Raw genomic sequence first — 72,089 nt, 5'->3', positions numbered from 1 at the left:
GGGTCACGGTTTATACTATATTTAATGGAACGAATCCTGGGCCGCTGCTGTCGGCGAGGAAAATCGTTATCACGCGAAGAACGGGTTTCTGCCACTCTCTGGAATTAATTGTATTCGTCGTAAGTTAGATCTTGGTAGTAGGGTTGGTACTGTCCTTGCCGTAGTGGGACGTAGTCCGGCTGAGAGCCCTGAGTATAAGGATGTGGCTGTGCTCGTCGTGATCATGCGTCATAGGCACGGCCTCTATCGTATAGACGTGGCTGATACTGAGGTGTGGCATCAGAATCCTCAAAGCCCTCCGCCACTCGGTGCGAGGAGAATGAAGCAACGTTTCGCTCGAACTCTGGTGGCTGGTAGGGAGGATGAGTGCTTGGGCGGTTTGCCACTTGTACGTACAGGCCGAGTTCTTCACGTACTATTTGCCGGATTGTTGATGAAAGATCAAGCGCCTGGTTGCTGTCTATGCTCGCGATGGTCGTCACATTGGGTAGCCTGCCGAACTTCGGCGTGATGCGTCTCGTCTTTAGTTGTTCAAAAGTGCGGCAATGACGAATGACATCGGTGACAGATGTCAAGGTGTCTTTCGCGATGAGGAAACTGTAAACATCCTCGGCGATTCCTTTTAGAATGTGCCCGACTTTGTGTTCCTCAGACATTCCGGAGTCAATGGTCCTACATAGCTTTATGACTTCCTCAATGTAGGTCGTGCAAGTTTCACCTGGCACTTGAGCGCGTTGCATTAGCGTCTGTTCTGCTCTTTTCTTTATCGTTGTTGGGTCGCCGAAACGCTCTTTGATTTCAGAAACAAATCTGTCCCACGTCGTTAGCGTTTCCTCCCGATTCTCGTACCACATTAATGCAGTATCGGTCAGAAAGAACGCGACGTACAAAAGCTGAGAAGCGGCATCCCATTTGTTAGCGGCGTTCACCCGTTTGTAATGGATGAGCCAAGCCTCGACGTCTTCATCTGGTCTGCCGGCAAAGGGACGAGCATCTCTCAGTTGTGGAGCCGAACTGGTCGGCGCAGAAGTCGAGGGGGGTCGGTGTTCATTTGCGTTGTGGGACATGTCCAGACCAGATGGATTCGGTGGAAGTCCAGCAATGCGACGGCTCCGTCGAAGAACTTGCGGTTCAGCTTCCGTCTTCAGGTGTCGATTACCCAGCACCTCCACCACAACTGTAACAGCGAGCTGTGATAAGATGGTTTTATTTACAGGAGGCGAACGATGGTCGTTTGCGGCAGCACACTGCGATCGTGCCTTCGTCTTCCTCTGCTGCTCTTCTCTACCTTTTTCTAGTCTGTTACAATATACTAAATTTGGTAACTCGTGACGTGAATAGATGACGATGGTGAACAACACATCCGAACATGTTAATCATCACACGGAAGTCATGTAAAGCATTATTTACATTCACCTCGTAACGTTGTGCTGATTTTAAAGTGACATATCTACCTTCCTCATTCCTGTTTCGCATATCATCGATTCACACTGTACGTGTCATCTGCCAAATTTTTTTTTATTTGCCTAATTGTTTTTTTCGAGGTTTTGGACACCGGCGGCGGCGGCGGACAACTACGGCGCCGCACGTGACTCGTGTTCTGATGTCATAACAGCTTTTGCTGTAAAATAACTGCTCCCGAAAGCCCCGTTTACTCCCCAGTATGCTCAATCGCATTCACGAAAACAGCAATTCCGCAATGCTTACGAGGAAGATGAACATTGACAAAGAAAAAAGAAACGTTTACGTTGCATCGGCAACTCCAAAGAAAAGTTCAGTTCAGCTTCGCTTGAAAAAAAAATAAAAACTGAGTTCACAGAAAACGGCGTTCCCCGTCAATAATTACGTTGTCTGCACGTCATTTTCCTTCCCGACACGAAAACAATGGGCGCCGAGGGCATCGCCGACTCCGCAGCTGCGTTTTGTGTGCGAGAGAGCGTTTTTATGTCAGGCTGCCGGGGAAGTATATGTAAGCTTCAACAAAGGCGTCGCTGAGCAGTCAGAATGAAAAGACGAGCCTCCCCCCAGAAACCCCGTTCTTCTGAAAGTCCCTAGCTCGCTGTGATTAGATCGACGTTGCTTCGAGGAATTCCCGGCGTGCGAGTCGTTGCGAAAGACAAGAGAGAGAAAATCGGAGAGAGGGAGAGAGGGGCGGAGAAAGAAAGCAAATGATAGAGGAAAACAAAGGAAAGAAGACAAAAAATAGAAATGAAAAATAAGGCTATAACCATGGTCATGAATGCGCTTGCGGGAGTACTGAATGCTGTGTTTATCTATCAACTTTTGTAGTGCTTAGCAAATGCTTAAGAGACTGCATAACATTTATGTCTTTGTTTGTTTTGGATTGTTCACTTTGATTTTGATGAATTTACATTCCACATGTGTAAAGAAAGAGTACTCATTAATATTCATGTCCTTCTTTATGTTTTGAAATTGTCATCTTTCTACTGCTGCTGCTGCGGCTGTATAGGTAGCGCGGCCCAGTAAGGCGACATTTTACTTTATAGGCGTGTCCCCTAGGGCTATTTTAATATTGTCCTGAACCTGGATAAAGAAAGAAATAAATGAAGACAAACCTACCTATCTATCTATCTATCTATCTATCTATCTATCTATCTATCTATCTATCTATCTATCTATCTATCTATCTATCTATCTATCTATCTATCTATCTATCTATCTATCTATCTATCTATCTATCTATCTATCTGTCTCTCTATCTAAACTGATTTGCTTTGATCTGTCAGACGCTTCGGAGTGATTTTTCCCTTGCGTTGCTCCAATGGAGAGAGTGGGCTTCCTCCATAGCCCCTGCCACGTAGTCTCCTTTTTGCCCCCACATTTCCCCCTCTCTCTCTCTCTCTCTCTCTCTCTCTCTCTATATATATATATATATATATATATATATATATATATATATATATATATATATATATATATTGAGTGAAGACCCACTGAAATATGTGTGAAAACAAGAGAGATTGCTGCAAGCTCGGCGCACAGCAAACGATTGAACTCTCTGGCGTGATGAAATCCTTGCCCGGACAATCGAACAGAGGCCCTCTTCTGTCTGCGCAGTAATAGCGCGGTCCATTTGGGGATTTCTTCCATTTAAGCGTTGCAATCGATTGCTTCGCAGCACCACTCTTTTATGCCGCCAAAGTTATTTATAGTCGTCGAAAGGATATGAGTGTGAGCACGGACACGAGAGGGAGATCTTTGAGTTTTCAGTGCGTGATAGTGCGTGTATTCGGAATTGTCAGTAGGGAAGCTGCTTGTTTTCTTTCACACGCGTCGCAGTCGCGCCGTCTGATCAGTCAGCCGAGTGTTTCAGTAAGCCTAGACGAATAACAAATTACGAATGCGGTACGGAGGTTACTAAGCATGTGTTGAGTGTGTCGACTGCGTAATCGATAATTAAGCGACAGCCGGGTCTGAAGAATAAATAAATAAATAAATAAATAAATAAATAAAGAAATAAATAAATAATCTGCACTTGACAATGAATTCTGTCTGGCGAATATACTTTGGCGCAGTGCGCTTGAGTATGAACTAAAAAAAAAAGATGCCTGTTATGCTCTTCGCTATAGCACTATAACCTGGTTAATGTTCAGTGCCACAGCGTGCCGCATTTCAGCCGCAAGTGGTTAAAAAAAAGAGCGCGAGGAAATCATATAGGAACACGAGGGAAAAAAAAACAAATCAACGTCTGCGTATAGGCCGTGTTGCTAATTGCGCTGCATGCGGAGTGGTACGAGCCATTAGCGTGCTTTCAGCGGATTTTCATTCGGACGGTAACACGCAGCGACGCTTTTGCATCCACCGCGCGGCTCGCGAATGCGGGCTTTTCCTGTGCGACGGGTTTACGTACCGCGTGGTGCTTCTAACGTGCGACCGAGGTTGTCTCTACGCTTTTTGGCTCGTCGCAACGTGGCAGCTGTAAGCGAATTCACTCCGAAGCCATTTCGCCGCCAACGCTCGCTGTATTGCGTATAGATGGATGCCGACAGTTCACGCAGCCACGCGTGCCGGCGTGGGTTTCTTTTGTGGAATGCACGCGATTACGCAGTGCGACAGGCCTTCCTTTAATGCGTGAGCACTCTTCAGCCGCTTCCCTGGAAAATTTGTCGGCTGCGCTTAACGTATAACACCTTTCTTTTGGGAAAAACTAAGGCTGCGTTGGGAATACCTGAAAGCATATAAGGCGGTAAGAACCCTTGACTCCCTGTGTATGTATGCAGTAACATAGAGGAAATCGAACTCCAAAGGCCCAAAAAGGTATTGAAGTAACGACTTTACTACAAACTATTAAAGTGAGAGTTTCGAAAAGTTACCCTTTAGAACATATGAGGACATGAACTCCAAACCTCTCAAGCGTTAAGTTAGGGTATAAAAACGACTGAGATGAGCAACTAGCTAACGCTTACACTTACTTGGACAGCTCTGCTGGAGTTGCCTAGTATTTTAAAGACGATAGTCTTTCTTAACGATCTTCGACGCCAAAGCGTTGGTCTGCCTGTTCATTTGTCTGTTTGTCCCCCTTTAATGATACCAGGTACTTAAAACGGCAGCAGCCGATACCTCGAGCAGCCGACCCCATCCGCAGCGCCCACCAATGTCGCTCAAGATTCAGCGCTCATACTTGTGCGATTGTCAATTAAAAAATTGGCCCCGTATCTGCATGATATACTGCAAATGACATGAAAGACGATAGTGTTGCGTGTAGAGAGAGTGAACAAGACATTTGTTTGATGTTCTGCGCAAGAAAATAGGTGAATGCTATTCTGGAGGCGCTGCGTTAGTGCGCCTCTAGCGTGCAGCGAAGGCGAACGAGCGCATCAAGTCACGTCACCCGTGAGACATGAGCGCCACCTGGCACGGGACATACGACACGGGACATACGACCCATGGCGTTAGGGGCTTTGCACCTAAAAGGTCAGCCATTAAACAATGATAGCACATCACGATGAGAAACGATATCTTCTCTGTCAACTGATGAAGTTCTCGAGCCCCAAATAACATTTTGGCCGTTACAGTTACACACAGGGTCACGAGTAAAATGAAATGCACTCAAGAATGACAGGCGGACTATGATGTGACGTAAAGAGATCGGATACTTTGCGAACACAGAATAGAGTCGGCTTATATTCTCGCACGAACGGCGAGTGATTTTTCCAACGCCGGCGAATACAATTATTTATCTCGAAGCGTGTAAAAACCTGGGTGATTGTTATCACAGCTTTGTTATTTTTCAGCTCATTAAATATCTCCTGTGTTTCGCCACCACCGGGGCGGGAACCAACCCCACGACCTTTTATGCTCGTGCAGCCGCCCAACGCCCCAGTCACTAAGCCAGTGCGAGAGATCGAGCCCATTGTGTGGCGAAATTCCACGTGCTCAACTTTTTACGAGTTCCATGAATAAAAATAGTACCGTGCAGTGTAGGTTTAAGCTACTAATTCGAAGCCAGTTCAGCAGGACAGCTTCTCGCACTCAGAAGAAACACAGGCGAGTTGCTCTGAGCCTAGATATATCTGCTGAGGTTCCGTATGCCCCCATGCACGGAACTAAGCGTAAAGGGGGAAACGGCATAGGAGCGTAATTCATTTTGTTCCTGCATGAAGGAGAGGACGCGGGGCCGCTTTCGTTCAGCTTAACTTTATACAAGCCCGATTCAGTGCAGGGGCATTGAGCGCCGACTCATAATATATTACGAGACGTCTTCGAAAGGAAATGACCGCGCGCTAGGAAGCGCGCGCAGAGAGCAAGAATAAAAGATCCGGCCGTATCCGAAATGACCGCCGTTCGGCGATGAATAGTTGCGCGTGAACTTTTTTACCGAGCCGAAAATATTCACTTCACCCCGATAACTTTTTGCAGCTGTACGTCCAATTTCTGCATCGTTGTTTTTCGAGAGTTCTTTCTCCATCGGCCCATCAATTACATCCTTTATTTTCTAACACAGTCTTTCGGGCTCCTCGATAAATTACGGAAAACAACGGCTTTTTTTTCGAGCGCATCGATTTGCTCGTTTATTTGTCATCTCGAATTCGTAGCTCGACTCAATCTTACTTGTCCTAATCAGTTTGTAAGGTTGATGCATCGTATTTATGTGCTGCATTCGTAACCTAGTTGCGTACAAAGATCCAGTTGATTTCGTTAAGTGTTCGAGCAAGTAGAGTTATATATGACGATTGATTGATTTGTGGGGTTTAACGTCCCAAAACCAGACTTATATATGACAAAGTGTTCTACTAAGTGGAAGTCAGCGAAACAAACGTACTTGGATGTCGGCCATTTCTTCGACCGAGTCACTTAAAAACAGCTCAGTCCTCTTATTGTCGTTTTATGTGCTTCTAAGTGGATGCGGAACTCTTACATTTTCGTAAAGGAATGTACGTGCACGGAGCGCAATTAAGAGTGTTAATATTCCGCGCTGGCCCTTGATCTCGCGTAAGAAAAGTCTTCATGAAATGTAAAAAAGCAAAAAAAAAAAACGAACGATGAGAGTGAGAAATGAAACTCTTTGTCAGCTTGTCATCCGTTTCAATAAAGCGTTGGTCGCACGATCGTGGTCCTGGCCAGTGCCGTCGAAAAGTTAACGTAATTGAATTATATCTTTGTTCTTGAATATGAGTTATAGAGCGGAACGACCGAGCTTTTAAGAACAGCTGTGAGTGAACGGTGAGAAGTTTGGAACTCTTTCGCCCTGGGGTAACTCGCAAACTACTCATGGCACTGTATGCACTTCATACTTAAGAGCAATACATAGGGAATGGAAAGAAGAAACAAAAGAAAGACTCTTTCTCAACTTGTGTATCGTTTGCACGCGGCGCTGGTGTTAAAATTTACGGCGTGCGAGGCCCATAACGCGGTGAAACCCTCGGGTCCGGGCGTCACAGCCGCTCGACCCATTACGGCTTTATATATGCGGTGCCGTATATTTTACGTCGGGGTACTATGTGGCTTGGCGATGCGTGACTGCGCTGAAACAATGGTGGCTGCGTTCGTGGGGTAAGAGAGAGAGAGAGATATATATATATATAGAGAGAGAGGCTGAGTGTCACACTAGAAGGTGGTGCGCACTGCGCGGCCGTCTTCAATTACGTCCAAGCTTGAACGGTTCATGCTGCAGGAGTGCGCATATTAATTAAAACAAGCGGTCTCTCGAATGCGTCCGCGCGTCTCAGTTGTAACAAAGGGTTTCTCTGTTACTTCAGAAGCCTCTTTGATTTTCGTTTCACTTGCGGTAGCGCTGCTACGTGCCTTATAGTCTTGCGTCTTTCTTTTTTTTTTTTAACTTGAGCCGTGAAATGCGCAGTGCGCACATTCAATGAATTCCTCGCAAGCGCAAGTGCTCCTCAATGTGCGAAGTGCCGTGGTCTGACTGTAGAAAACGCAGAAAACGAGTAGTACTGGGGGCTTAATTCATGTTTAGGCATGGGCAGAAACGTTTCCGACTTGCGGAGGAACACGTTTATGCGAACCAATCTCCTTATACCAGCGTGAGGGTCCTCTCATATATGATTTCTACAAGTGAGCAAACATTCCTTTGTATGTATGTATGTATGTATGTATGTATGTATGTATGTATGTATGTATGTATGTATGTATGTATGTATGTATGTATGTATGTATGTATGTATGTATGTATGTATGTATGTATGTATGTATGTATGTATGTATGTATGTATGTATGTATGTATCTGAAAACTGGCCTAGTTTGTTTAAGCTAAGCAAGAGACAAAGTAAGCCTGGTCAATTTGAAACTGATTTGACGAAATTATGGATCTTTACGAGAAACGTACTGCAGTAGAGGGAATCGATTAACCGTCAGCGTTAGAAATCTCTGTGCCTTGTCAAATGCTTGCGGTTCCATGGAGCTAATTTTGAACAGAGCAGGTGTGCGTTCTCTCAAGCGACTTGGAAGTTCAATCTGCCATGCACTGGACTCTAGATGTGCTTTTCTAGTTATTCGACCGGCATAAGCAGCGCTGGACGCGCTATACCATTTCATCATGGCTGTACTGCCATACGATGCAATAAGAGACGTTCGAAGATCTTCTAGAGGCAACCTTCGCAGGCTAGAAACAATACACGACTGACCGACAGGTCGAGGTTCTCTGCACATTACATAAAAAAGGTTTGATTTTAGGCGGCATTGGGAATCAGACCTAGTAGGGCCACCACTAATTGCGAATGTTTTATATTACTTCACAGCAGCTGTGGTTATACCACCTCTAAAATGCTACACGCGGTCTGCATACATGACGTTAATATTAACGATGCCTACACCAAGAAACTTGGCACGTTGTTACACCAGACTGTAGAAAATATGGGGAAAATTTTGATGTCGTGTTGTAGCGAGCCGCAGCTGCTTTGCGGCCTATTAACCTATGTTTCAATGTGAAACGTCCTTAGTTTTAATCGTGCACTTCGTGGCTGGCTCGCTTGCCTATCTACCCATAAATGGCAGCACCGTCGCCGAAGGAGTGCGGATAGGAGGTCGGTGGCGCGTATGCAAATGCTCGCAGCAGTGCTTTGTTGGGCGCTAGCTGTTTGAGCCAATCGTCGGTGTATAAAATGCGTTCACTGATACTTACTGGTAATGTATCCTGTCGTCATTGCTGTATCGATGCATGAAGCTCCTCCAGCGTTATCGTTACTAGAAGGAGAAGCACCGTTTTCCAATGAAAGGAATGCGCCCCCTAAGTGACAGACTGTGCTTTAGCACTGTATGACCTTTTTGTTGTTCTATTTGTACTAGTTTAGCTCGTGTTCTGCTTTACACGCATTGCCGTGGTATCAAACGAACTACTTGGGTATTACATCCTGCTCATCTGTACACACACATAAAAAAGAAAGAAAGCCCACATTCCTGTGCGCCGATTTCAATGGCACTGTTCACACGTGTCCGCATTTATTTCTTACTCTCAAAATGCGGGGCAGTTGACAAGTTTAGTCAGGAATGCCACGTGGTTGAGAGCGCTTTAGTGCTATGGAGACGTTTAACACGCACGCACTTGTTTTTGCTACATCAGTTCAGCAAAGAGCTTTCATAGATTTATTGCGTGCATGTCAGTCATAGCAACAAAGGCTCGGTTATAATACGAGACAAGGATGTTTTGCTTCTTTCAAACGAACAATGTCCACTGCCCTCCTTCAATTTATAAGAACATCACGCAAACGCTCAAGATAATGTAAAAATAAAGTTGGCAGATCCCACATGTACACCTTGGGAATTGAAGTTATGTGAAGCATGCGGAGGGAAGGTGACTGCGTTAATTTTTTTTAATTTGCGAAACGTCACAAAGTCACGATAAATAAATGTACAAATGCTGCAGGCAGAGTCATATCTTGAAGAGCTGCAGAGGCTTACAGAACCATTTGTTTGCACTTGCGCAACGATGCCAACTGGAACATGCGTATTAGCAACACCAGAAGCTGATATGAAGCGCTGATGCTCCCGAGGATGCTGGCCCTGGACACTGCTGCATAAATCAACTTCAGCGCATGGCACCTAACTACAATTGACGCTAACCCGACGTGACGACTGTATCAAAGGAGTGCATATGTAATGTTTATAAAATTGGGTAGGAACGACAGCTACCACTATTGGCGTTTAACGAAGATTAGCGTCTATTTGAAAAGTAGTTACGAGACCTGGCATGGCTGTGTGGTAGAATACTTGATTGTCATGCATTATGCTTGGGTTCGATTCCTGCTGAAACCAGTGACATTTATTATATGTGCCCGTTCAACGATGCCGATGTTAGCTTTTTTTTCTCAACGCCAATGCGCTAAAATTACCCCTGTGTGTTCTCGCCGTTCCGGGGTACATATACTAAGTTTGGAGCACCTGTGGCACATACCCGCATACCAGTGACTCATACCCGCCTGTGGGTATGCACCATGTGTTTTACAGCGTACGCGGTGGGATCGTGACGTTGTTCAAGTCTTGACTAGTGCGTCATATTCGTCAAACTATCTTAGCCTCCCAAACTAATTTTGATTGACGCCAAGGGGGTGATCACGAGAGCACCCAGTCTTAAACAATTAGATAGATAGATACGCTGATGGACGTCGAAAATGCTTGCAGTACGCAAAAAAATGCTTCGCTTTTACAATATGAAGTTTTGCGCGAAATTGTAGGATATCATTGTAGGGCATGCCGTCTAGAATAATTTTTTAAACATCATTGTTCTTTAAAGCATACCCATAGCACACGGGAATTCCTGCATAAATTTTGCTTCAAGTTAGGCACGGCAATTACGTTCTATCACTTCCACTTCATAGCAATTTCTGTTTTCAGGGGTAATTTAAGTACCGAAGTGTCAGACTTCATTTGGTAGAAACATTTCTCTGAGTGGTATCACGGCTGTACGATAAACGGTCATCTTAAGCATAACTAAACCTCATCGCATAACCGATAAACTACCGCGCTGCCGTTAGTCACCTAAAAGCAACACGAAAGTGCATGGCGTAGAGCCTCGTCTCTGTTTACCCTTTAGTCGCTAAAACGCTGCATTCACACACTGCGTAAATACTCCCCATGCTTGAAATCATGCCAAATTGCCTTTACGATGTGCTTGATCAAGAAAGCGGCACCTGGACTGAAAGGGGTCGGGTGAACCGAAGGCACGATGATAACATACAGTAGTCTTGAAAGTAGCACTCACTGATATTATTAGAATGCATACGCAGCCAAGCAATGCCAAATGCTTCTGCACGTCACCTTAGGCACACTTAAAAATTGATGAAACTGCGCTAACACAAGTGAACAAAACGCCTTTTCAGCACGTGCGTGATGTACGCGCACATGCAAACACGACATAAAATGCCACAGGGAGCAATACACACCACGGGTGCCAGCATGATTTAGTCTTGAGGTGTGCAAAAAGTGCTAAATATCATGGCCAATGAATTGTTACACAATGCCGCTTCGTGCCCCTTCTGAGTAGAAAGTTTACATAGTTCTGCTCCTCTTGGTACAAACAATGGCGTAAGAATATTCTTACACCGTGGCGCGAACCCAGAGACCACCTTCTTGCGCGAATCTGACCTTCCAGCTGAGCGTAGGTCAACGCCAGCGGAAAATCTTAAATCAACGAATACAGTGCGAAAACGTCGCAAAAAAAAAGCGGCCTCTATAGGTTTCACGTGCGTTGATTAAGTGTGGTATTGTAAACCCTTGAGCATTTTGGTTTGCGCTGCTGTGTAAGTTATTTTAGAGCTTCTATTTACACGGGTTCAGAACTTGCAAATGTTTGGGTGCGTCTTCTGTGCTTTGGCGTTGCTGAGCTGAAGGCCGCACGTTGAATCCGGCAGCGATTGTCCCATTTCGGTGGAGCAAAATGCCAGATCATGTGCTGCTGTGCAATGTCAGTGAACAATTAAGAACACCATATGGAGGAAATTTCCGGAGATCTTTACGGCGACGTCTCTCATAATCGCGTCGCGGTTGTCGGACGTTATATGTCCATTTATTATTATTATTATTATTATTATTATTATTATTATTATTACTATTGTTATCGTTATTATTATTATTATTATCATTTTATGTGTGCTTGCGTTTGCGCTTCAATATTTGATGATTTTTGTTTGCGATATGTATTGGCGTACATGTTATAGGGAACTAAGTAGTTGGCGCTACGCTAACACATCATACAACACAAAATGCATAAAATGATTGATAACAAAAAGGTAAATATTGTTATTCGCCTTGCGGCGGGAGAACTCGGCTAGTTGCGCAGAGAAAAAAAAAATGTCTCTGCCTCCTGCATCAACCCGCCGTCTCCTCTTCGTCTAAGGCGCGCCACTGGGTTTCGCTTTTTGCTGCTTAGAGTACGTGGTCTCAATTAGATACTTCGTCCACGGTGAACAGTACAACGTAAAAGCGACAAAAAGGGTTTTTGTCTCCGCTCTTTTTTCTCTTTTTTTTTCTCTCATCGAAAGAACGTCCTGCGCTGACCTATAAATCACACGCAAGCAGACATTGAGATGCAGGCGGCGGCTAAGGGGCCTTTACCAACACGTACACTGCAGAGACGGGCATTAACCAGCACTCAACTGATTTCCACAAGGGAGCTATGGCCTCGGAAATGAATGAGAAAGCCATCGTGCATCTATCGAAAGCTTCATCTTTCTCGCTTTCATCTGTCGTTACGCCGGGCCCCGAAACCTCAGCGCTAGTTTTTGTTTCAAAGAACAGGCACACTCGTAGCGGTTGCTGGGCGTCCTATATAGATCCGGTTGAAAGGAGTGAGGTTGATGTAAATGTTCGCATTCATTAGAGCTCACAAGATTTTATAAATAAAAAAAACTTGATACCCCTGTAATGAACTTCTATTTTGTATACACATCTTTTTTTTATTCCCTATTTCGTGAGTTTTATATTAGGTTAAGCGCAAGAAGTGATTGACTTGCGTTCGTAGCGCTTGGCTCGGCACATTCTCGCCCTTCGCTCAGTGATATTAAAAGTTTGATCGCACTCAGTTGTCTCGCTCGCTTGGCGTGCCAACTACGAGAAAGATAAAGACAGCAAGTTGTGGCGAGCAAAGAACAGAAGATGCAGTGAGTTACGCCGAACAAGTCAACCATGCATTCGTCGAAGATGGCTTAATCGGGCAACACATGCTTTCCGCGGCTCTACGAATGGCTAACCCGGGAATTTCTAGTTCCGCGGAGGTTTTGCAGCGTTTCCTAAAGGCTACGGACGAGCACAAGAATTTGAACTCATTATTTTTTGAACAGGTATCAATTTTGCGTGAGTACATATGAGTAAACCTAGTTCTTTGCAAGCCTGACTGGACTGACAGAAGTGCAGTGTCACTTGACAAATTGGTGAAGACGGCAGCCAAGCTCCTGTTAGGAAAGTGCGTTTATTGAAAGACTTGAATTTGAATTGGCTCGGCTACATAGTTTTAGTTTCTTTTACTTTCGGCGTGTAATTCAAATGCATGTCATGTTATTATAGGCTGCTTCGTGCTCATTAAATTCTTGTAGCCGTGGTTTGAAAACTTGAGTCTTTATTTCTAATAGTGTCACTCAAGTACACGTGATGGACTAAATGCTTCTAAAAATCATTACAGAAAATTACGATGGAGTGAACGTTTTGACTAGTGAACTTTTCTTCGTCAAGGCAACGCTTTTGGCCTGATGAAGGCAAGTTAACTTGCCGAAACACTGTTTGTAGGCACGTTATTTCTCGAAAACCTTCTGATTGCTTCAAACCTCTGCGTGTCTCTGCACTTCAGTCTCGTTTGGTGCTCAAGTTCTCTCAGAAATATATGTGCACCGTCACAACAAACGTGATAAGGTCAAATACGACGTGTCCTACTCGCTATTGTTGATCTTTTTCGCATTAATTCGGATATTCTCGGTTCAGCAATTGCTTATTATGTTCGTATGTCAGTTGTAAATAAAACTGTTTCACACACCTAGTAGGAAAGATTAATACTTTCGCACTACGTTTTTCAGTTTCTTTATACAAAACGTACATAAAACTTTCAATTCATTTGCTCCGATCGACTTTCGTCTTACTTGAAATCAGTCAGCTTAACTTTCGCCTCTTCAGAAAACACTAACAAATAATAAAAAAAGAATAACAAAATTTTATGGTCATATAGCCCAAGCGGCCCTCGGACACGAAAAAAAAAAAAAAGGCACGAGCGCATTCCTCTTGCATGCGAAGTGGGAAAGGTCATCTCAATTTTTCGTTCTTTCTATTTCCAGAATAGAATAATAATATTTCCAGAAGTCATCAGTGATGCCATGAAAGAAACTTTCTGTTCGGGATTTATTTCTAGTAGGATGCCCGGCAACCGCCAGTTGTAAAATCGGCGCTCCGATGCCGAGAGCGAATACATGGAGTTGCCGGCCCCTGTCTCAAACATGAACTTCTTTTTGCATGGCAGCGCGCAGATGAAATTCATCAAAGAATACACGAGGGCACTTAAAGGGCCTAACGTATATGAAAGGGATAGAATAGGTTAAGCAAAAGGTTGTATATGATCGAGCGAACATTAAGGTATATCGTAACTTAAAATACGCTAAAGGAACGCGGGCATCTGGCATGTTGACGTCATATTCTCCTTGCCACACGCTCTCTCCCTCCCACTGCGACAGCTGTGCGCCGAGTTACTCAGCGTTTGCCTCGTGTACAGGATCCGTCAAAAGCTCCCATGCCACACTGCCGTAGCAATACACGGGATAGCAGCCTGGGAACGCTTGACAAACCCTGTACACTACCGGACAGTGCTCACGCGTACGCTGCACTTGCTGCTGCGCTCGCCAGGCGCCGCAAACTTCGCCCTTCCTTCTTCAAATTTATCACGCGCGTGCCTCCGTACGTCACCAGTCGCTCTTATAGCTGTAACATGGTACAGTAAACTAGAAAGAGGGGTAGCCGGCTCACTGGCGTCGAATGCAGTCACGGGATCGGAGGTCATGACTTGATGGCTGGTAGGTGTGATGTGTAGCCGCTGCGCGTGGTTGCAGCCAAGGACGAGAGATGTTGCCACGCATTGCGTAAGACTCGCCAGACTGGAAGGCGCCGATTGCTTCAACGGGCTCGTGGGCTGAGGGAGCTCGCTGTACGTTGCGGGAAAGACCGGCGCTTCCGCTTAATGATGTCGTTGAGTCGATCGTGTCAGGCGGGCTCTATTGCTGGCCTTGACACAGATTGCCTTTGCAGAGGCATTGACGTTCGGTGTGGACACGCAGGCGTAACAGAAATTAAGGGGGCAAAATTTAATGCACTGACTTAAAAGAAAATGAAGGTGGCTTACAGTGAATCACTAGTTTATCAACACAGTCAGTGCCAGTGCCACAATTAGAACCCTAACTAATTCATTCGTTAGGATCGCTTTTACATTCTGTTTGTTTACGCTTACCCTTTGTGTAGTAGCTAACCAGGTTATCATCGGGTTAACAACCCTGGTTTTCATTTACATTCGTTTGCTTTTTTCTTAACACAGTTCTCAGTGCAGTTCACGTGCATGGTGTCACATGCCTAGTTATAACTCACGCACGAAAATTGATTTTTTGTTCACACACATCACACTCACCCAGTGCAACACGCAGTGTTAACGCATGCTCAGATGCGTATGTTGTGTTGTAAGCGGCATGAAAACAGGAGCCAGCCGCTGCAAAAATGAGGAGACAAAGCAGTCTGGAATCCAAGGAGAAGGACAATGACGAAATCTATGCTGGTCATATAAGAGGCAAAAAAAAAAAACACCTCAGAGAGCTTCTCTGGAGTAGAAAACTATATAGCAAGTAGGAGCCATTTTCGAGTAAGTTCACAAGAAAATGAGCTTAAATAGATAGCGAGTGAAAAGATTTTGGAGTCTCTTAACTAATTGGTTTTTCTTACTCGTCGCAGCAAGAATGAGCTGCTGCGAACGTAATCTGCATTGTACTGAATTTCAGTGGGCTGGAGGGAGCCATGCAAAGACGTCGGGACATGTTAATGCGCTCGCTAACAATAGCGGTGTAAGAAAGCTGCCGCAGCATGCGAACGAGGTGCGGCTAAAACTGAACTTCGTTATTGTGGCGCCTAATGAAGTGCCATCTTTGTTGTAACTCTGCAGCCGGTTTTAACTTTCGTGCGCCCGGCTCGTTTCAGTGTTTCTCTGAGAAAGGCTAAAGCCCGCAAAATGAGTTCTCTCGTTCCTTCTTGTCTTGAATAAAGCCCAACTTTTGGAGAAAGTCGGCACCATCGTAATTAACCTTAATGAAGGCTGTAAGCCACGTTTTCTTAAGGCCCGAGGAGTGTGGTGCACTTGCTGGAGCGGGGGGGGGGGGAATCGTGCGCGTCATGTTACGCGAGAAATGCTGGGTCTTATAGTGAAGATCGAAGGACCGTGCTATTATATGTCTCAGATTACATGAATGGCATCTAATCAATCAATCAATCAATCAATCAATCAATTAATCAATCTGAAAGGCTCGCTGTTGATGAGCACGCATGTCTGAAGCAAAAATATATTCAGGTAACTTCGTCAAACTAACACAATAAGATACCTGAGGAAAGATGTACTCTGTACTTTGTGAGTTTATGCGAACCAGCGTCATAAATACAGCGGTAAGAGAAAAAGTTAAAGAGAGGGGGGGGGGGTGAAAACAGCTGAGAAATGAACGAAAGAACATTTGGGGGTGACCTCCGTAATCCTGGTCATGGCTTCCAGGTAGTGGCACACGCATGTGGGCGTCTGCACTGTGCACCCTGGTGGGTGTATACTTTGGCTTAATCAAGGATTTTTTTTCAAACGTCGTTAGGCTTAAATTTGTGCTTCGTGTGCTGCCGAAGCGGATTTTGAAGGCAACGTATGTGGAACCGCGTTAACGATATCTACGCCCCCGGGGTGTTGGCAGAAATTTTTGCGAAAAAGGGTTAGCGGGGTAGCTCTTTGCAAACGGTCATTTCTTCGCTCTGTATGCCATCTTTCCGGTACTTATCTATGAAGCTTAAACATGGAGACTTACAAAGAGGGTTCAGCTTAAATTGAGGACGACGCCGTCAGCGATGGAAAGAAAAATGATAGGCGTAACCTTAAGAGACAAGAAGAGAGCTGGGTGGATCAGGCAACAACCCAGGGTTAATGATATCGTAGTTAAATCAAGACAAGGAAATGAACATGAGTTGATCATCTAGCGCTGAGGCAGGATAACCGCTGATAATTAAGGGTAACTGACCGGATTCTCAGTGAAAGCAAGCGGGTTAGGTGGAGACAGAAAGTTAGGTGGGCAGATTAGATTAAAAAGTTTGCTGGTATAAAGTGGCAGCAGCGTGCACAGGACCGAGTTGACTGGCGGAACATGGGAGAGGCCTTTGTCCTGCAGTGAACGTAGTCAGGGTGATGATGATGATGATGATGATGATGATGATGATGATGATGATGATGATGAAGGTGATGATGAAGGTGATGATGAAGGTGGGAGGGGCGCGGGGGCTTGGTGTGCGAGCCCCTGGCTACGCCAATGCCGCTACGCCAGGTACTACGACAATCACAGATGTTCACAATCTTCGTACGGATTCATTATGTTAATGTTTCTCTAATATCCAGTTGGTTATTTTTTTTATTTTTTTGTTTTTGTGCCCTGATATTGTATTCATTCGATGTAATTGGCAATCAGAACGAGATCCATCGATTTCTATTTTTTAAAGGACTTTCTTGGAACACTTATTGAAAAAATTTACTGCATCCTACAGTGAATGATATTGGAGCTTGCTCGGAGATAATTGAGGTAACGCGCGAATCCACATCTTCTACCATAATGTAAACACGTGAAAACGTTGTTATATATATATATATATATATATATATATATATATATATATATATATATATATATATATATATATATATATATATATATACTCTGACGTTACTCTGACGAAGGCCGTGCCACGGCCGAAACGTTAGTAAATACGATCCTTTTCTTATGTGCTATCTTCTGGTTAATTCAATATAGAAAATACCCGGACCTGTCGTGCCTTCCCTTCAAGTTCTATATATATATATATATATATATATATATATATATATATATATATATATATATATATATATATATATATATATATATATATATATATATATATATATATATATATATATATATATATATATATATATATATAGCGTGCGTGCCGTTCCTCTAGTCCGGCCGTGCCACCTCTCGTTTATTTCTTAGAATGTCCGCTTGTATGACCAATATATTAAAATCGAAGTTTATTCCAGGCAACAGGAAAAGCGGTACAATAAAAGAAAGGAGACCAGCGAAAAAAGCTTGAAGCTTGATGAAGCGCCTGCCCTCTGTAAAACCAAAACCCACCAAAATAACACAACGCTCAGTGTAAAATTACACATAAATGTCTTGCTACATGCAAATCACACCTGTGCGAAGATAAAAAAAATATATTAGAGAAATTTGCTCAGGTAATGACAACCACAAATCATCTATGGGAAAAACTAAAAAAAACAGTTTATAGAATATACTCAAATGCTAATAAGACTTACATTTAGATACATAAAACACACAAAATAAAATTTTAATACAAAAGTAGAAAAAGAATAAGAAATAAGAATAATGATGACGGTGATTATGCTTGCGTAGGCAGTAAGGAAGCCTGTATGTTCCTTTTAAGATTGCCGTATGAGCCAGTATCGTCAATAGGAGTAGCTAGAGTCGGGTGTTCGTTCAAAAAATGCAAAGTTTGGTACAATAGTTTTTGTGTGCCGTAATTGGTACGTGTTTTTTCATATGTATGCCGTAAATTGGGACCATGATCTCTTGGCAAATGCCTTTGATAAAACCCTGAATGATCAGATCATAACTGTTTATAAATAAGCATAGTCAATTTTTGTTTCATGACGTTGCTTATCGTTAGTATTTTATGTTCCTTGAAGGAGGCGCGGTGTGATGCCCGAAGGATACCCCTGATATTAGTCCTAGAGCTTTATTTTGTAAGATGTGAGTTTTATCAGTGTTTGCCTTAGTCGTATTCCCCCATACAAGAAGACAGTAATGGAGATATGAGTGAACAATTGAATATTATAGTTGTTTTTTTAACCACAGAGGGAGAACTTGTTACAATTTGCAAATGATACCCGTGGATCTGGAAATCTTGGTACGAACATGGTTCGAGTGTAAAGATCAATCCAAGTGTTCTTGAAAAAAAATACCATGAAATTTATGCGCTGTGACACGTTCAATCTTTCGTGCTACAAACGATATTGTCGGCTCGCTTGCGATAGTCTTGTTGCGTGGTCGCAATAAAACATACTTAGTTTTTTTTTGGTGTTTAGTTCTAATCTATTACTCTCAAGCCATTCGGATAGATGTATCAGCCGCTGGTTTGCTTGTTGTTCAAGGCGATTGAGGGAGTTGCCAGCGAAGAATATATTAGTATCATCAGCGTATGGAACTACATCGGGTGTTGATGGTATATTAAGTAGATCATTGATGCGAATTAAGAAAAGCGAAGACCCTAAGATTGATCCATGTGGGACGCCACAAGTGATATAACCTATGTTAGATTTAGTGTCACAGAGACTAGTGTACTGCTGTCGGCTACTTAGATAGCTTTTTATAAGATCTAAAGCCTTTTCTTGAATTTGGTATGGAGGTAGTTTCAGTAATAAAATATTGTGTTTAACCGAATTAAACGCTTTCCTGTATATATGATGAAAAGATGTGACACGGCGGTACTCAGAGTGTTCACTGAATGGGTGGATGCACGGACGAACAGACGCACGAACGGACACACAGACAGACTGACGGAGTCTTCGTCTCACTCATCATCATAAATGCGCTCCGTGGATGTGCTCCAGGTGTGGTGTCGTACTTCTGACCTTGCGAGATAAGGCCGGTGTAGCGCTTTGGATGACCCTCCCTCTCACCATCTTTAGGGGCGAATGTTCTTAAAGCGGCACCCGTTCGTCCCTCGCCGTAGTAGTAGTGGGTAACTAGTCTTACGCTTTGACCTGCAAGGTGGTGCCAGTGGGAGATTTCTCCTGTGCTTTCTTGAACAACAAAAAATTCGCAGCGCGCGCGTTAACTTAAAGCCGAATTCTCCTGTCTCTCCTTCCCAAATATCAGCCATTGCCTTGTACATTTAGCACTATAGGACAAGAAATGGTTGCTAGGTTATACTCTTTGGGCGTAACCTCCTTGCTTTTAGAAAGGTTTAGCGAGCGTTGGGCCGCAGTGCCATGAATACAGTGAACTAGTATATACCATGAACTCGAGGTGGTTAAAGTTGCGAAGTAGACACGAAGCGCAAACCGTAAGAAAGTGTGTGTGTGCCACCTCTGGTTTAGTCCTTGGAATGTCCGCTGGATGGTGGTCCTTCGATATGCGGAATATATGATGAAAAGATGCGAGACGGTGGTTCTTGGAGTGTTGACTAGATGGACGAACAGACACACAGACAGATGCATGGATGGACGCACGGATGGATGCATGGACGGATGGACGCATGGACGAATGCAGGGGTGGATGCATGGACGAACGCAAGGACGGACGCACGGATGGACGTGCGGAAGCACGAACAGACACGCGCACGGACGGGCGGATATACACATGGACGGTCACACAGACGGACGCATGAACGGACGGAAGCAAGAACGAATGGATGGACGGATGCTTCGCCCCACTCGCCATCATTCACCCCGTGGATATGCTGCCATTTTTTAAGCTTCACACGGGTACATTATCTGTCAGGACATTTAAAGCAGACCGTGATTCTTACTCACTTTGGGGGACAAATTGGCTTATCTGTGAAAAACCGGAAAATATAGACCATGTTTTCTTACATTGTTGGGAAGGTGTTTTTTTATGTATTTCAAAGGAAGGTAAAGATAGAATTACCTTCAAATTCTCAATGTATGAGACTTCTGCCAATAATTGATGAAGAGGGAATACCTTTTGATTTGATTACGCTATGTGGCCTTCACTGTTTACGGCGGGCCCGCATGGCGGAATTTTATTGAGATTAGACTGCACGGCCTGCACGAATGTATTTCAGTGAATGTATGGCTTAGATGTTGAACTGCACAAAACTCGGGAGATTGTACCTGAGTGGTTGTCGAGGCTACGTAGAACCCTTGGTAGCACTTAAGGCATTTTAGTTTGTGTTCCTCTCGTAGAACTGTCATCGCTTGTTCTTGTTATGCTTGTGGTTTGATGTACGCGCCTACGAACAGGCAATAGATGGATGGATGGATGAAAAACTTTTATTGGGATCCTGAAGGATTCCACCCCCGTTTTACAGGGGTAGGATCGCGGGCCGCTCCCACGTTGGGACGGGGTGGCCCGGCCTCACCGCCGCATCGTGGGTATCCTGGACAGCCTTGAGTTGTTGTATGAGAACCGGACTCGTGAGCATTAAATGAAAAGAGTTCTCAGAAAATTCTAAATTTTTTCTTTGTAAAGAGGGGCGCCTCCAGAGCACGTGGTTAAAATCACTGCGATTCTGGCAGCCCGGACAAAGTTCTGAAATACCGGAGTAATGGCTATAGGTTACGAGGCTAGGGTATGTTCCCGTCTGAAGCATGCGAAGAGAGATTGCCTGTGGCCTAGACAACTTTTCGTGTGGCAATGGAAAGGACCTGCGGCCTAATTGACAATGCTTCGTGATCTCGTTGAAGGTAGTCAAAATGTCCCTAAAGTGAATGCTGGGGACTGATTCCTCTGTCTGAGAAGCACAAGTCCCGGCGCGGTAAGTGAAGCCTCGTGCCTTGGAGTGGGCTAGCTCGTTGACATTGGAAAGGCCTCCGACCCTCAAGCCAAGGTGAGCAGAGAAACAAATATTTGCGTGGTGGGTGAGTTCCTTGTGAGCGAGAGTTCTCAAAACTTCCTTGCACACGGAACCAGAAGCGAAGGCCCTAGCAGTGGATTTAGAGTGGGTATAAATATCAGTCCTTTGTGGATCAAGGAGAGCTAGTGCAATGGCCATCTGTTCTGCTTTGTAAGAAAAAGTGGTTCGAACCGACGACGAGGATGAAATCTGACCCTTAGTATCTACGGATACTACCGCAAAGCGAGCGAAAACGCCATACTGGGCGGCATCAACAAAGCATGAAACAGACGAGTGTTTGTGAGTTTGAGCTAAAAGAGAGGAGGCTCGAGCCACACGCCTGCCCACGTTGTACTGTGGATGCATATTTCGTGAAAGGGGGCACACTTTGATGCGAGAGCGTATATAATCATCCAGTGGCGTGTTTTGCACTTTGAGCGTCAGGGGGTTGACTCCAGTGTCAACCAGAATCTTTCTCCCCGCTGGTGTAATCGAAAACCTGGCAACCTGTGCCGTTTGTTGAGCCTCGATAACTTCTTCAAGCGTGTTGTGGACTCCAAGTTTCATAAGGTTCTCAGTGCTTGTGCGCATAGGAATGCCAAGAACTTTCTTAATGCTTTTCCTTATGAGGAAGGTTCAATTTATTTCTTTCATGGAGTTGCCAACTGTGCATAGATGCGACATAGCTTATGTGGCTCATCAAGAATGCATGGAATAGTCTGAGGAGGTTGTGCTCTCGAAGACCACCCCGACTGTTGGAAATGCGTGAGATTAGTTGGATGACCCCTTCCGCCTTGGAAGTCAGACGGTCGATCGTGCGGCCGTTCTGTCCATTAGCATCGATAATCATGCCCAGAACGCGTATGAACTCCACCCTTGGAATAACCTGCCCCGATGCCGTGTGCAGCCTGATGTCGATGTCGGCTAGTGATTGCCAGTTTTTGGGTTTGCGTCCCCGTCTCGTGGGTCGATATAAGAGAAGTTCGGACTTTGCTGGCGAGAGCTTGAGGCTCATTTCATTTATGTAGGCTTCAACACAGTCTACGGCCTCTTGAAGAGAGCTCTCCACAGAGCCCTCCGAGCCACCGACACTCCATTTGGTGATGTCGTCCGCGTAGATGGTGAACTTGATGCTCTCTTGGTTTGAGAGCTTTGCAGCAAGGCAGTACATTGCAATGCTAAAAAGCAGTGGGGAGACGACTGAGTCATGCGGGGTGCCGAAGGAACCGAGATTGTAGGGCTCAGACTTGAGATACCCAAGCTGTATAGTGGCTCTTCTATTCCTGAGGAACGAGCTTGTGAACTTGTGAAAGTTGGCTCCTAAGTTGAGAGAAGAGATGGATGCAAGTATGTGTGAGTGCGAGACATTGTCAAAGGCCTTTTCAAGATCCAGACGGAGAATAGTTCTAACGTCTTTTGTCTCCTGATCTATGATGTGATGCTTCAGCATTTTCATGACGTCCTGAGTAGATAGGTGTGATCTAAAACCTACCATGTTGTACGGGAATAGGTTAGTCTTCTCTATGTGCTTTGATATTCGATCGTTGATGACATGCTCGGCGACCTTGCCTATACAGGACGTCAGCGAAATGGGTCGTAAGTTGCTAAAACTGGGATTCCGGCCAGGTTTAGGTATGAAAATAACCGACGCCCTTTTCCATTGCTCAGGGAAAGTTCCCGTCTCCCAAATACGATTGATTTATTTGGTGAGGTAGGTGACAGAGTCATCGTCTAAATTGCATAGTGTCTTGTTTGTAATGCCATCCGGGCCCGGGCTGGAGTTCCCATTAAGATTGTTTAAGATGGTCCGGACCTCTGCTTCCTGGAAGGGCTTGTCCAATTCGAAGGCTGGTGATCCCGTTGTTGCGCGGAGCCAGAAGGAGGCTGGGTTTTGTCCAAAGAGAGGTATCTCTGTGCCAGACACTTCATTATTTCCGTGTCCGATTTAACCTTCCTTTCTGAGTGCAGTATTCGGTCTACCAAGCGCGTCTGGTTGGATTTAGATTTGGTCTCCTGCAGCAGGCGTTTGAGGAGGTTCTATTTTCCCCCAACTTTCATCTGACCATCCACCTTGTTGCAAATCTCGTCCCAATGCTGTTTTTCCAGCGTCTGACAGCAAGTCATTATTTCCTGGTTAAGACTTGCGATGCCTTTTCGCAGTCTTCGATTCATACGGTGTGCTTTCCACCTGGCTAGGAGGGCGCTTTTAGCCTCAAGAAGATGAACAAGCCTGCTATCCATTTTATTAACCGGAAGATCAATCTCTATCGTTTTGGTGGCCGGCTTGACGTCTTCGACCAGCTGAGACAGCCACTTGTCGAAATTTGGTGAATCATTAATCTCCCCTGGGCTCTCCACTATGATCTTACGGAAGAGGTCCAAATCTGTGAATTAGAAAGCTTTAGGAGGCTTTGTTTGAATTTGTAATGTCGTACTCAGAATACAATGGTCACTCCCCAAGTTTTCTCCCAAGTTTATCCATGATACCTCTACCGTGGTTACGACAAAGGTGACGTCTGTGGTAGTATCCCTAGAGCAAGAATTTCCAGTGCGGGTAGGAAACGTGGGGTCAGTGACCAAAGTAAGATTCAGATCCGATACCGCTTGCCAGAGCTCGGCTCCCTTGGCAGTGGTGCGAGAGTAGCCCCAAGCTTGATGGGGTGAGTTGAAATCTCCCGCTATAACCATGAGTGCGTCCACTTTCCTAGCGATCGTAACGGCTTTCAATAACAATGAGGTGAAGCTATGGTGCCTGCCTTTTGGAGATCTATATATGTGGAGTATGAAAACGCTATTTTTAAGGTTGCTGCAAGGTATAATTTCTAAAAGAGAATGTTCAATCTTGCTATTTGCCGTGTGCAAATCGTGCTCAATGTAGGTGCACTACTTGGACACAAACGTGCAGATACCGCGGCCATCTAGAGGTTTCGTGATGCGATTGGTGTAGCCTGGCAGGCTCATTGTTTCCGTGAGCGTCTCCTGTAGCATAATAACACGTGGTCGAATTGCCTGGAGAGAGAGAGAGTGAGAAAAGAAAGGCCGGGAGGTTAACCAGATATTGGCATCTCGTTTGCTACACAGCGCTGGGGGTGGGGAAGTAGGGGCAAGAAAGAAAAGGTAGATAGAGAAAAAAAAATGCACGCGCACTCATAAGAAAACGAAAACACACAGGAAGGGCGTCCTAGCTACAACCGTTGAGTAAGGCCGGTCGATCGCTAAAAGTGTAGTAGCGCTTTCAGGGCCCTGTTCTGTGAAGTCGCATCCTGCCGATACTGCAGAATTCCCTGCTCCGACAGAGGTTGATCATCTAATTTGTTGAGTTCCTTGCGAAGGCATAGTCGTTGTTTACTATACGCTAGGCAGTCACAAAGAATATGTTGGATTGTTTCCTCTTTGCCACAGTGGCCACAGGCTGCGGTATCGGCCATCCCAATGCGGAAATCGTAGGCGTTGGTAAACGCAACGCCCAACCACAGCCTACATAACAGGGTCTGGTCTGCTCGGCAAAGCCTCGACGGGACTTGAAGACTTAACGTAGGGTCAAGCGAATACAGTCGGGCATGCTTGAAGTGTGGCTGATTCCATTGTGATATGGTTTACTGGTGAGCAAGCCTGCGGAGCTTTCGTGCAGCATCTGTCCTAGAAAGTGGTAGTCGTAGTTTATGATCTTCTGTGTGGGCTGAGCGGGCAGCTTGATCGGGCCGTTCATTGCCGATGATTTCGCAGTGACTGGGCAACCACTGAAATGTAATTTGGTGCCCTTTCTCAGTCAGGTGGCGTATAACCTGTGCTATCTTTAGTACCAGCTGCTCGTGTGGTCCACGGCGTAAGGCTGATAGTAGAGACTGCAGTGCCGCCTACGAGTCGCAGAAAATAGTCCACTTGCATGTAGGTTGATCAACTACAAATTGCAACGTGGCACGAAGTTCTGACAATTCTGCTGCCGTTGATGTTCTTGCGTGAGATGTCTTGAATTTAATTGTTGTGGCCAACCTTGGTATCAATACTGCTCCTGTAGAGCTGTCCCGCTTAACTGATCCGTCAGTGTATATATGTGTGGAGTCTTGGTATTTCTCATACAAGAGAAGTATTGTGAGCTGTTTAAGAGCCGGTGACGACAAATTGGCATTTTTCTGAACGCCAGGTATGTTAATATTAATCATTGGTTGAGCGAGGCACCATGGCGGAGTCACAGGTCTAGCGGCAGGAGAGAACAAAGTTGGGATCGACTCACCATACGCGGTCACTGTTTTGCAGTAAGATGTGCATGGTCGGACTACTGGTAGAGAGGCTAGGTGATGTCAAGGAGTTCGAGCAAGGTGTCGTATATGTGTCCTCAGCACTTCCCCATTAATGTGGGTCTTGATGAGGTTGTCCCTTGTGATCGCGATAGTTGTCGCTGTTGACGCACTTTGGGGCAAGCCTAAACATATCCGGAGTGCTTGAGTCTGGACACTTTGAAGCATTCGTATGCTTGTTTTACTTGCGTTGGTTAACACAGGTAGGCTGTACCGAAGGAATCCAAGGAAAAGAATCCTGTATAGTCGCAACATAGCAGTTGTGGACATTCCCCAGTTCTTTCCAGCAAGGAACTTGAACAAATGACAGATGCCTGTCAATCGCCTTTTCATGTATGATACATGTGAGCTCCATGAGAGGTCTCTGTCAATTATAACACCTAGGAACTTGTATGATCGGAGGTGACGTATCTTTTCGCTGTTTATCACAACGCTGTAGTTCTGCATTAGTTAGCGCGTAAATGACACAAGTGCACAATTCTCAGAGGAAATTTCCAGACCTCGTTGACGGAGGTAAATAGCAACTTGAGTGGTAGCTCTCTGAATTCGCGCTCGCAACTGGAGACGTGTTACTGCAGACGTCCAAACGCTGATGTCGTCTGCGTACATTGACAATCTGACAGTACTTGGCAGATGCTCATTGAGAGCTATTAGCGTCAGGTTGAATAGTACAGGGCTAAGTATGTCACCCTGGGGAACACCACGGTGGCTGTAATGTAGCGAAGTGTCACCATCCTCGGTTCTCACGAAAAAGGATCACTCAAAGAGATAGCTGCGTAGCCACTGAAACATCCGACCATCCACTCCTACCTCCTTGAGAGTGGTGAGGACAGCTTCATGTGTGACGTTATCGTACGCCCCTTTCACATCAAGAAATAAAGAAGCGCAGAGACACTTACGGCATTTTTCGTGTTGCACGTAGCTGACCAGGTCTATGACGCTATCAATTGATGACCGGCCATGGTGAAATCCCGTCATAGCGTCCGGGTAGATGTTGTGATGCTCCAGGAACCATTTTAGCCGTCCAAGTACCATCCTCTTCATCACTTTGCCCAAGCAACTAGCCAGTGCAATCGGGCGGTATGATGTGAGCACCAATGGTGACTTGCCAGGCTTCAGTAATGAAACGAAACGGCTGGTCTTTCAGTTAACTGGGAGGGTGCCCTCTCGCCACGAATCGTTGTATATCTCGAGGAGGGAGCTCCTCGCACACTCACCAAGGTGACACAGTGCTCTGTATGATATTCCATCAGGCTCATGTGCTGATGTCCGTCTACACAAAGCCAGGGCTGCTTTAAGCTCATGAATAGAAAAAAATTGGTCCATGTGGTGATCGCGTGATGTCGTGCCACCACGTGAGAGCTGGAATTTAATATACTGCTGGAGAGCTGCCTTCGTTGACTGGAACTCCAGCAGTTCCCCTGCCATATTACGAAACTGTTAAGGTGTCCCGCCATTGTTGGGACCCTGAAAAGGTCTCTCCTGAGAGACGCTACGGGTTGCCACCTTCTGCACGATCCTGACTTTAGGTAGTACTTGGGCCGGAGTAGCCTCGGCAGATTGTAAAGCTTTAACTTGGTCAGCCTCGATCTTTGTGACTCTGCTGTCCAATACCGCAATCGACTCGACCACCGCCCTGAGAGCATTTTTGATATCGTTCAAGGTATCCTTGACTTCTGTTTTGAAATCTCTGTCCTCGTTATTAGCCGGTTGTGCTAGCGCTCTCCTTTTTGTTGGTTTTGCCCCTTGATGAACGTCCATGGGAACCTTATCGTGACTCGCATCCGATGTGGCCTCTGTACAGGGAACTGTGTTTGAAGGAGACGGAGACGAAACCTGCTGTGATTTTCTTAAGTCGGCTATTTCAGCCCTGAGTTGCTCGACAATGGCCCTGAGATTAGCATTTTCCCTTTACATCTGCGCATATATATCTGAGTGTTACTCTGGATTGGTACCCCCCTTTACCTGTGGTTGGAAGCCCTTGATCTTGGATGCCCAGGTTTGGTGCTGATTTCCTTGCTGCACACCTTTGCGGACGGTAGGCACCCGGGAGTTAGAACGGGCCTTGGATCTAGAATGTCCTCTGGATCTCTAACGATCCCTTGCTCTGCCTCTTGAACGGGATCGCCCTCGCGGTGGTTGTAGCTGTTCGCTGACGTCACGAGGGCGCCAGCTCCTGCTCGGGCGCTCAGCCGTAGCGCGGCCACCTGCAGCGGCTGTTAGCGATAGGAAGTCTCCTTCACCATCTGTGAAGTTCATGTTGTCGGCGTTTTGTTCCGCAAATTCCATCGTATATTGCATCCGTCGCTCTCGTCTTCGTCGACGGACTATGTAGGGCACTTGAAAACGATGCTTACACGTCATGTCTGCCGTGAGATGTGGACCCCCACACAACTTGCATTCTGGAGTGCAGACGTGATCCTCCGAAGGAGTTGACATACCACACCCTCTATAGACCACCTCCTCTGGATGGGGACAAACATCGGCTCGATGACCTAGCTTTCCACAGGCATAACAGACATCTGTCTGTCGACGATACAGGGTGCAGCGAACCAAACTATTTCCACATATGACGAAATTTGGGACTTTTAGTCTGTCACTGACGAGGATGATCACCGTGGTGGAATTCTTTATTCTTTTCACTTGGAGTGCAGTCGGGTTCCTTGGGTGTACAATAAGTGAATAAAGTTCTTCTTGACTGATGTCCGCGTCAACACCCCTGATGATACCTTTGCAGGTGTCACCGGGCAGCTCGGTAGGTACTAACATCAAAACTGGCGGTACCGAGAGTAATAGCGGTGCTCTTGGAATACGCTATGGCGTTCCTCTCCGCTGGAGTGCTTATAACTGCAATGTTCTGCATCATATTCAGGCATACCACGTCTTCCGTGACTTCTTCCTCACTGAGCGCTGCAGCCACTGCGAGTGCCTTCGCGAAAGTAAGTTGACTCACAGTTCTCATGTCCAGGCCATTTCTAGGTCTCACGATGACTCGATGGTGATCTCTTGGAGAGAGAGAGAGAGAGAGAAAACTTTATTTGCGCATAACGCGGAGCATTCCAAATGGTCGGGCCCCTATTCCAGGGCTCCGCTGGCCCTAGCCATCATCTCTACCCGTTGGACCAGCCAGCGCTGATCAACAATGGCCGAGCTGGACAGCAGCGCCTCCCATTGTTCCTCTGTGTTGTTCATGTTGTGGTGTTCTTCATTGTGATGCGTACACTCCCACGTGATGTGAAACAGAGTTGGTGTGGCCCCACACCACGGACATATATCTTTGTATGCTGTGGGGTAGAATACATGCAGCCTGTGTAAGTTCGTGTATGTGTTTGTTTGGATTCTGCGTAATGCCACCGATTCCATTGCTGTAAGTTTCTTATGCGGTGCTGGATACACTTTTCTATTGTCCCTGTAATACTGAAGAATTGCACCAAAGTTAGGGTCTAGGGGCGTTGGATCCTCTATTGCAGTGTGCAAGGAAGCTCGGTAATCTGTGAAGCCTCGAGCCGCCTCATCCGCAAACTGGTTCCCGGTGACGCCCTCGTGCCCCGGCGCCCAGATAATGGTTTGGGTGTATTCAATTGGGAAGTCCTTGTGAGCTTTGGTTAGAATTTGGAAGGCCTTCATACATATTCTACATTTTTCGTAATTTCTACATGCAGCCTTCGAGTCTGTGATTATTGTCATTGGGGTTTTTCGCTCCCTGCCCTCCTTGATTGCCAGCGCAATCGCTATCTCTTCCGCTTCTGTGATAGAGGCTTGGGCTATGGAGGCACAACTTGTGACGTTTCCTTTTCGGTCTGTGACCACGGCCACCATGTTCTTTGCATTTACCTGACATGGTGCAGCGTCAGTAAATCTCGCCGTATTCAGATATTTTGTCTGTTTATCTATGTAAGCGGCTCTTGCTTTACGTCTTCCAGCATGTAAAACTGGGTCCATGTTCTTCGGTAGGGGGCATATTTTGTACCAGGCTCTGACTGAGCACGACAATTCCTTAGCTCTTCCACGTGCCTGTACTTGTTCGCCGAGGCCGATCCTCTGAAGAAGTTTTCTGCCGGTTGTCGTCTGTAGCAGGCGGTTAATCTGGGTGGTTACTTGTGCCTCAGCCAACTCATCAAATGTATTGTGAAGTCCGAGCGCTAATAGCTTCGCAGTTGAAGTGCTTTGTGGTAGTCGCAGAGCTGCTTTATACGCCATCCTTATTATTTTGTCTGCTTTTTCTTTCTCCTCTCTATTCATGTTGTGGTAGGGTAGCGAGTATGTTAATCTGCTGATGACTAAGCTCTTTACCAAACGAAGCACGTCTTGTTCTTTCAGTCCAGCACGATTGTTCGTTATTCGAACTATCATACGAACAATTTGTTGAACTGTTCGTTTAAGCATATTCAGTGTGTGGAGACATCGTTGATTGGACTGTAACCACATCCCTAAGATCCGAACAGTTGTTTTCTCTGGTATAATATTGCCGTCTAGCTTGACCTCAAGGCGGAGGCTCGGGTCTGTCCTTTGTTTTTTACTCTTGGAGAACCGAATGAGTTCCGATTTGTCTGCTGAGCACTGAAGCCCCCTTTCTTTAGTGTAATCTTCGATAGTTTTAGCTGCCAGTTGAAGCCGCTCTTCTTTTTCCGCCAAGCTACCCTTGGTTGTCCATACAGTGATGTCATCCGCATAGAAGGAGTGTCGGATGTCGGGAATACCTTCCAGTTTTTTGGCTAGACCAATCATGGCTATGTTGAAAAGCGTAGGCGAGATCACAGCGCCTTGTGGTGTGCCTTTGCTCGGTGGGTGGAAGACACTGGATTCGTGTTCTCCTAATCTGATAACAGCGGTTCTTTTAGTAAGGAAGTTCTGTACATATTTGTACGTCCTTTGACCGCAGTTTGTCGCTGCTAGCCCATCTAATATGGCCTTATGGCTTACGTTGTCAAAAGCGCCTTTTATGTCAATGGCCATGACAATGTTTTCTCCTGCTTTTGGAACATTTGTTAGTACTTCCTCCTTTAAAAGCAGAAGGATGTCCTGTGTCGAAAAGTTCGAGCGGAAACCAAACATGGTGTTTGGCAACAAGTTATTTTGTTCAAGGTGCCGTTGAAGTCTGGCATTTATTAATCTCTCAAACACTTTGCCTAAGCACGAGGTAAGAGAGATTGGCCTGAGGTTTTCTATTGCCAATTTCTTGCCTGGTTTGGGTATCATAATGATTACAGCATGCTTCCATTGTTGTGGTATAGTGCCATTCACCCAGTGTTTGTTAATAAAGTTTAGAAGCGCTGTTATGGCTTCGTCATTCATGTTGCAAATCATGGCGTTGGTGATTTGGTCCGCCCCAGGCGCTGTGTTGCGTTTCATGCTGACGATTGCCGCTCTGACCTCGGCATGCGTGAAAGGTGCATCCAGTTCTGAGTTTGGGAGCCCAGTGTATTTAGCCTGGTAAGGGGCTGTGATGGCTCGGGCGCCGAAACACTTAATATAAATGTCTTGAAGCAGGTCATCTCTTGTGCCTGGATATGTGTGCAATAATCTTTCTAGAGATTTTTGTCCTTCGCGTTTAGTTTTCAGAGGGTCAATCATGGCTCTTAGGATATTCCATGTCTTTGCTGTTCCTAGGGTTCCATTTAGTGAATCGCAAAATTGTTCCCAGTTGGCTGCCACGAGTTGATTAGCGTACTGTTCGGCTTGCTGCGTTATTTCTTCAATTTTCGCTTTGAGTTTCTTATTTCGCTTTTGCCTTTTCCATCTTTTAGTGAGGTTTCTTCTTGCTTCCCACAGGTGGAGAAGGTGAGCGTCTACTTCAGGGGTATCATCTGTTCTGGCGACAGTTTTGGTGTACATTTGCTTTTCATTTCGAATTACTTTGCACCACTCGTCCAAGTCGTCTATGGCGGTCACGTGCGCTTTTAGCGCTTTTCTATATGCGTGCCAGTCTGTAATTTTGGCTGTGCCGATGTGTTTGCGGATTCGGCCGGTGCGGATTGTGGTGCTTAGTATGTAATGATCACTGCCCAGGTTTTCAAGGGTGTTGTACCAGTCCACGCTGTAGCAGTTTTGTACTATCGTCAAGTCCGGACTTGTGTCCATGGATATGCTGTTGCCTATCCTCGTTGGTATTGCAGGGTCAGTTAACAGAGTCATTTCCAGTTTCTCTATTTGTCTTGCGATATTCTTGCCTTTGGTGTCTTGCATCTTATATCCCCAGCTTGCATGCCTGGCATTAAAATCCCCAACTATGATTAATGGATTCCCTTTCGCCAGTTTTGCTGTCTCTTGAAAGAGCTGATCTCTTGGAAGGTGAGGAAGTCTAGAAGCAGCGATAAGACGCTTCTTCACCGCAGCCTGGAAGCGCTGAGGCGACCACTCGTCACCGTGCATGGAGACGCTTGCTTGCGTCTCGGTCCTGGGGGTATGCGTCCCACGAAGTTTACGTTTAGTGGTAGCCACAGACCATCCAGAATCTGGAAGATCATCGGGAGTGATATCATCCCCATCGACAGAGACTTCCATAGACATTCCGAGCGTAGAGTGCAAAAACACCCTTCAGAGAAGGACCGGCGGCCGCTCCGCCGTATCCTCAGCCTAGCGCGCTCAGCTGGGCAGATGGGCAACCATAAGAGCCTCGAAAAAGGGTCAGAAAGCTCACCCACTGTGAACTACTTGGTATCGATGTAGTCCGTGCGGTTTCATGCGTCGACTGGCACCAAAAGACGCTCACAAATGCACAAAAAACTGTCCAAAACATTTTCGAACGCGGAGTCGATGTTTTCACATCCACACGAGACGGCGTCCCCCTTGTGCAACAGGCAATAAAGAAAAAAAATGTTTTCTCGCCGCTATAGTCGATGGAACTGTGGCCCAACCCTCGGTAAACCTTGCTAAAATCAAGTAGGTTACGTCCAGTGAATATAACTCGGCAACCTGTTCTAGTGAGATAGTATTCAAAGTGCGTCCTTCTCTTACTAGCTTTCTTTAAGCATCAAATTCAAGGAAACTTTTATTGGAGAATAAGGTGCCGATACTCGTCTCTCTAGGTTATCTCACTTTTTTATTTATGATTAACGTGCGTGGGTTTCCTCCTCAATTTAAAAGAGTGCGCACATGCCGCTCCTCTTGTACGGCCGTGGAAGTGGCTACATACTACTACTACTATACTACTACTACTACTGCTACTACTACTACTACTCCTACTACAACAACAACAACAACAACAACAACAACAACTACTACTACTACTACTACTACTACTTCTACTACTACTACTACTACTACTACTACTACTACTACATATTGGCCTCGAGGACCTACCGTGGTGCCACCTACGTGATGACATCAATCATAGGATCCCGGATTCGTGTTGTCTGCAAGGACACCGCATTTCCTGCGCATTTGCTGTGGACACCGTGCACACTTCCTTTGTTTTGAAGCTCAGTGCTTAAAGAAGCGCTAAGACCTGACAATATAAGCAAGAAAACTGCGAATCGGTGGCCCCGGTGGCACTCTTGTGTCTAATTTGCATCGTAAAATTGCGATTAAGAACAGGTGCAGGCATGCGTGACGATGCAAGTGGTGTCGCGAAAGCAAAGCTACCTTATTCCAAAACTACGCATCCTATCTGTGACGTCGAAACGATCGCAGCGCTGGCCTCTCTAGTGGAGACCCTCACGGCCAATATCGCGGACGCACGACCCACGGCTTAATACCTCCCCGAAGGGAATCGTGAGGAAATGCGAAGGCATTGCGTAGCGTCCTTAACGGCGTTTCCCACGTGAGAACTCATCGTTAGAAAATAATGTTTTCTTTTTCATTCGTACACCGTGAAGGCAATTAATAGCGCCGTTTGCAGGTCATGACGTTTTTCTGCCGCGAAAAACGCGGTATGCGTTCCAAGCTCTAGTAGGTAGCGTGCATGGTTAAAGAATTGGCTGAACCCACGTACCGTGAAAATTGATGAACTGCGAAGCACGAATGAGGAAGGCTAATATGTCAATTTAAAATTAGCACAACGTTACGAGGTGGACGTAAATTGTGCCTTACATGACTTCCATGCCATGGCTATCATGTTTGAACGTGTCACTTACCTTCGTCGTCTGTTCAGGTCACGTAATACCGTATTGTGCATATGTGGAGCCAGCGAAACGGCCGTGAGCACGCTATGAGCGTAGCATGTAATCATGACTAGTCGTAACAACAAACCCATTACATGCATGTCATGATTTCTACTTTAGGGTTTGTCACTTATGTTCGCCATGCAGTCATGTCATACCATATCAGTCTTGCACTATGTCATGTGACTTAAACCACAGCAAGGGCAGGAATACCTTGACATGTAGATTATGACATTGATGACATACATGCCATTATTTTCGTGTTATGACTTGCCACTTATGCTCATCATGCAGTCATGTGATGTCATACTCATTTTGGTATTGATACATTATAGAAACGGTCAGGAGAGCTATACGTCGTTGGTATGTAGCTAGCTAGCTAGCTAGCTAGCTAGATAGATAGATAGATAGATAGATAGATAGATAGATAGATAGATAGATAGATAGATAGATAGATAGATAGATAGATAGATAGATAGATAGATAGATAGATAGATATGCTCAAAGTCGCCGAAGTTCACTAAGAAATTCTTCGCATTTAAAAATATTATGAAGACAACGAAAATTGGCAGATCCAAATACAGAGGGAATCGATGATATGCGAATCATGAATGAGGAAGGTTGATTGGAAACATTAAAATCAGGACAACGTTACGAGGCTGACCTAAATTATGCCGTACATGACTTCTATGTGATGATTGTCGTGTTTGGACGTATCCTTTACCTTCGTCGTCTTTTCACGTCACTTGACACCAAGTTTGATATATGTGGAGCTAGCGAAAGGGCCGCGAACAAGCTATGTGCGTAGCGTGTAGTCATGTTTTACATTACATGCATGCTATGATTATCATGTTTGGACGCGTCACTTACCTTCGTCGTCCGTTGGCGTCAAGTAATACCAGATTAGGCATATGTGAAGCTATAAAAACGGCCGCAAGCGCATCATGAGCGTGGCGTGTTGTCATGTTCCTACATTGCACGCATGTCCTGCCGCTTTGGTCTAGTGGCTAAGACACTCGGCTGCTGACCCGCAGGTCACAGGATCGAATCCCGGCTGCGACGGCTGCATTGTCTATGGAGGTGAAAATTCTGCAGGCCCGTGTGCTCAGATTTGGGTGCACGTAGAGAACACCAGCTGGTCGAAATTTCCAGAGCCCTCCCCTACGGCACCTCTCATAATAATATGATTGTTTTAGGACGTTAGACCCCACATGTGAATTACATGATACGCATTTCATGATTATCATGTTTGCACGAGTCATATACCTTTGTAGTCCAGTGACGTCACGCAACACCAATTTTGGTATGCGTGAAGCTAGCGAAACGACCGCGAAAGTTCCCTGAGCGCGGCGTGTAGCCATCAGTTACATGACATGATTGTCTTGATTTCCACGTTACGGTCTGTCATATATGTTCATCATGCAGTCATGTCATATCATACCTGTATTGCATTATGTCATGTGAACGAAACCACCGCAATAGGAGCAGCACTGTGAAATGTATATCATGACATTCATGACATAATGTTATGACTAGTCACTTAGGCTCGTCATAGACTCATTTACGTCACACCAATTTCGGTATCTATACCGTTAGCGAAACGGTCAGGAGAGCTCGAAGTTGTAGGCGGGCTATATATATATATATATATATATATATATATATATATATATATATATATATATATATATATATATATATATATATATATATACGCTCAATGTCGGCGACGTTCTCTAAAAATGCTTCGCATTTAAAACAAACAGCGTGCACACATTTTCAAATATTCTTGAGAGGTGCCCAGCCAGCGAACGGTTGATAGTGAGGGGCGAGCCGACGGGAAAGTGGGGCGCAGAAAGGAGAGAGAGTGAATGGCGAGAGAAGGAGTGGTGAAGTACCGTACGTAATTTCTCCTACACTCTCTTGCACCTTATGTTCCGCTTGCTAGGGAACAGGATAAGCTCTTGCGCCCGCAGCTGTTGCTATAGAAAAGAGGGTGAGAGTGGCACCGCGGACAACGCCGGGTGCCCGAGAAAGCCCGACTAAAAAATGCCTTCGCATTTAAAAAGTTGTTAACGATTTAGAATACTTGGTACTCTACTATGTGAGAGCAAAGATCCGTCCCGTGGATCATTGCTGTTGGTCGCGGTAGAGCACTAGGCCTCTTGACTACTCACAGGAAATGCCATGCGATCGAGATTTCAGAGTGAACCACTACGTATTTGAACCACATGATTTCTTAGGGTAGCTGCAAGCCTTTATGTGTTGTCAGGGGCTTTACATTGATGAGACATAAGAATGTAGCCACAGAAGCAAGTTTTTATGGCAGGATGTACGCGCTCTTATCCCGGCGTGATCCTAATCCCTCATATTCTTCTCATTAGGGCGGAGAATGTCGTGCATAGAGAACCTTCGCACTGGGGTGTCCATACATCGCCTGTCATCTCGACGCGGAACTGGTCACTTCTATACCTCTGGGTGTTACGTGTCCGTACTGTTCTATTCCAGTGATGTAAGCAGATTCATAACATGTCAAGCGTCACAATGGTTTTCGCTATAGCTTCCCGAGCAGCACAGGCCCCTCGATACACGCTCACAGGTTCTACGAGGCACTGATTCAATGTATATGCAAGTGTTACAGCACACATACAATACAGATATAGACAAAGTATTATGCATCAAAGAACGCCTCATCGCAAAAATTAATAGAGGGGATAAGCAAACAAAGAAACTGTGAAAGTAGTAGTGAACATCTACCTTGTGCATGTATGCTATTTTCTCTCCATATATTTCCCTCTACTTCTTAAGCAATTCGAACAATGTGGAGATGTGATCGCAACATTCTTTGAAAGAGGAAATAAGGATAGCTAAAATCAACACATTCTTGAAATATTCTATTCTAAGGTACGAGCTACAGTGATCACCAAAACAACCTGACTGGCATGCGAGCGTCAACTGTGTGGGCGCCCCGCGCGAGTACAGATAATCCTTTCAAGTTCACTCTAATCTAGTTGTGCCCTGGAGGAGCCAGATAATGGCCGGGTATAGGTACTTAGTTTTTACCTGGCTGCGTTGCTGGTCCCTCATTTGCTGGCGCGTGAGCACTTGTTATCTCAAGACACCTGAAGACCTCTCGAGGAGAAGTTTACAAGTTTACCACCGAGACTTTATGGGTGCGGTCAACGCACGCTTTCGCTGAGTCGTTCGTCTCTCTCTCTCTCTCTCTCTCTCTCTCTCTCTCTCTCTCTCTCTCTATATATATATATATATATATATATATATATATATATATATATATATATATATATATATATATATTTCTTGAAAGTCTTCCTGGATTCCGGTCGAGTTATAAATCACCAGAAGAAGCGAACAAGCAAACAAAAAACGATGCTTTATTGCCAACGTTACGGCCGGGGACCGGCCTTCGTCAGGGCATACGTGCATTTTACACTAACACGCACTTCTTAAAGACTTCTGATATATATATATATATATATATATATATATCAAGGCACTGGATACATGGATCGTAAACTACTACTCACCAGGCTTCGTAGCAGCTACCGCCGTCTACGGATCGTAATAATAACCCCAGGACACAGACTTCGCGAAGGCGCCTGCCTGCTTGTTTACTAGGATCGAAATGAAAACGGCCCTGAGAGAAAGAAAATAAGGCTAGTACACGTCGGTTTGCGATGTACGCCACTCGTAAACTCTTTTATCGGGTGAAGGGTCCAGCATTTCTTTTTTATAACGTACAGTAGGCTGCTGTGTTACGGTGCGAAGCGTGGGGTGCATTTAACCTTGGAACTAATTTCCGGCCGTGAAAGCAAGCGTGGATATTCGGGATGCTTTTAGGCGGGCTTTCTCGAAAGGCGGAAATTGATAAACGAGCCGCGTTAACGCGATTAAGAGCCAGCTCGTCTCCACGTGTCTTAAAGCCCAAAAAGCTTAGATGTCTCATCAAACGCGAGAAGTTGCCGTCGGCGTCAAGGAGAATGGATTTTTCAAACAAGGCAAGAACAGCGAACGACGCGCCTCGTGGGTCCACGCGTCATACAGGATGCCTAGCGTCTACTAAATACCAACAGAGCAATGGAAATGACGGAGATTGGTTAGGCAGCAAAAGGCGTGATTTGAAGGAGTTATGATGTAATATAGAAAGTAATTAGGACTTACTTGAAAGAAACTGATTGGGACGTTGATATAGCGCAGACGACATGCTCCCGCCGTCGACTCGTCTTAGTGCGCGATAATTTTTTTTTCAATAATACAAGCGCTAATAAATACTGGGACAATCAAGAAGTGTTAAAGTTGTGTTGATCCTGTGCTGTATGCAAAAACACAACAGTCGTGATGCACGCTGTTGTGAGGGGAGTCCGGATTCAATACGACCTCCTCCGCTTCTTTAAAGGAACAGTGACATCAACTTGACGCATGTCGCGTTTTCGGCGTCAACGTGTAGTCATCGATGTCCTAGTACGAATTCAGTACTAACAATGCAACAGAAGGACGAATTAGTATGCCTAATGTCGATTAGTATGACCAGTATCGAAACCAATTCAAAACGGGTGAACCGCCCGCCGTGCACCCGTTTCAGCGCTGCCAAGCGGTCACCTTCCGTGGTCCCGCGCCATTTGATCACGTGGTCACATGGAATGGTGACGTGATTTTCGGTTGACATTTCGTCTGCTCGGCGTGTCTTCGCCTCCGTCATTGTCGTCACCACCGTCATCGGCATCAGCAAGCGACGATGAAAACACTGAGAAATATTAAACCATGGCGATTCGCGGCGCGGTGAATCATTTTCGGTTTGATCTTTTTTCTGCAGCTGAGCAGTGAGTCTGAAATCAACGCCCGACTGAGCAGCGATGAGGATGGTAAAGACGCAAGCTTGGGCCACTTGGGCCACGCTGGCTGGTAAGACGCTGCGTGCGTGTTTCTTGATGGCGATGACTGCAGCTTGAATTAATCATACTATAGTGATCACAGCTTCACTACAAATCACCCGAAGTGGCTTAACGAAAACGCCGAATACACAGGAATGGCCTGCACGAAGCAAGCGAAACAAAGCGAATCCGTTGCTAGGCAGCCAGGCGTCGCCGCCAGACGGTACCACATGTAGACACCGCTATGACAACACTTAAGCTGTGGACGTAAACTATCATTATCATGGATTGGTATGTGCGACAAACATTGCCTAAATTCCACTACTCACCACTGGTGGACTATATAAATGAAGGCAGCAGCGCAGTTCACCCAAAAATGGCTACGAAGTGACGTCAGTGAGCTGAAGATGCTTTGTATACGTACTTACACACGGTGTGGGAATACTAAGAAACGGGAAAGGCACTGGCGGCTATGAGAAGATCCCGAAACGACTGAAGGCCTACGCCAATGACGACGGGCCCGTGTCGTGTCCGTGACTGTCCGTGATTCAACTGTGCGCTAAAAATCAACGTATACGCACAACCCAGATAAAGCCTTGGAACGACCTATTAGCCACCATATCAGTCATTGGAATGGTGCAGATTCCCCGTTTCAAGCATTGCGCGCCTGAGTGCAAGCATCGTAATTTGTTTTTCCCGGCGCTATTTGTGGCAAAGTCCCGTAATTTTTTCCTGAAGATTTTTATGCGCTCTTGTCGACGGCGTTATGCCACTGTTTAGAAATTGAGTGTGCTGCAGTGATGGACCACATCCTTGAAGAGCCCCGTGCGCGCTCAGATCTGCCTTGCTATATGTGGTGGAAACGTCGAAGAATTTGCAGAATAATGCTGTCATATCGTAATATCGTGTGCGGGCCCCACACCGTGCGGTGCGCGTTGGGCTCTCGTGCCACTAAACACCACGTCTAATGTTTTTTGAAGTATCTCGCACTAAGTCTACGATATCCCCCGCCGCGGTGGTCTAGTGGCTAAGGTACTCGGCTGCTGACCCGCAGGTCGCGGGATCGTATACCGGCTGCGGCGGCTGCATTTCCGATGAAGGCGGAAACGTTGTAGGCCCGTGTGCTCAGATTTGGGTGCACGTTAAAGAACCCCAGGTGGTCGAAATTTCCGGAGCCCTCCACTACGGCGTCTCTCATAATCATATAGTGGTGTTGGGACGTTAAACCCCCACAAATCAATCAATAAGTCTACGATCGTGTATCATCGTTTGCATCGGGGGTTTCGAAGAGATAACAAAGAGACAGACGATATTTATCTTGTAAGTATATTTCCATTTCACAAAACAAAAGTGCAACTCTAATACAGTTAGAACACGTTTGGCAAGCGAAAAAACGCGTACAAAGAAAATACAGATGGTGACAACCCTTTAAAGTTCCCGCGTCGACACGCTGTGACGTTACAGAACTTGAAGACGTCTATACTAGCCGAAAAAAAAACACTCTAAAATCCGGTATGTGACGCTTTATTTACACAAAGAGGAGAGGGCGTGAAATTCAAAACCAAAACTTCGATTTTCGCATTCATCTTCTATCAACAAACGTATATCAGTGAATGTAAGGATAACAGAGTAATAAAGGAACACTTCTTCAATTTAAATTGATTTGTTGTGTGAATTCAGTGTCACATCAATCTAGATACTGACAGAGGAAGCTTGGAGAGAAGAATGAACGAAAATACAGGTTGTTTATCAAAGTGAAGAGTTTGTAAGCTGAATCGGCAAATACAAACAATTTCTCTCCACGATAAGGCCACAACCATAATAATTGTGGAGGCTTAATCTCTCAAAACCACCATATTATTTAAAGAGACGCCTCAGTAGGGGTCTCTGAAAGATTTAATCACCCGGGTTTTTTCAACGTGCACCTAACTCAAGCACGCGGACTTCAAGCATTTTGGCCTCTTTCGAAAATGCGGCCGCTAAGCCGGCGTTCAATCTCCTGACATACCGGTGGATAAGGCATCACTCGTATAGGGCATTTCCCGTCTGAATCGTTTAATCGCTATAATCGCCGATAGTTTTATGCATTTATACTAGTATTTATTTATTCGGCAAACTACAGAGAAGCGTGCCTCTGTACGTTATTTCTACACGCTGTGACATCAAGTTAAGCGTATACTGCAAGTTCCCATAAATTTATGCGCACTTTACTTGATGCAAATATTGATTAAAAAAAGTAAAAAGAAACACTGATTGTGGACACACACGCATCTCCGCTTAACCCCGCATTCGTCGCACTCACGCCTCCCCGCTTTCGTGTCTGGCGATAACTCTTGGCGCAAGTTTTTACGTTCTAGATGAGAAAGGCACAAATACAAACAACAACAACAACAACAACAACAACAACAACAACAACAACAACAACAACAACAACAACAACAACAACAACAACAACACGTAGACGCAAAGTGTCAGGGGCATAAATAAAAGTTCGCGAACAGTGACGGGGCGTCGATTGTAGCGCCCGTTTTCGAAAGCCCCTGCGGCAGAAGCGAGTGGGCGGCGAAGACGCGCTTAGCAAAAGGAACGCTGCGTGGCTGCTGTGTGTCTACATTCGCGTGCACTTGAACGGAAGCGAAGACGGTACAGCAAAAGCCATCGAGGGGCAAACTTGCCGGGGCCTTCGAATGGCGCGAGTATCCGTTGGCGCTTCCGGTACCCAGACTCGGCTGTTCCTCCTCTTTCACTTGTTTTCCTTCCTTCCGCAGAGCAGTGTTCGGGATTCGTCCGTATTGAACCACAACCGATAGAATGAGAGAGAGAGGCGTGGGGGAAGAGAATGCCTTCCCTTAAGCGAAGCGTTTTTGTCTTTCGCGAGATCCCAGCGCTCTGTAGACGGGAGCTTTCTAAACAATGAGAAATTCCACACGCCCGAGTTGAACGCGAGGTCGTTCTCTTTCTTCAGTTCGCTTTTCCTCCGTTCGTTCTGGCGTGCCAGGCCTGAAGCCCGCGAAGTTGGCCCAGGATCTAGAGAAGAAAAGAATTTGAACGCAAAGATGGACGGCTGTCGGCTACGACGTAGCTGTAAAAGAAGAGCTGTGGAGGTGACGTGCGTGACTGACTCTTCCTGGCGCAGTTTGACGAGAGCTGCACTAAGTTGCTTGGGGTTGCAATGTATGTGTGCGTGTATGTATGTATGTATGTATGTATGTATGTATGTATGTATGTATGTATGTATGTATGTATGTATGTATGTATGTATGTATGTATGTATGTATGTATGTATGTATGCATCTATGTATGTATGTATGTATGTATGTATGTATGTATGTATGTATGTATGTATGTATGTATGTATGTATGTATGTATGTATGTATGTATGTATGTATGTATGTATGTATGTATGTATGTATGTATGTATGTATGTATGTATGTATGTACGTGTGCGTGTATGTAAAAGTTCGCGCACTTGTTTTCTGTTTTTTTGCTGTTGTAGCGCGAGCGTACGCTAGCTAAAACTGTGGAAGAAAGCGGGCACAGAAGGCGGCGAGCACAACGGGGATTCATTCCGCCATTCTCTTTCGGAGGAAAATCACACACAATTTTTTACCGCTGTGTGCTGCGAGCGTCAGCTTGACTTTTTTTGCGACCGCCTCGCGTCCCTCTCGTTTGTATTCCCGGAATTCAGTTCCGTCGCGGCTATTTTTCATCTCCCATACTCGTTGTTTGCTCTCAGCCTGTCACCATCATTCATACTGTTTTACAATTGCGGTCGCGGACGAAGAAAATGCAGTGGGTAGGAAAAAAAAGTAAGTGACAGAGTAGTAACGTAAATGCAAAATGAATACCGCGCGATGCGTCCTTTTGTCCTCTCGATATCTGTCTCTCTGCAATGTTTCGACGATTGCATGGCTTTCGCTGGCGCTGTGGTCGAGAAAGCATCGACGTTGGAGTCCAATGAGTCAAGAAGAGAAAGAGAGTGATAGAAACACGAATTGGTGGCGTTAACTCAGTAAAACATTAAGCTCTGAAAAAAAAAAAAAAAACGTTGTGACCGGCAGCCTAACTGCTGATATAATGGCCGTCAAAACTTAGACGTGCGCGAAATGTGGAGTAGTCAGCTGCGTTATAAAAATTACGGATGTGACCTCAAGAAATCTGCTGCCTGGTAGCGCAAATTTACGAGCATTTGTAGAGAAATAGGGACAGACAGATACACGGTGCTCTATTATGCTGTAAGTGCATGATGCTTCCCATTACCTGGGCTGACTTTGGCCCTAACTTGCGAATAAAGTTGGACCGTTACAAAAAACCGCAAGGTCCTAACTCCGGAACTCTTCCGCCGCGGTGGGCCGCTGCCTCGCTGTCTTGCGCAACCCCAGCGTCGGCGACCAACCTTGGACCGCAGCAGGCTCTGAGGCAGCGGTGAGGCAAGGCCTCGACGTTCCGCGTGGGAGAGATAAGGCCCGGTGAGTGAAAACTCCGTGGGTCTGCTAATGAAGTCCCTGCCCATCAACAAATAACGAAATTTTAATGCCAAATGCAACAATAACTGTTGAATACTCCTCTCATTAACCTATTTACGTGGAACGTATGATGAAATATCAGGCAGTATATGAGGTGGCGCCGAAACACTGACGCTGACGCCGGAAGTTCTGTGAAAGCAGCTCTTTAACGCTGTCGCGTTAAATATCATCATCATCATCATCATCATCATCATGATCAGCCTGACTACGTCCACTGCAGGACAAAGGCCTCTCCCATGTTCCGCCAGTTAACCCGGTACTGCGCTTGCTGCTGCCAATTTATACCCGGAAACTTCTTAAGCTCATCTGCCCATTTAACCTTCTGTCTCCCCCTAACCCGCTTGCTTTCTCTGGGAATCCTGTTAGTTACCCTTAATGACCAGCGGTTATCCTGTCTACGCGCTACATGCCCGGCCCATGTCCATTTCCTCTTCTTGATTTCAACTATGATATCCTTAACCCCCGTTTGTTCCCTAATCCACTCTGCCCTCTTCTTGTCTCTTAAAGTTACACCTATCATTTTTCTTTCTATTGCTCGCTGCGTCACCCTCAATTTAAGCTGAACCCTCTCTGCAGGTTTCTGCTCCGTAGCTAAGTACCGGCAAGATACAGCTGTTATATACCTTCCTCTTGAGGAATAGTGGCAATCTACCTGTCATAATTAGACAGTGCTTGCCAATTGTGCTCCACCCCATTCTTATTTTTGGAAATATATGAGTGTTAAATATATGAACTGGCTATACTGACAGGGATAGGCAGTTCTCCGTACGTGCTGTCTTCTCAGCGCTTCGTAGGCGTTGACGTGATAAACAGCACAAAGTTCGCTTCGTGCGATGCAGCGGCTAAGCTCCCTGATGCGGGCGCTTCGTTTAGTTAAGCAAAGTGAGTTGAAAAAGGACATATATGCTAGCTTTACTTCGTACACGATTCCAATTTGCTGCTATCGCATTTGTTGCTTCACCCTTGCGGCGAAGCTGACACTTTTTTTATGCTCTTGACAACAGTGGTCACTCAATGTGGGCAAGTGCGACACAAATAAACTTAAACATGAATCTTATTCCCGTAAAAGAATAGAGACCGGTACCAACTGGCCTAAATGATCCACTTGGTTGCTTTTAACGTTGTTCCTATTTACATATTCAACTCTATATGCTATAATACACACGACCTACTGCTTACAGTTGATTAATGTTCAGTTTGTTTTATATCACGTCGTCGAATGCACAGATGTCTGGCCAGTCTATATGCAATGCATATCTTGTGGTTTTGTTTGCTGTTTTATTCGTTTAATTCACTTATACTAAATCGATCAATGCTATCGCTGCACATTTTCCATCAATTATTACAGGGGCCATCTGTCACTGAAGTCCGAGCTGAGAACAGGCGCTTCGGAAAGAGCCCTTTATCCAAAATTCTATCGTTGCATAGCATTTGGTATACGCGATGTGTTCTTAAAACCTGTTCCCTGAGGCGGTTGCAAGAAGGGCCGGCTTAGGAGACAAAAAAATTACCTTACACAGTTCGTTGACTTTCTATTTGTGTTGTATAAATTTTCCAGCCTTACAAGTGAATGAATCAGCAAATTTGATCCTGGAGAAGAAGGGGGAAGGGAAAAAATGGAGTGTGATCGTTTTCTAATTGGTGGCTTGCTTGACGTGTACCTATTGCGAAACGGGCACTTCCAAATATATCAGATTCTTGGAGGTTCTGAAAAGCGTACTGCATGGATGCTTGGGCGGCAACCTGACAAAACGCTGCAAGAAGAAAAAAAAAGAAACACAAACGCACACACACACTAAAGGTACCCCAAAAGAAATCAGTGAGAGAGAAGTTGGCAGGGAGTGGGAGACGAAGTAGGAAAAGGAGGATGTGTGCAGATTTCGAGGAAGGCCATATGCTGTCTGTGCGTTCGGGTTTTCGTGCATCTTTTGTTTTCTTTTTCTGGTGTCACACGCATATCTCTGCCGTCTTCTTTACTCGACGGCTCCATCAGCTTGTTTCGTGTTCCCCGATTTTCTTGATCACGCTTCTTTCGCGTTTCTCGTTTGTAGTAGCCAATTGTTTTTGAAGGATTACATGGTCTCTTTAATTGCTTGTTGAGACCCATCTTATTCCAGCTGTCTGGGAGTGTTCGGCCCCTTCTCTAGGATTTTCTTTCCTGCCCTACGTCTCTGCATGCGTAAGCTTCTGGCCGTATATCCCAGTGCCCGACTTAGTCGTGTTCGGCACCACTTAGCACTCGTACTGTGAGGCCCGTGGCTAGCTGGGCTAGATCAGTAAGAAGCTAGCGCTGCGCTTCCGAGATGAATGAAGGTCACGGGTTCAACACCGGCCAAGAAGGTAGCAGCGATGCGGCTGAAAGGTCGATAACGAATCGTGCACTTAGACTTAGGTTCTCCTTAGTGAACGCCTGCTCCGAAAAATCAATCAGGAGTCACAGAGTACCCAATCGTAAGCTTCTGTAAGCATTCCAATTATTCCATATCTAGCCTTGAAGATAATTAGAGAAACTGAAGAAAATAATGCCCGAATGATGTCCGCAGAATGATGCCCGAATCATGCGGCCTTATTGAAATAGCACATGAAACGTTTCAGTGAAAAAATTTATAACATCAGGGTTTAGGCTCTGAAAAGGCCAGAATTTAGGTTAATTTTATTTATTCAGGAAAATGAAACACGAAGAAATCAAAATGAGAAGCTGTCGCGCTGTATTATTGGCTTCGTTAGACCCAATGAATTCAAGTCGAGTCGGCTCCTTCGGCTAATATCCGTCGACCGACCATATCACTCAACGTTTGTAGAAACGTTGGTATCACTTGACTCTGATAGGGCTATCTCGCCTGCTGGCTAGATTTGCTGTATAGTAGATTACTAATGTCGCCTCAGACACATCGGCATCCCAGAATAGAACGCGTTCGCAACCATAAAGAAATTAACAAAAACTCTCAAGGGCGTCCAAGCTTTGCCTTTAAAGGCTATTTCACACTGAGCAGTCTCGCCGCCGAAAGGTCCTAATCCTCGCCGATCGATTTCGCATCGATTCTTGCGGCGTCTGCCGCCGGATCGGCTCGCCGCGAACCCATAAAACCGCTTATCTAAGAATTAAAAAAAAGGTGTCCGAGCCAGACTCGCTTATCATGTGGCAGTGCACGTAACTGAATGTTGTAACCAAATACAGTTTATCTCACTCTGTGTAGTACCTCACGGCGCGATCCCGTGCAAGAGGTAGCAGTTGGTGAGATCTATCTATCTATCTATCTATCTATCTATCTATCTATCTATCTATCTATCTATCTATCTATCTATCTATCTATCTATCTATCTATCTATCTATCTATCTATCTATCTATCTATCTATCTATGCCTCACGAAATAAATGTTGAAAAAAAAGCATTCTGTGGTTAAGAAATGGAATAAAGTTGTAATATATATATATATATATATATATATATATATATATATATATATATATATATATATATATATATATATATATATGGAAAGAAGTGTATACCCAAGTGCTTGTTTATATATATATATATATATATATATATATATATATATATATATATATATATATATATATATATATATATATATATATATATATATATATATATATATGGAAAGAAGTGTATACCCAAGTGCTTGTTTTTCCGTGTTTTGGCACAATAATAACGAGATCTAACAGACAATACTGCCAAGGATTGGCATTATTGTCTGTTAGATCTCATATATATATATATCTCGCAAAGAAATTCTTCGCATTTATTATCTGCGTTTTAGGGCTATGATTGAAAAACCAGAATACCCACCCAGTTGGTACGTTGTATGAGTGAATAATAGAGTGGTCAACGGTAATGTAGGCTGCCTGGTTAGTCACTCCTGCCGCTTTTGACATCGGTGGCGAAGGCTTGCTTGCGCTCGACTCGAATGCGGACTCTCCGCAAATTTTTTGCTCAAGCACAATGCTGGTGACGCCGACACCAACATTGTTAACATTATTGCGTCAAGATCACAATGCACATTGAAGCCTATAATAATTTGGCCTAATATACAGTGAACGTGGCACACATTCAATTAAGAGACAACATTAATTAGTAATCCAAAACAAAGGCAAGAAGTAGGAGATGAAAGCCTGCGATGGGAAATTCGTTAACAGGAGTTTTCTTAACAGGAGAGACGTTATACTTTTTGAAACTAAAAGCTAGAATAACTATGGTCAGCGACCTTTAAAATGGCAAACCCTAGTCTACTAAGTAGTCATCCCCAAGTACTAACTTCGCTACTGCAGGCTTCTCCCATAACGGCTTTCAGAAAGATGTCGAATATGTACTTCTTAATTCTTAGAGCACATTCAATTATTGAAGCTCGAGTGTACTTAGTAATATAAGTATTATATTGTCACGTAATACTAGAGGGGGAGCATCCGCCTCGCATGCAAGAGGTCCGTGGTTCAAATCCCGGTACCGCGCAGTTCCCAACCAGATTAAAAAAAATTCAAAAAATCCGCGTGTTGATGGAACTGCATTAAGAGGCCTGGGGTGCGGCCTCACCGGCAAACACCGCCGAGAACGCACTCCCTCACCAGTGAAGGATTGGCCACCCTGGTGCAGTATCTGGCCACTACCTCCCACATGCTTACGTCAAATAACTCACGGCCCTCAGTCCCCAGCAGCTGCGAAGCAACTGACCACGGCGGTGGTCAGATCTGCGACGCAGCAGAGGGTGCTAAGAATCTCTGGATCCGGACAGGCCGCCATTGGAACCTGAACTTGGCAACGTTTAACGCTAGAACCTTATCTAGTGAGGGAAGTCTAGCTGTACTATTTGAGGAGCTAGAGGGTGTTAAATGGGATATAATAGGGCTCAGTGAGGTTAGGAGGACAGATGAGGCCTATACGGTGCTACAGAATGGGCACGTCCTTTGCTACAGGGGCTTGGCAGACAGAAGAGAACTGGGAGTGGGGTTCCTAATTCACAGAAACATAGCTGGCAACATAGAGGAATACTATAGCATTAATGAAAGGGTGGTAGGTATCGTAATTAAACTGAATAAAAGATACAAGATGAAGGTAGTACAGGCTTACGCGCCTACATCCAGCCATGATGACGCTTCAGTTGAAAGCTTCTATGAAGACGTGGAATCGGCAATGAGTAAGGTAAAAACACAGTATACTATAGTGATGGGCGACTTTAATGCAAAGGTAGGGAAGAAGCAGGCTGGAGAACAGGCAGTAGTAGATTATGGCATCGGTACAAGAAACGCCAGAGGAGAGCTACTAGTAGAATTCGCAGAACGCAATAATTTACGGATTTTGAATACCTTCTACCGAAAACGAGAAAACCGCAAGTGGACATGGAGGAGCCCTAATGGCGAAAATAAGAACGAAATAGACTTTATAATGAGTGCACACCCTGGAATCGTGCAGGATGTGGAAGTGATTGGCAAGATACGATGCAGTGACCATAGAATGGTACGGTCTCGAATTCGCCTAGACTTGAAGAAGGAACGACAGAAACTGATACGCAAGAAGCCAATCAATCAGCTAGCACTGAGAGGGAAAGTGCAGGAATTCAGAGTGTCGCTGCAGAACAGGTACTCGGCTCTTAGTGAGGAAACCAACCTTAGCGTAGATACAATGAATGATAATCTGACGAGTATCATTACGGAGTGTGCAGTGGAAGTTGGAGGCAGGGTAGTTAGACAGGACACTGGCAAGCTTTCCCAGGAAACGAAGAACCTAATTAAGAAGCGTCAAATCATGAAAGTGTCAAGTACAACAGACAAAATAGAACTGGCAGAGCTTTCGAAGTTGATTAATCGATGTAAGGTATGCGATGTAAGAAGGTATAACATGGAGAGAATTGAACACGCTCTGAAAAACGGAGGAAGTGTCAAAGCATTGAAGAGAAAACTTGGGATAGGCAAAAGTCGGATGTGTGCACTAAGGGACAAAAAAGGCAAAATAACTACCAATATGGATAGGATAGTTAAAATAGCGGAGGAGTTTTACAGAGATCTGTACAGTAGCCGAGACAACCACGACCTTAATACTATAAGAACTAGCAGTAACCCAGATTACACCCCACCAGTAATGATAGAAGAAGTCAGAAAATCTTTGGAGAGCATGCAAAGGGGCAAAGCTGCTGGTGAGGATCAGGTAACATCAGATCTGCTGAAAGATGGAGGACAGATTGTGTTAGAAAAACTAGCCACCCTGTTTACGAGGTGTCTCCTGACGGGAAGAGTACCAGGAAGAACGCTAACATCATCTTAATACATAAGAAAGGAGATGACAAGGACTTGAAGAATTACAGGCCGATCAGCTTGCTCTCTGTAGTATACAAGCTATTTACAAAGGTAATTGCTAACAGAGTAAAGAGAACATTAGAATTCAATCAACCAAAGGAACAAGCAGGATTTCGAACAGGCTACTCAACGATTGACCACATTCATACTATCAATCAGGTAATAGAGAAATGCTCAGAGTATAACCAACCACTATACATAGCCTTCATAGATTACGAGAAGGCGTTTGATTCAGTAGAAATATCAGCCGTCATGCAAACACTGCGGAATCAGGGCGTAGATGAAGTATATATAAATATTCTGGAAGAAATCTACAGGGGATCAACTGCTACCATAGTGCTTCATAAAGAAAGCAACAAAATACCAATCAAGAAGGGTGTAAGGCAGGGGGACACAATTTCCCCAATGCTATTTACCGCGTGCTTACAGGAGGTTTTCAGAAGCCTAGAATGGGAACAGTTAGGGATAAGAGTCAATGGAGAGTACCTTAGTAACCTGCGCTTCGCCGATGACATTGCATTGCTGAGTAACTCGGGGGACGAATTGCAACTCATGATTACGGAGTTAGACAAGGAGAGCAGAAAGGTGGGTCTTAAAATTAATCTGCAGAAAACGAAAGTAATGTACAACAACCTCGGCAAAGAGCAGCGCTTCGAGATAGGTAATAGTGCACTTGAAGTTGTAAAAGACTATATCTACTTAGGGCAGGTAATAACCGCAGAGCCGAACCACGAGATTGAAGTAACTAGAAGAATAAGAATGGGGTGGAGCACATTCGGCAAGCACTCGCAAATTATGACAGGTAGATTGCCACTAACCCTCAAGAGGAAGGTATGTAACAGCTGTATCTTGCCGGTACTTAGCTACGGAGCAGAAACCTGGAGACTTGCAAAGAGGGTTCAGCTTAAATTGAGGACGACGCAGTGAGCAATGGAAAGAAAAATGGTAGGTGTAACCTTAAGAGACAAGAAGAGAGCAGAGTGGATTAGGGAACAAACGGGGGTTAAGGATATCATAGCTGAAATCAAGAAGAAGAAATGTACATGGGCAGGGCATGTAGCGCGTAGACAGGATAACCGCTGGTCATTAAGGGTAACTGACTGGATTCCCAGAGAAGGGAAGCGGGTCAGGGGGAGACAGAAGGTTAGGTGGGCAGATGAGATTAAGAAGTTTGCGGGTATAAATTGGCAGCAGCAAGCACAGGACCGGGTTAACTGGCGAAACATGGGAGAGGCCTTTGTCCTGCAGTGGACGTAGTCAGGCTGATGATGATGATGACTAGAGGGGGCCACACACACAATGATTTATTGAAGGAGAAAAGTAGCTATGTCACAAAGAAGAGTCTGCTAAAAGCGTTCCGCCTACGTGTCCCTTTCTGAACTACTATGTAAGTCTTCCCGGCTCGTGCTCGTGCAGCAGAGGCATGCGCTGCTCTGCGCCAAGATGCGTGAGCACGCACGAGGCACTGTAGACGCCCACTTAGCGTCTCGTTGGTTGCGAGGCACTGTAGAGGAGGAGGAGAAAAACTTTATTCATCCCAAAAGGTAAAGGTGTGGTGGTGGAGCGTCAGAGCAGCCTACCCAGCGTAGGTCTCCGCTACCCTCTTGGCCCAATCCAAGATCTGGTCCTGGACCTCGGGCGCCGAGCTGCACATAGCAGCCTCCCACTGCTCCTTACTATTATTGTGTAGAGAATATGGTGGTAGGTTTCGAGTACACACCCAGATGATATAGTCTAGGTTAGCTCTTTGTTGACAGAAAATGCATAAAAGGGAGGGGTAGGCGCCCACATAGCGTCTCGTTGGTTCTCTTTGTAAAATGATTCGTAGGAGCAATCTCTGCGGCGATATATATATGTACCCACTCATGTGTCTATTCACAACAAAAGCCTGTATTATTGCTCCCATGTGATACACTGGTGTGTTCACTGAAATTGCTCTCTTTATATATCTTTTTTGTTTATTTACTTTCCAATGATACGGGTATGTAATCTAACCCATTTTCGAAGCCTTGTTTCATTCTTTATTTCATTCTTTATTCTACCCAGCCAGACAGATTGCTGTCAAAATGTTTACGTTTAAGTCATTACGCAGTGACTTCGGTCAGGAAGCAGCGCTCCTCGCAAAGCGGTACGTGAACGTAGCACGCGGCGTCACGACCTACCGCAACCATCTCGACTTCACGAGGACCTGTCGGGAGAGGAACGTGATACCACGAAGCCTTCAGCTCAAGCGCCTGGTGTACACGGCGGAGGGCAACAAGATCATCGCACAAGCTGAACGGCGGCTACTAAACGCCCGAATTCATGAGTGCCACAGCGTCATCAAGAAGAAGGAATTAGACCTGGTCTTTCTACGACGGCAACTTCAACATCGACTGCCCGACATCTTTCCGTCACTGGAGGAGTTCGCACGAAATGTGGCTGCAACAACAGCGCAGAAACAACAAGCGACCCACAAAAGTAAGCTTGCGACGCTTCAAGGCGAAAAACACCACTACAGTCCTGACAACGAGAATTTCGTCGTCAATCTGTCCTCCAAACAACTCTCCCCGACAGAGCACAGCGTGCTGGCAAAGGGACACAACTTCAACACGACCACGACACGTCCGTCACTGCCGAAGATCATCGCGGCTACGGAGGAAGGCATAAGGCGACTCGACAGCGGCATTCGGGAGAACGTGCGTATCAAGGCTATCGGCGTACTATCAAAAATAGGAAAGCGCAGTGAGCACAACCTGTCGAGAGAGGAGTGTAAGGCGATCCATGCGCTCCGAAATGATGATAAGGTTGTCATCCTCCCGGCCGACAAAGGGGGAACGCAGTGGTCCTGCTCGACAGGGAGGCATACAACGACAAAGTGCGAGACATGCTGGACAGTCCGGCCTACGAAGAGCTGACGAAGGACCCCACACCAAGTGTCCAAAGGGAAATGAACAAGCTCCTGGCGGATATCTTTAAAGCGCACCCGAAGGCGAGAAACGCATACCTCCAGCTCATCTGCCGGAACGGCTCTGCACCAGGATTTTACGGGCTTCCCAAGACCCACAAGCCCACAGTTCCGCTCCGTCCTATCGTGGATTTTACAACATCTCCACTCCGGGCGCTGTCCAAGTATCTCCACCGGACTCTCGCGCCGCTCGTGGGGCAAACACCAACCCACATACGCGACGCCAGCCACTTCTTGGAGCGCATGAGAGATGTGACCGTGAGCAGCGATGAGTGCTTCGTCTCGTTCGACGTCGTATCCCTGTTCACCAGTGTGCCCGTAGCACTAGCGGTATCTAGCGCACGAGCAGCGTTGAACCAAGACGAGCTCTTGGATGAAAGAACCTGCCTGGGCGTCGACGAACTGTGTCGCCTACTGGAATACTGCCTCAAGGGGACGTACTTCAGCGTCAACGGGAGCTTCTACAGACAAGCCAGCGGGACCGCGATGGGAGCGGCAATCTCCGTTACGGCTGCGAACCTCACAATGGAACACATAGAAGAGACGGCACTGGGCTCCTTTATTGACAGGCCGAAAGTATTTGTGAGGTACGTGGATGACTGTTTTTGCATAATAAAGAAGGCAGCAGTAGACAGCTTCCTCGAACATCTAAACTCCGTCGACCAAGCGATACAGTTCAAGGTGGAACGAGAGCGAGACGGGGCGCTTCCGTTTCTCGATGTTTTAAGGCTGGTGCACACCGGCGACTAGTCGCGGTCGCGCGACCATTTGCGACTGGTCGCAAGCAGTCGCGAACGGTCGCAAGCGGTCGCAAAGCGACTGTTTGGGCCAGTCGCTTCCTGACCGATTTTTTGGTCGCGCGACTGCAGTCGCAAAACAGTTTAACCAATCAGCGAAGACCAGAAGTGACGTCAGCCTTTGTTTACGTCCGGTCTCCTCGTATGTTATTTTTTTTTTCTCGTTGCGCTTGCCTACCGCCGTGAGGTACGAACGACACGTACGTTCCTCCATGGATTCTTCCTCGCATCAGGCGAATGCCACCACGGCCAGCTTTGGGTACTCGGCCAAGCTCCTCATCAACGCGACTAAAATGTACCCATATCTGTATGACAAGCGGCACCCTTCTTTTAAAGATCGGACAAAGAAGGACCGGGCTTGGGCAGATCGAAGCATGTTCGGCATGTCGAGTAAGTACCGAGATTTTTTGTTTGAGTAGCTATATAAGCAAAAACAGGTGTGTACTGCATGGCTGGCGTTGCCAATGAATGAACAATGAAAATATTGGTATTTGTACTGCAAGGTTACATGGTTAGTTTGCATGAGATGTATTGACTGTGATGTATGCGAGCGCAGTTGTGTGCATGTTTGTTCTCGCGACTTCCCGAGTTTAACATCGAAATCGACGTGACAGAACATTGTATAGCTGATAATAAAGCTCAGACATTCGAAATACTGCTCGCAGTTGCCAACTCACTTGCGCATGCTCCTTGCTGTGTTTGTACGTCATCGTCTGGCCAAGGGAATGTGTGCTTTTGTGAACGTGCGGCATTTGCAATGCATAATATCTAGTGCGCGGTGAGGGAGGGGGGGGGGGTTACGCTTTAATTTTGCCTATGCATTGCAGTTGTGCTGCTTTAAAAAAGAATGCAAAGTAGCTTCTGCTTTGAGCGCATTTTGTGCACTCCACAGAGGAGCGTGTAATTAAAACATAAAAAAACATGTTTAGCAGCACTCTCAAATGTCCGGATTTGGGAGTCAGACATGCTGTTGATGCCAAATGACATGCAATCGTAAAAAAAAAAAAGATATGGTAGTGTTCTAGTGGCTGGGCGAACACTGAAGGAAAACACAGATGGGGGAATTTATTCCTCTGTAATGTGGCCCAAATCTAATCCTCATTTCTTCACAACTGTTCCTTTCCTCTCCCGTGTTTTTGTCTATTGGTGCCTTTATATTTTATTCCCCGAGGTTATATCTCTCCGCTTTCAACTGTGCCTCGTTTTTGTTTGTTTTCTTTGTTCCTATATTTTAAAGTCAATTTTTCATGTCTGCTTCTATGTGTTGGTATGTTTTCATGTTTTGGTCCCTTTCTTTTCCTATATTTTCCTTCCTCTCGCTCTCTCTATGTTACACTTTGAGTCATATATTATGTTTGTTGCATTTCTTTCTCTCGAAAATTGTCATCTTGCTCTAGTTAGTTTCATTCTTCTTTTCAAGTTATTTAACATGTTTGCTTTTGTTTGACAACAATCGCTCCCGCTGTACACGACAGTTGCGCTTGGCCGATACCAAGGGTATATACTCACCTGTGGAGTTTTGCGCAATGCAGTAATGCTTAGAAAGCTTCACTGTGAAGGTGATAAAGACATCATGTGCTGGTTCATGAAATAGACTTTTTGCAAGTGAACTTCAATTTCCGACAGTATAAACAGCCTCTTTGTTACAATAGCTTGGCAGACATGCTTACCTTCAAGAAACAGTGTACATAACTCTTTGCGCAACTAATCATTGCGTCAGCTGTGATGTCGTGCACATGTAGGTGGACGGTCCAAAACACTAGGTGGGTAGCATTTCTGGAACCCTCGGCTGCAGGTTCCCTCAATCATGTCGTGGTTTTGCAATGTTTAAGCCCCTACCAATAGTTAAGTTTAGATGGCATGCGATTCATTTTGTTGCCCAATATTCAGATTTCTAAGGTGCTGCAGCCGAAATAATCTGGGCAAAGAAAATACAGACCGCTCACAATTGTGCTGAAATAAAGTAGAAAATTTATCAGCGATACAGTATGCACAATACATTCTTACAGCAAGGGTTTTGTTTTCAGGTGTCCTTGTTGAGAAACGATTTAAGAACCTGCGTGATATCTTCAAAAGGAAACAACACGACATACGTGAAAAAACAAAGAAGTGGAGCCGCAGCAGCCGACATTCCAACAATAAAATGGCCCCATTTTGAGGCCATGCTTGAATTAATGGAAGGAGAGTCTGAGCCTGTGGCGTAAGTTCAATATTAGCTGACTATTGAGTACTAAACAAAAAAAAGTTGATTTAATTCACATGACTGTAATACATACACATAAATACTCACATATCAATACTCATAAGTACACTGCACATAAACATAGAAGTCCCAAGAGGTAATTCACATTGGGCATGCATGTGATCATGAACATGATGGCAATGGGCTGTTTTGATGTCGAATAACTGTGGCTACAGCTACGAAGAATAACTCAGTGCATCATTCTTTCTGGATACTGTGCAACATGAGTGCCATTGACCAAAGGTAATGAATAATGCTTACCGTCCATTGAACAGAAAATGAAACGTTTTGGTTAGCATAGCACAATGCATCAGCACAACGCAAAAAATATAGCATACCGTACAAGTGGCACGTGGACAGCTTCACAAAACAGAATATTGAAGACAGAACAGTAAGAATGAGAGAATTGAGTGTACTTCTGTGTCATTCACGGCTCTCATTTATCAAAAGAAGGAAGGCTTAATACAAAATCTAAAGAGATCGCTTATTGCATGTGTCATGAGGCTGTTCATAGACAAGCATTGCACATATTCATTACAAGAATGCAGCATAAGTACTTATATTGTAGCAAAACAGTGAAAATGCTCTAAAGATGCACACGATAGCACTGACAGAATCACATAGTGCATGTTCTCTTGCAGCAGCCACATCACAGCAGAAGAGGCTAACGAGAGGTGAGCATGCACAAAAATTTTCGGTACCATGTGCATGCACTTGAAGCTGTACACGCATGGACTTGAACCTAGAAACATTATTTTTTATTACTAGGTGATTGTACTTTGCAAAATTATCAAAAATACAAGCGTGCTTGAAAGGTGGTGATCAGGTCGTTAGCTTGCCCAAACCACTGCATTTTTTTCAATACATTCAGCACTCAACACTGAACAGAAGCACACCGGAATACATGAGGGCACAGGCATTGTTTCTGTGTGAATGTGGTTATTTTACAACGTCAAATATTTCTGAAAAAGCAAATTATTCATCAGCGACAGGCTGCAATTACTTTTACTTCATCTCCGTGACAATATCTCTTGTTCTCATTTAGATGTGCAGCCTACATAGCATTTTATTAACATAATAGGCACAATAAACTTCTGTATGCACACCTTCCATACAGCAGTGCTCAATCAAGAGGTAACACAAGTGTAAAATAAACCTCGTGTTGAGTGAAATCATAATGGCATTTTAACTCCCAAAGAATGCCTAAAACTGTTCATGTACTAGCGGCATCATCAAATACATAGAAAGAAATTTTCATCACTGCAGATCACCGCCTCGGCCAAGACATGCAGCGGAACCGGAACGTACCCCTGATACGGCTGAGGAGACTCGTGTCGACACCTGCAGCAATGAGTAAAACCTTTATGAATCCACCTAAGTAATGACAAATGAAGGGCATGCTTAGATAGCCAATCTATTAAATCTTAAAAACATGTTTTGTAACCTTCTTCATGTTCTAGCACATTTGGAGAATGTGCCTAATGTTTTCACACCAGATTCTGCTACATGCAATTGCAACACTTTATAAGTTGTATAATAATACTGCCTCCTCCTGCAGTGATGCTTCAGCAACCACCTCAAGAGAGCAGCCACCATCAAAACGGTGTGTAAACAAAAAAATTATTTTAGGTACTCCTGGCAAGAGATCGCAACCACAACTTTTCGAAAAGGATCTCTTTCTGTACATTTAAGCAATATGTATAATTCACTGCAGGTCATGCTCGTCAAGACGACAACGGACCTGCGAGGGCGCTAGGTGGGATATACCGCTAACTCTTACAGGATAAACTTGCAGATTTTTTTCTAACAATCCTGCGCATGCTACAAAATACAAAACTTTATAAGGTTAACGCTCGGTCAAGTTGGTACACAGACATAGTAACAAAAAAGAGTGTGAGAACGACAAGGTAAAAACAGAAGAAACAGGACAGAGCACTGACTTTAAACTGATGTTTTTATTGTGGGCACATTTATACTAAGGCAGACAGAACCCATGTAACTACCGTAATATTTAGACGTTAATATCAGAACATCACCACCCTGTCCCAAAACACGAGTGTCCGTTTCAAAGATCAAAAACCCATTTATTTCTCACAGAGAAGTAGACCCCCTATTGACACATTTATCTTTTAAGTGTGCTATTTAATTTGCTTCAGTTGCTCTATATTTTTTTCTTTCTTAGTGCCGAAAATCACAAACTTAGCTCAAAGTCAGTGCTCTGTCTTGTTTCTTCTGTTTCTACTTTGTCGTTCTCACACTGTTTTTTTTTTGCTAAATGGTGCTTTATGAAGTAACAATGCAACCTTAAAGCATTTGCATGAATCGCAATTCACACTTGCTTTGCAGCAATGCAGGAGAGGGCACAAGCCATGAAGCTGTGGCGCAAGCGTGCATGGAGCACCTTGAACACATCAGAGCGAACAAGGGGGTCATCAAAAAAGATAACATTGGTTTCTTCGCTCTATGTACCGATGCACGCCTCAGAGAGCTACCAGTGCACATTGCACAAGATGTAATGCATGCAGTAGAACTGATGCTGTATGAAGCAGAGGCAAAATTGCGTCAGAGCAGTGAAGCAAATTGAAGTGTTTATATATATAAAGTCAATGACACCCACCTTTTTTTATCTTGTGTTCACTTTTCTAGTCCTAACTTAAAGGGGTCATGACTGGTCACTCAACAATTGACGGTTGTCAGCAAAAAACAAAACTACAGAGTAAAATGTGCTAGTACACGTGTGAAAAGGGGCCTTAAGAGATTATTTTAGTCAAAAATATGCCGTCGAAGTGCTCGGCTCCTAAAACTCAACCTACCACAAGTGACCGCCATTTTGTCATGGCGTGCGAGACGTCACAAGCCGAAGGAGCAATGGCAAATGGTATACGCATTGCACATTCACAGGACCCATTTTGACATCCGAAATTATTTGCTGCAAGTACCAGCGCTACATTGCCGACACAGTAGCCATGTTTCGACCCCTGGAAGTCATTTAGCTTTAGTGGAGAGTTCAACAATGCGTAAAAATTTGATTGCAAACGCAGTTGATGACAAAACACGACCGTCTGCCAGAATGCACACTGTGCAGCAGCTTGTCAAGCAAGCGGTTCGTGATGTCATGGATAGTGAGTGCGTCAGTATTGCCCAACTGTCAGGTGACTAGCTCGTTTATAAAAATATGCAATTAAAAATTAGCAGCTTGACCAAATCGCTCGAATTTCACCAGCTTGTATGTGAACATACAAGAATCAGCTCATACAATACACATTATGGTTGAAAATTGGGTGTCATGACCCCTTTAAGGCAACTTATTTCTGTGATAATTGTAGCGATAACCGTGCAATAACTCAAATATTTTAACATGAATTATTTATTTTTGTGTTTTCATGGTTATATTTGGACATGACAGTTTTCCCTGTAATGTATCTGTTGTGTCACGGGTGATTTTTTTCTTGTTTGGTTAGCTTAAGAAGATGCTATGTACATAAGTTCTGTAAGCAATAAAATGCATTTACAACCCACCTTCACCTTGTACGCCTCAAGTGCTGTTCACCACTTTGTCCTGCCAAGGCACCTGACCGTCTGTGACGAAGTAGTGCGCCAATCTATCTCGCACTTCCTTGGCATACCTACAACGCATAAGTGCCATGTGAAATTTCTGTCGGCACAGCCATGATGGAAGACACACACTGTAAAAGGAGCATGCTGAGCTTGAAAATCTCACGCATAGTTGCATTTCAGTGTCGTAGTCATGACGCTACATTGCCAAAGTGTTCCTAATTTTTATGTATTAATGAGCGCTACCTCTGCTGTCTATTTTCTACGACATCATCACAGCTTCTGATAGAATGCATATTTGCTGACTAACTTTAGAAATTTCGATATGTCAAGTTTCATGGCAGCCAAGGTCAGTAACTGCTCGCATTTGGACAAAACCATTGTAAACTTTTGAGAGAACGATTGCCCTGTACAGTTAAACCAAATTAGGGCTGGTGCACACCGGCGACTAGGAGCGGTCGCGCGACCATTTGCGACTGGTCGCGAACGGTCGCACTGCTTGTGCACTCTGCAAGCTGTCGTATATGCAGTGAATATTTCTGTGCCTACACATTTTAGCGAATCATAAGCATGCATCAACCTTTTCATGGAAGAGCGTACGTGCTCATATCACTCAGGTTGAAGAAGGGCAACCTAAACGTACCTGTAGCAATTTCCTTAGCATGGATTTCTGAAAAGCTGTAAATTCAAGGAGAACCTATTTCGCAAAACGTACATCACTCAAGTCTATTGTTCAAATTGCTTTCACACAATGTGCTACCGTCCACAATACGTTTTGCCACTGCACTACTGTCCACAGTGTATTGGGTCACTGTCATTTTAACAGAACATACGTATAATTGTAGCAAGGTGCAGGGGTTAAACGCTGCCCATGTTTGTGAGAAATTTTGCATGTGTACTTGTGCAAACACACACCGTCGTGCATGCAGATACATAAAGGGTGGTTGGTTGAACTTCCTCCCTCCCCGATGCTGAAAAATATTTTTGGCATGAATACTCTTTGAGTGCCTCGAACAGCACATCAATTTGTCCTAACAATTTGTGCATAATTGTACTCGCAAAGCTTAGGATTGTGTTTCACTTATTTTGTAACATCATTAATAATTGCGTTCTATATAGTACCTGTGCATCAGGATAACAGAAAACGGGAACTGACCGGTCCACAATGTAATGTCATTGTGTAGCGCAGAATCCCATTTTCTGGGATTTTACAAGCGGAAACCACGTACTGATTACGCAATAAGCCACAACAGATGGTTTTGAAATATTCACCACCTGAGATTCTTAACGTACGTGCGCAAGAAACGCGCCAACTTAAAGTGCATTTCGCCTCCACCTAAAGGCGATCGATGCGGCCGTAATCAAACCCGTCACCTACGCGTAAACTGCCGGCCGCAGTAACGACTGCATCATCGAGCCAGCATACGTCATAAATGCAATTCGTTCTATCCGCCCAAGCAAAACTTCCTTACAAGCGAAGCGCAGCCGCAAGCCACAGCATATTGATCTTCAAACCACACGCTCTTACCTAATGGTCATGGCCAGGCAGTCGTGCGCCGAAATTGTAGGCCGGTGGTTTGTGTCCTGCTTGGATATTGCGGGGCGCAGCAGTTCGAGCACAGTATCGAACGTTCGTGGCGGCATCCGCATGAAGCTAACCCCCAAAAATAGAATGAAATAACATGTTATGCACTATCTTATAAGCACGTAAAACACCCATAAACTTACTCTCGGAAATACTCCTCGTCGTGCGAGCGCAAGTCGGGAAGCAGACGCCCTGTGTGGCCAGGCACTTCTCGCGAGCGAAGGGACGGTCTCACCCACCACCGCCTTGCTTGCTTTGAAGGCTTTTGTGCTTCCAGCGCTGACACGTTGGCTGAGCACATCAGCACCGCCACAACCTCTTCATCACTCGACTCGAAGACTATGATGCTGCCGGGAGAACGCACACACACACAGCCGTGAAAAACAAACGCATCGCGCTCAGCGGGCTCCGTATCTGATCAGCTGATCGTCGCCGGTCGCCCAAGTTCTCGTTGATAACGAGATCTGTACGTGACTCTCCGGGTTTGCGACTTCCGGTCGCTCGCATGAAGCCTTGCCGGTGTGAACGTCGCTCGCAATTTGGTCGCCAGTCGCAAATGGTCGCGCGACCGCGGCTAGTCGCTGGTGTGCACCAACCTTTAGTCAGACGACAGGGCGAGCGCATGACCTTTTCGGTGTATAGAAAGCCAACTCACACCGGCAGGTATTTGCATTTTTCGTCCTGTCATCCAACTGCCCACAAAGCTTCAGTGGTTTCGGCACTCCTCTCACGTGCACGAGTAATCTGCACGTCGGAAGGTGAGAGGAAGAAAGAAGAAAAGAGGATTGTCGCCGAGCTACGAAGGAATGGCTACACAGAAGCGTTCATCCGCCGGGCGTCACGCCGTTTGTCGAGACGACAACCACCGCACCGCGGAAAGACACCTGCAAGCGACACACCGCCCGACCCCCTTTCCGCCCTGGCCACACCACCGCACACGAGAGAAACGAAGACGCCGAACAACTGCGTCGCCATTCCATATGTGCCGGGCATAAGTGAACAGCTCTCGAGAATCCTAGGAAAAGCCGGGGTCACGGTAATCTATAAACCTGTTTCGACGCTCGCTCGCTTGCTACCGCGGCCGAAAGACCGACCTCCGAGGGAGCTACACCCGGGCGTTGTCTACAAAGTGTCGTGTTCTGGGTGTCCAGCCTGCTACATAGGCGAGAGCAAGTGTTTCCCGGAAAGAATGCGCCAACACAAGAACGACGTCAGGAAGATGGAAGTGCAACGTAGCGCTCTGGCGGAGCACTGCGAGAAGCACGACCATAAAATTGACTTAGACGGCGCTTCTGTTATTGAAACAGAACGGAATTTGGGAAAGAGGCTCTTGCTCGAGTCTTGGCACATTCAGCATACACCTGCCAACGTGAACCGCTCGCTGGGAACAATGCCTTCGGTGTACGTTCACGGTCTCCGAAACGTGGTGGAAAGGGAAAGCCGGAGCCGTGGTGAGAGAACACGACGCGACGACACTTTCATGACCAAGACAGTCACCCCCTGAGGAAGGGACCGAGTCGGTCTCGAAACGTCGGGCTCTTTTTGAACTGTGGCTGGAGCAATTTCAATTTTCTAAACTTTTCTACCCAGCCAGACAGATTGCTGTCAAAATGTTTACGTTTAAATTCTTTATTTTGCATAAGCTGTCTCCTTGTTCTACGCAATGTCATTAAGTGCTTGTGTTTCTGTTTTGTTGCCAATACAGTGGATTTGTGTGAAGAATTTACAGTGTGGTGCTACAAGCCTAGTCAGGCGGCTCATGATGCCGCTTTTCGTGTCCTGCACCCCGAAAGTCATGTATAGGCACCCGACAGTGGACCAAAGGGTGCGACGAAGCTTTCTAGGCTGCCTCAGCATTGTTGGTACCGACCGCCAGGGATACTAAGAAAATGAAAATCTCGCTGAACACATTGAGACGCTGAAGTGTCAATGCCCTTTTTGGCACGTTTTCAGAGAACGCTTCCTGGGTGCTTACATACTCAGCCGTGACCTGCCTGCTCACAACTAAAACAAAAATGGCAGCATATCTACGGAGTGAATGATGGAGAGTGGGGCGAAGCAATAGTCCGTCCATTTGTTCTTGCTTTCGTCCGTCCATGCGTCCGTCTGTGTGACCGTCCATGCGTCCATCCGCCCGCCCGTCTGTGCGTGCGTCTGTTCGTGCGTCTGTTCGTGCGTCCGTCCCTGCGTTCGTCCATGCATCCGCCCCTGCGTCCGTTCATGCGTCCATCCATGTATCTGTCTGTGTGTCCGTTCGTCCATCTATTCAACACTCCATGTACCACCATCTCGCATCTTTTCATCATATATTCCCCATATAGAAGCACCGCCATTCAGTGGACATTCCAAGGACTAAACGAGAGGTGGCACACGCACACTTTCTTACGGCTTGCGCTTCGGGTCTACATCCCACCTTTAACCACCTCGAGTTCATGGTATACACTACTTCACTGTATTCATGGCACTGCGGCCCAACGCTCGCTAAACCTTTCTAAAACCAAGGAGGTTAGGTCCAGCGAGTATAACGTAGCAACCTTTTCCTGTCCTGTCATGTAGGGCTCAATGTACATGCCAATGACTGCTAATGGGTAATGAGAGACAGGAGAATTCGGCATTTACTTTTTTACGGCTTGCGCTTCGTATCTACTTCCCACCTTTAACCACCTCGAGTTCATGGTATATACTAGTTAATTGTATTTATGGCAGTGCACTCAACGCTCGCTAAACTTTTCTAAAACTAAGGAGGTTACACCCAGCGAGTATCACGTAGCAACCCTTTCTTGTCAGATAGTGTTCAATGTGCATACCAACGGCTGCTAATGGGGAATGAGAGACAGGAGCATTCGGGTTTTAGTTAACGCGCACGCCTCGAAATTTTTATTGTTCAACAAAATACAGGAGATCGCCCATCGGCACCACCTTGCAGGTCAAGATGTAACACTGGTTACACACTGCGACTACGACAACGACAACGAGGGACGAACGGGTGCCGCTTTAAAGAGCTTCGCCCCTAAAAGAAAATAATATGCAGGGGCAAGTTAGGTTTTGCAGCGTTTACTCGCTAGGCTACGCATTGGAAGACTCGGTTTTGCTGCGTCTACTCGCTAGGCTGTGTGTTCTGGCGCTACCATCAGATCTCGTAAACTGCCTTGCCGGGTGCCTATTGTCAAATAAATCGAAGCTTCTCCCTCGAAGCTTGGTACCCGGCATGAGGGGCCTTACACCGTTTCGGAAAAAACTTCTCCGTTTAATTTTCTTATCGAGGCAGTTTCGCGATCGCATGACATGTGCCGAGGTGCACGTGACATCGTCCATGTTTTCCGCCTCTGATTCTACCACGAGTCTCTGCCCTAAACTTCTTAGGTCGCCAAGATAGCTTCTTTTTGAGCAGGGGCGATTGTGAAGAAGATGCGCCTTCAGCGAGCAGCATCGCGAACGCCCAGCTCACTCAGCTCGTGCTTCGGTTCGCTACTCTGCCGGTCTCTGGAAAGTTCTTCACGCTGCCTCGCCGCTGTCAACAATAACGCGCCTAACGACTAATAAAGTTCTTCACAAAAAAGTTGGCAGATCCCACGTACAGTGGGAATTGATGATATGCGAAGCACGAATGGGAAAGGTTGATATGTCACTTTTAAATCAGCACAACGTTACCGAGGTGGAGGTAAATGATGCCGTACATGACTTTCACGTCATGATTATAATGTTTCGATGTGTCGTTTATATTTGTCATCTATTCACGTCACGTGATACCAAATTGAGTATATGTGGAGCTAGCGAAACACCAATGAGCACGCTATGAGCGTCGCATGTAGTCATGTTCTCACATGACACGCATTTCATGATTATCATGTTTGCACCAGTATCATACCTTCGTCATCCATTGAGATCACGTAATACCAAATTTGGCATATGTGAAGCTAGCAAAACGGCCGTGAGCGCATCATGAGTGTGGCATGTAGTCATGCTGTTACATGACACGCATCATGTCGTGATATCTTGTTTCGATGTGTCATTTACCTTTGTCGTCCATTCGTGTCGCATAATACCGAGTTTGGCACATGTGAAGCTAGCGAAACGACCGCGAGCGCATCATGAGCGTAGCATGTAGTCATGTTGTTACATGGCACGCATCTCATGTTTATCATGTTTGCACCAGGATCATATCTTTGTCATCCATTCACACCTCATAATACTGAATTTGGTATAAGTGAACCTAGCGGAACGGCCACCAGTGCATCAGGAGCGTGGCATGTAGACATGTTGTTACATGACACGGCATCTAATTATGATTATCATGTTTGCACCAGTCACATACCTTCGTCGTGCATTCACGTACCGTACTACCAAATTTGATATACGTGACGCTAGCGAAACGGCCGCGAGTGCATCGTGGGCGTGGCACGTAGTCATGTTGTTATATGACACGCATGTCTTGATTGTCATGTTTGGGTCTGTCGCTTGTGTTCGCCATGCAATCATGTCATGCCATACCAGTTTTGCAGGATGTCATGTGAACGAAACCACCGCAAGAGCTGCAGGACCATGAAATGTAAATCATGACATTCCTGTCATGAGTTTCATGTTATGACTAGTGACATATGTTCTTCATGCAGTCATGTTATGCCATACCATGTTTGGTATCGATAACATTATCGAAACGGCCAGGAGAGCTAAAAGTCGTAGGCGGCTAGATAGATAGATAGATAGATAGATAGATAGATAGATAGATAGATAGATAGATAGATAGATAGATAGATAGATAGATAGATAGATATGTGGGGTTTAACGTCCCAAAACCACTATATGATTATGAGAGACGCCGTAGTGGAGGGCTCCGGAAATTTAGACCACCTGGGGTTCTTTAACGTGCACCCAAATCTGAGCACACGGGCCTACAACATTTGCGCCTCCATCGGAAATGCAGCCGCCGCAGCCGGGATTTGAACCCGCGCCCTGCGGGTCAGCAGCCGAGTACCTTAGCCACTAGACCACCGATAGATAGATAGATAGATAGATAGATAGATAGATAGATAGATAGATAGATAGATAGATAGATAGATACGCTCAAAGACGCCGAAGTTCGCTAAGAAATGCGTTGCATTTATATAAAAATAAATAAAGTCACAGCTTTGCCGCAAAGGCGAAGCAATAAATGCCATAACCATAAGTTGGAAGGTCACGCGCAGAATAGATAGAATTGAAATGTGCCCCGCGTTTTTCACACACAAATGACGCACGAAACGTACTCGCAGGTACAGATAAACGTGAATAAGCGTCTGAGGTGTTACTTCGCTGTGTCTGAAAAGCGCGCCCTTTTCGCACTGACCTTTGTGTGCTCCGTAACTACGACAGAATCATTCCATGCAAGCCCAACGCCAGCCAAAACGTTATTCTCTCCACCGGGAGATAAGGACGCCAAGAGGTCGTCCACTCTCCTCCTTTCCACGGGCCAAAGTACGCGTGAGAGATAAGAGCCGCCGCGTGCTCATTGCGCCATCTTGATGATAATGCTGAAAACACATTAGTTCTCCCTTGCCCCCGAGATGCCCGCGAACAGCGGTAAGTGGTAGATATAATCAGCTTGCCGTTTAAACGTTGACGGAGGTACTCCTCTGTGGCTCGCATTCCGCTTCTGGATGCTGGTCGGTGGAGGCGCAGGATGGAAAGCTTGTCCCGAGAAGCGACAGTGGCCGACGCCGGCCGCCCCTCGTTCCAAAGGACTACAAAGGACTACCCTCGTAGTCTTTTAACAAGTATAACATTTTGACCTCCAAGGTGGTGCCGGTGAGGGACCTCTTCTGTGCGTTGTTGAACAATAAAAAATAGTGCTCAATGTACATGTCAATGGCTGCTAATGGGGAATGAGAGACAGGAGCATTCGGCTTTTAGATAACGCGCAGGCTGCGATCACCATTAGCAGCCATTGGCATGTACATTCAGCTCTATCTGACAAGAAATGGTTGCTACGTTATACTCGCTGGGTGTAACCTCCTTAGCTGGGTGTAACCTCCTTAGCTTTAGAAAGGTTTAGCGAGCGTTGAGCCGCAGTGCCATGAATACAATGAACTTGTATATACCATGAATGAACTCGAGGTGGTTAACTATGGGAAGTAGATACGAAGCGCAAGCAGTAAGAAAGTAAAAGCCAAATTCTCCGCCTCTCATTTCCCATTAGCAGCCATTGGCATGTACATTGAGCACTATCTGACTGAAAGAGTTTGCTACGTCATACTCGCTGGGCGTAACTTCCTTGGTTTTCAAAAGGTTTAGCGAGCGTTCGGCCGCAGTGCCGTGAAGACAGTGAACTACTATATGCCATGAACTCGAGGTGGTTAAAGGTGGGAAGTGGACCCGAAGCGCAAGCCGTAAGAAAGTGTGCGTGTGCCACCTCTCGTTTAGTCCTTGGAATGTCCGCTGGACGGCGGTGCTTCTGTATGGGGAACATATGATGAAAAGATGCGAGATGGTGGGACTTGGAGTGTTGAATAGATGGACGAACGGACGCATAGACAGATGCATGGATGGACGCATGAACGGACACAGGGGCGGCTGCATGGACGAATGCAGGGACGGACGCACGAACAGACGCACGCACGGACGGGCTGATGGACGCATGGACGGTCACACTGACGGACGCATGGACGGACGGAAGCAAGAACGAATGGATGTACGAATTCTTCGCCCCACTCTCCATTATTCACTCCGTGGATATGCTGCCATTTTTTTCCTCTTTACTGGCGAATGATTTGTTTAAATGCACCTGTTAAAGTTGATGAACGGTGCGCAACATTCACAGAAATTCGTACTTATTGTGAATGCGATCGCATAGTTATCCTAATGGGAGATTTCAATTGTGTGATCAGTGCCGGTTATAAAACACGTACACCCAATTTTAATGGCTCAAGCACAGTAGCGTTAATAAATCTAATGCCTGACTTAAACCTTGAAGATGTTGCAGTGTGTATTGGTAAAGGACCAACACTGTATACGCATATTCAAGGCTCCAGTCATGCGCGCCTAAATAGGGCCTACGTGTCACTGGGATTAGTTTCTATTATCAGTGAATAAAATGTATTCTCTGTTTCATTTAGTGATCACTGCTTAGTATCATTTGTAATAGTCGAAAGAAACATACGTAAACCAGTATTTAACTGGGACATGTGGAAGCTTAATTCTAAGCTCTTGGAAATTGAGACATTTATGGACAGTGTTCGAGAGGCGTTGGTAAACATAGACAGCGGAGACCCGAAATGTGGAGTGAAATGGTAACAATTTAAACAGGCTTATAAATTGAAAGCTATATAGTGCTCAAGTGTAATAAAACATGCAAAGAGTGGATAAGAAAGAACCCTACGCTTCAATCTGAAAGAACTGGTAGCAGACGAAAGCAAAACTCCAGGCTCATTCATCAACAATATACGGTCATTAAAGTCAAAATTAGAACAAATTGACGAGAAGTATCGTGGCACGCAAATAAGGGCTAGGGTGGAGAAAGTGACCGCAGGAGAATGCTCGGTCTCGAAAAACGAAATGCTCAACGGAATGCTATATATCACATGGAATACATGGGTAATGTTACAAGTGAACAGAGGTATATAGAGGATGCTTTTAATGAGTACTACACCACAATATTTGATAAAAGGGAAGTAAATGTAGATGTATTCAAGAATGAATTTTTAAAATTAATGCCAAAAGTTGAAGAGTGCTGGAAAGACAGCTTGGAACGTCTTATTTCTGAACCGAAACTGGCAAAAGTAATCATTGCCCTCCATTTGAGAAAGTCCCCAGGACCTGACGGGTTGATGGCCGCATTTTATAAGGAATTCAAACACGAACTAGCACCGATCCTAGCAGCGTTTTTCAACGAAGCTTTAGTTTTTGCCGCCTTCTTTTCTGCTATCTCATACTATGTTAATTCCAAAAACCGAAAATGCAGTTAAATTACGTGAAGTGAAGTCGTACAGGCCGATCAATTTGTGAAATATTGACTATAAAATTTTGACGAAAGTGTTAGCAAAAAGACTGGAGACAGTTATTAATAACATCGTAGGCGACCACCAGGCATGTGGAAGTAAAGGGCGCACTATATTCACAAACATTTACAAGACACGAAGTGTATTGGAGTGCTGCGATGCCACAAATGATGACATCGGGATGATCCAGGTAGGTTTAGAAAAAAGCATTTGACCAAGTACCTCACGAAATTATTTTTCTTTTGTTAGATTATGTCAATGTTGGCAGCGTAATTCGGAATACAGTTCGAATGGCATATACTTGATGTAAAACTCGGCTCACCATCAACAAGGTCTTGGGAAACAATTTAATGTGAAACGTTCTGTGCGACAAGGTGGTCCTTTGTCTTCCCTTCTATTTTCAGTTGATATAGAGTCATTTTGCGAAAAGTCATGAAAAGCACTAATATAAAAGGCTACAAACTACAACAAGCGAAAGTACGCTTACTGGCATACGCAAATGATATAGCTGTGTTTCGTAAAGACTATGAAAGTATCGCTGAAACCATAAAAATCGTGAACCTTTTTTGTAATACGAGTAGCAGTTTGGTAAACTAAAGCAAGTGCGTAGGTTTCTGCACGGCGATTGGCCTTTGACTACAGAATTCGTGGCTGATGTTTCATGGACTACTACTTCAGTACGATACCTAGGTATGCCATTAGGATATTATTGTGACAGTGAACCGTACTGGTGGTGTCAGGCAGTGGAGCTGTATACGAGAAAAAGATGAACAACCTAAAGGTTCCCAGCTATCAATTTTTGCCAGAGCGGCCTTTTCTAACATATTTTTAGTCAGTAAGCTGTAGTATTTCCTTCGAGTATAGCGTTCTTCACGTGTGAATGTACAGAAGCTTCATCGAATATTTGCTGTTTTCTTGTGGGGTTGTTCTTAAGAGTGAACAAGTAGAACTAACTCATTCAGACGGATTCGCTCTGGTGGGCTTGGTCTGTCTCATTTGTATCTTCGTCAGTTAGTTAATCGGTTCATGTTTTTCAGAAGTAATCAAGAGCAATTCGTACGTACTGTTATACAGCTAAGGCTTGGAAGACGGTCACCGGAATTCGTGGTGGCCTCTGGTCACATGTAAGCAAGCTTAGAGGTTACCTGAAAGAAGTAGTTGATTCATGTGTCTTTTTAAAAACACGTTTTTCATTGGAATATCTTAGTACAGTGTCGTGTAAGAAGTTATACAATAAATCTAGTAGAAACAGTTCTTCCCGTACTCCTATATAAAACTTTATATCGTGTAGGCCCTGGCCAGAATGTCTTAAGCCGTGTAAAAAAAATTGAACGTATCACCTGGAGCGAAATCCTTTTTCTTTAAATTGCACACTGGAACCTTGCCCGTGAAAACATGGATGCAAGAAAAGGGCTTATTCGTTCCTTGGGGTGATGATAGTCTCCTCTTCAAAAAGCCGGAAACAATCTAACACGTTTTCCTTGACTGCTGGGATGCAGTCTTTTTCTGGGATGTTCGGCAAAAAACTTTAGAAGGATCTGCTTCTTGATGTCTATAACATCAGATTTCTTCCAGTATCAAATGAAAAGGAATACCTTTCGACCTAGAGTTATGCTACTGGGCCTGCACATTATATGGCAATCTAGAACGGCGGTGCGCCATGCTGATGTTAATGCAAGTCCGGTTTGGCAATACTTCTTTCAATTGGTCTGTTCATTTGTTGAATCATAAAACGGTAAATAAGATGCGCCCGAATGGCTTCATCAAGAAAAAAAGCCTTCTACAGATGAAGGAATTTTAAAAGGCCTGTTAACTTTGATGCTTTTAAAATATTTTCTTCTGTTCATTTTTATCCTTTAATTGATGTATATTTGTTTTTAAGTGTTGTATGTGCACATGCCATAAAAAAAACGGCAGTAAATAAAACCTTAGTGGCTCTGTGGTTAACGCCTCGCATTCGTGACGTGGAGGTCCCACGTTCGATTCCGCGCGCCGGAGTCTTTTCTATTTGGGTTTTTTTTTCTTTCTTGTGTTTCCATATTTATAGATACGTATGCATATACGGTGCATGATATCGACGCCGACGCTGGTGGCGGAATCCAGCCGAGAGTGTCCATGTAATTGCTATCACAATAATAAATAAATAAAAGTTCACACAGATCTATCCACAAAATCCCGAATAGAAAGATGGCAACAGCGATAGCAAGCATTCCGAATTTCTTTGCGCATCTTGCGATGCTATAGCCGAAAGTTGCGATTGGGTAGTCGCTGAGCCGCAAAGCGAACGAGCGTGCCGTGCCAGGCCTGTTCGATGGATGTTAGGTGCATCGCTGTATAATGTATCGCCGCAGCAGCAATTGTAGTGGCAGGCGCTGCCGTCTCAAAGGTTGAGAGGGAGACGGGGGTGGGGGGGGGGCGGAGGTTCATGAATGCCGCCTCCACACACGTAAAGTGAGGGATCTGGAACGCTGTAGAGAGGCTGCGCGTTTCTTGGCAATGCTGGCGAGTTTGAAGTCTCTTTCAACGCCGAGGTATAATCCGCAGGAGGGAGCTCTTCCCAGTTGTCTTCTTGCTTCACGTTCCCGAATCCGCGTCGCTGCAGTAAGCCTCGTTTTACCCTATTATTTCCTTCGCTTGTCTTCATCTAGTTCCACATTATAGGCGGCCGCTATGTTTCTATACTGCCGCGTGTTTTGTGAGGCTCTGTTGCTTTCTCGCGGAGCGCAGATGCAAGAACGTGGCGGCAGAAACAGCGCGACAGGGAAATAGAAGAAGAGGTGTGCCAGCGCTTTCCCGCAATTTCGTAGCGGCGCGGAACGACGACGTGGAAAGACTATAAGTCTGAAACGCTCCGGAGAGGATGAAAATGGCTTTGAGAAAGGAGGCTTGGGGGAAGGAGGGACCTTGTGACGTACGGAGCCGGAAAAGTTCTGGAGCGCGTGATGGGGAGAGGGGGCGTAAGGCTAGTTGAAAACGCGCCGTATACCAAGGGTGGTGACGTGGAAAAGAGTGCGAGAGAAAAATAGATATGGGGAGAGAAAAGGCGTTCGGTGGCAGCCGTTGATGCACCTGCAGTTCCAAAAAAAAAAAAAAAAAGACGCCACCGAGAGACAAAATGGCTGCGGCTGGTAGCGCCGACGAACAATCGGAACCTAGCAAATGGTGTTTGGCAAACAAAAGGAGCCCCGGTTAAAAGCGGGCCTTCGGGTTGACACGTTGAAACCATCGCCGTACCACTGCTTTGTGTGTAGATTGGGAGGGGCTTCTCGTTGTTTCCGGCGGTCGCTGCATAAAAACAAGCGCGCTGGGGTGCGGCGTTCTGGCACCAGTCGTGTGCCAACTCGTGCCAGCGAGGCATTCGAGGTTGCGGTGTCGGCGGCTGGTGCGAGCTTTTGAAACCGGCGACGGTGACAGCAGGTCTTGGCGATAGGGAGGTGCGTCGGTGTAGTTGCTGCTACGCTACGCTTCGCCGTGTGGCTCGCGAAAAAAGAAAGGACTGCAGTGACTGTGAGCGCATGCTTTCATGTCACGCTGGCGCGCGCTTTGTT

At 45.4% G+C, this 72,089-nt stretch overlaps 2 protein-coding genes and 1 long non-coding RNA gene across 3 annotated transcripts; 2 read left to right on the top strand and 1 right to left on the bottom strand.

Annotated features, from left to right (window-relative positions):
* The first annotated feature begins 51,508 nt into the window (after positions 1–51,508).
* Positions 51,509–52,339, top strand: LOC142787058 (uncharacterized). The gene has a single exon (XM_075884691.1). It carries the CDS (start codon positions 51,509–51,511, stop codon positions 52,337–52,339), a length of 831 nt encoding a protein of 276 aa, XP_075740806.1.
* A 1,124-nt stretch (positions 52,340–53,463) lies between these two features.
* Positions 53,464–56,824, top strand: LOC142787059 (uncharacterized). The gene is made up of 4 exons (XR_012889235.1): positions 53,464–53,576; positions 55,214–55,386; positions 56,070–56,102; positions 56,695–56,824. It is a non-coding gene; the product is annotated as an uncharacterized LOC142787059 (long non-coding RNA).
* Positions 55,135–61,142, bottom strand: LOC119176248 (uncharacterized). The gene is made up of 4 exons (XM_075884692.1): positions 60,712–61,142; positions 60,512–60,637; positions 58,948–59,054; positions 55,135–56,769 (listed from the first exon to the last, which is right to left on the bottom strand). The coding sequence occupies exons 1-3, from the start codon at positions 60,867–60,869 to the stop codon at positions 58,964–58,966; spliced, it is 375 nt and encodes a 124-aa protein (XP_075740807.1). The 5' UTR covers positions 60,870–61,142; the 3' UTR covers positions 55,135–56,769; positions 58,948–58,963.
* Between the last annotated feature and the right edge of the window lie 10,947 nt (positions 61,143–72,089).

The sequence above is a fragment of the Rhipicephalus microplus genome, unplaced genomic scaffold (genome assembly GCF_043290135.1).
Source record: "Rhipicephalus microplus isolate Deutch F79 unplaced genomic scaffold, USDA_Rmic scaffold_43, whole genome shotgun sequence".
Classification (NCBI taxonomy): Eukaryota; Metazoa; Arthropoda; class Arachnida; order Ixodida; family Ixodidae; genus Rhipicephalus; species Rhipicephalus microplus.
The sequence above is the reverse complement of the archived record's forward strand: the minus strand, read 5'-3'. Positions and strand labels throughout refer to the sequence as shown.

What these genes read in the sequence shown, in the direction of transcription:
- LOC142787058 (XM_075884691.1), top strand. Translation starts at nt 51,509, where the DNA reads ATGTTTACGTTTAAGTCATTACGCAGTGACTTCGGTCAGGAAGCAGCG.
- LOC119176248 (XM_075884692.1), bottom strand. Translation starts at nt 60,869, where the DNA reads ATGTGCTCAGCCAACGTGTCAGCGCTGGAAGCACAAAAGCCTTCAAAG. An exon ending in GACGAGGAGTATTTCCGAGA is followed by an intron (nt 60,638 to 60,711) that starts GTAAGTTTATGG and finishes TTTGGGGGTTAG; the next exon opens with CTTCATGCGGATGCCGCCAC. An exon ending in TGCCTGGCCATGACCATTAG is followed by an intron (nt 59,055 to 60,511) that starts GTAAGAGCGTGT and finishes TATGCGTTGTAG; the next exon opens with GTATGCCAAGGAAGTGCGAG.